At 36.7% G+C, this 72,089-nt stretch overlaps 5 pseudogenes across 1 annotated transcript; all 5 read left to right on the plus strand.

Moving 5' to 3' along the window:
• The first annotated feature begins 9,136 nt into the window (after positions 1–9,136).
• Positions 9,137–17,159, plus strand: LOC143634539 (uncharacterized; annotated as a pseudogene). Its single transcript, XR_013153875.1, has 15 exons — positions 9,137–9,306; positions 10,804–10,882; positions 11,066–11,128; positions 11,901–11,943; positions 12,183–12,208; positions 12,318–12,400; positions 12,507–12,558; positions 12,653–12,724; positions 13,494–13,697; positions 13,801–13,885; positions 13,981–14,067; positions 14,153–14,195; positions 14,366–14,417; positions 15,040–15,194; positions 15,234–17,159. The product of XR_013153875.1 is annotated as an uncharacterized LOC143634539 (transcript).
• A 25-nt stretch (positions 17,160–17,184) lies between these two features.
• LOC143634540 (F-box/kelch-repeat protein At3g23880-like) lies at positions 17,185–21,310 on the plus strand (annotated as a pseudogene).
• A 3,721-nt stretch (positions 21,311–25,031) lies between these two features.
• On the plus strand, positions 25,032–26,405 carry LOC143634541 (F-box/kelch-repeat protein At3g06240-like; annotated as a pseudogene).
• A 2,472-nt stretch (positions 26,406–28,877) lies between these two features.
• Positions 28,878–30,220, plus strand: LOC143634534 (F-box/kelch-repeat protein At3g06240-like; annotated as a pseudogene).
• Positions 30,221–33,709: 3,489 nt separating this feature from the next.
• Positions 33,710–35,411, plus strand: LOC143634542 (F-box/kelch-repeat protein At3g23880-like; annotated as a pseudogene).
• The last annotated feature ends 36,678 nt before the right edge of the window (positions 35,412–72,089 follow it).

Here is a 72,089-nt window from a genome sequence, read left to right on the forward strand (position 1 = left end):
CATCCCTCTATCTTTATCTTCAATAAGTTTTCCTTTCTGTGGTTTCAACAGCTCGAACTTTTTCTCCTTTATACTTTCCTTCCAAACAATCTTTCCAATGACCCTAGCCATGTTATCATCACTCCTGTTTATCAACCCCAATCTGGCTAAGTCCTTCACCTTTTAGGACATGTGATCAATGAGAATGGTATCCATGTGTAGGTTCCCAGCCGGATCTACACGGAATATCTCGTTCTACGTAGGTGCGGAATCCCTACGTAAGACGATACGAGCGTAGAAGACGATACACGTTAACACGATCAAACACACGTTACAATAAACAAAGACACGTTGTATTGCAACTGGAAACACGTGATTCTCTGATCACCGATTACACAAACTGAATAACTCGTAAACTGAAAACTTGTACAATAATGATAAACCTAGCCGTAACCTAATGTTTATATCAGACGACAACTTCACCTAACATGTTTAGGCGAAGTTGTCCCTAACTTCGCTTGTTCTACAAGTTCGCCCATATCAGGTGAACTTGAGTACCAACTTCGCTTAATACAAAACACAAATCCAACTAACTCGATTACCGACACTAGACACTGAACTACTGACATCATGTACCAACAGACACTTGTAGGTTCCCGCGGGACGTTGCCGATCGATACGAGATCCGCACGAGGTCTAGGAGTGCGGAATCCTCCTAGACTCGTTTAATGGTGTAGAAGACGAAGAACACAATTACACACAAACACATACACGAACAAACACACGAATGGGATAAACACATCTGCAGATCTTTTATATAATAACCGAAACACATTACATACCAAACACGAAAACAAATGACGGCCGACCCGAGGTGAGCTCTACCTCGGGCCGTCCCACACGACTCTCCCTCTCGGTTTCTCTCTAGACAATTAAACTGATCACAAAACACTCTGACTTTCTGGATTCCCAACTTTAAACAAGACACACCTATATATAGATACACAACTTCGCGGGCTTGGGCTTGGGCCTGTAGGCGAAGTTGTTATAACTTCGCCTAAGGCGAAGTTGTTCTAACTTCGCCTATGGCAGAAGTTGTTACAACTTCGCCTATGGCGAAGTTGTTATAACTTCGCCTATGGTGAAGTTGTTCTAACTTCGTACTTCGTTTCCGCTGATCAGAATTGCATAGCGACGGTCACAAAATGCACCAACAGACTCCCCTTTGACCGTTGCTCTCAATTCTAACAAACACAAAAGATCATTTGTTACAAAACATGCACCAACAGACTCCCTCTTAACTGATGATCTTCTGTTTGCTCTTCAACCAGCCGTGTCTGAAACTGTCTTGTAGCTTCACAAATCTACCAATCACCCAGCGTCTTCCATATCAGATCTCCCCTTCAGTGTAAGCTTCTCCGACTATATAGATTGAGGTCTTTGAAATGCATGCATCCCTGTGCCTAATTGATCATCTCAACCAATCAAGTCCTTCTGACTTCACCAACACGTGAAGTTCTTCTAACTTCACCAACACGTGAAGTTGGGCTCCCTCCACAACTTCACCAACACGTCGGCATACGATAAGGTTTAATCTTCAACTACTCAACATCAAGTGATCAATTTCATCACAAAACCACCTTGACAGAATCTAACACACATGACCATTAATTAATCCGAAGCATCTTCAATCACCAGGGATAACGATCAAGAACATAAACACTTTAATTCCCGATTAAATCCAACTTGTTCCAGAATTTTCACTTTAATAAATAAGCATCACGTTTCAGGATCCAATTCTCGAACGCCTTGAAAATAACATAAATAATATGCTCTAACCGCAATCCAGTAATGAAGAAAACCTTCAGTTCAATTTGACTTTCTTCAGTTGGTCAACCTCGAACAACAACTATTTCATTGCCTACAAACACCCAAATATGTGTCAATATCCAGTTTTAATCAATATCCCATTCACAACCTCAACTCCAAATCCAGAGTTGACACGTATTTGTTCACACGTAAGACCAAGAGATAACAAGTTTCACTCGTTGACGGAACAACGTCTTCGGTCTCACAATAATCGTGTACACCTGGCCATACAGACGAAAACTCCAAACAATTTTTTTTTTTTATTTAACTTTGCCTAAAGTCAACTTCGCCTAAAAGTCAACTTCGCCCCTCCTTAACTTCGCCTGTCCATAACTTCGCCTGTCCATAACTTCGCCTAAACCCTAAAATTTAAGCGACAACTTCGCCTGAACCCCATAACTTCGCCTGCGGCGGCTGTTCGGCCAAAAACGCATCAGAAACATGCCAGAAACACCAAAACGCAGATCTCGAACCATAGCATAAGAGCCTAAGGCTCTGATACCACTTGTAGGTTCCCGCGGGGCGTTGCCGATCGATACGAGATCCGCACGAGGTCTAGGAGTGCGGAATCCTCCTAGACTCGTTTATTGGTGTAGAAGACGAAGAACACAATTACACACAAACACATACACGAACAAACACACGAATGGGATAAACACATCTGCAGATCTTTTATATAATAACCGAAACACATTACATACCAAACACGGAAACAAATGACGGCCGACCCGAGGTGAGCTCTACCTCGGGCCGTCCCACACGACTCTCCCTCTCGGTTTCTCTCTAGACAATTAAACTGATCACAAAAACTCTGACTTTCTGGATTCCCAACTCTAAACAAGACACACCTATATATAGATACACAACTTCGTGGGCTTGGGCTTGGGCCTGTAGGCGAAGTTGTTATAACTTCGCCTAAGGCGAAGTTGTTCTAACTTCGCCTATGGCAGAAGTTGTTACAACTTCGCCTATGGCGAAGTTGTTATAACTTCGCCTATGGTGAAGTTGTTCTAACTTCGTACTTCGTTTCCGCTGATCAGAATTGCATAGCGACGGTCACAAAATGCACAAACACCATGTCGATCCCGGTAAGGTAGAGGCCATCAAAAACTGGGAAGCACCTAAGACTCCGACTGAGGTGCGACAATTCCTAGGACTGGCCGGCTACAACCGGCGTTTCATCGAAGGATTTTCAAAGATTGCTCAACCTCTCACCGCTTTGACTCACAAAGGCACTAAGTACAATTGGGGTGACGCGCAAGAATCCGCTTTTCAACTGTTGAAAACCAAACCCTGTAGCGCCCCTATTCTAGCCCTACCCGAGGGAACGAAGAATTTTGAGGTACACTGTGACGCATCGATACAAGGTCTCGGTTGTGTGCTGATGCAACTCGAGAAGGTTATAGCTTATGCCTCTCGACAACTACGGGTTCACGAGAAGAACTAAACGACCCATGATTTGGAGCTCGGAGGTGTGGTGTTTGCCCTTAAGATATGGAGGCATTACTTGTAGGGTACCAAGTTTACCATTTACACCGACCACAAGACTCTCCAGCATATCTACGATCAGAAGGAGCTGAACATGCGACAGCGTCGTTGGGTCGAGCTGCTTAAGGATTATGATTGTGCCATCAAGTACCACCCTGGAAAGGCCAATGTAGTGGCCGACGCTCTCAGCAGAAAAGAACAGATAAACCCAGACGAGTGCGAGCATTGCAACTCACGATTCATACCAACTTACCCGATCAAATTCGCGAGGCGCAACTCGAAGCTTTGAAAGATGATAATCTTCTATCGGAACTCATGCGGGGCATGAACAGGCAACTTGAAACCAAATCGGACGGGGTCCGATATTTTGAGAACCGGATTTGGGTTCCACGGTACGGAGAGTTGAGAACTCTGGTGATGGACGAAGCACACAAGTCCAGATATTCTATCCACCCTGGCTCAGATAAAATGTATCATGACTTAAAGGCACTTTACTGGTGGCCGAATATTAAAGCCGACATTGCCACCTACGTGAGCAAATGCTTGACTTGTGCCAGAGTCAAAATAGAATACCAGAAACCATCTGGCCTACTACAACAACCGGAACTTCCAATGTGGAAATGGGAACATATTTCAATGGATTTTATCACGGGATTACCTAAAACACCGACGGGATGCGATACCATCTGGGTGATCGTTGACCGGTTGACTAAGTCTGCACACTTTTTAGCGATTAAGGAATCGGACAAAATGGAAAGATTGACTCGCGTCTACATGAAGGAAGTAGTGTCTAGACACGGAGTGCCTGTCTCAATCATTTCTGATCGAGATTCTCGTTTCACTTCGCACTTTTGGAAGTCACTACAGAGCGCACTAGGCACCCGTCTTGATATGAGCACAGCATACCATCCTCAGACGGATGGGCAAAGTGAACGAACTGTTCAGACCTTAGAGGACATGTTGCGTGCATGTGTGTTGGATTTCGGAAAAAGTTGGGAACCTCACCTACCTTTGGTAGAGTTTTCGTAAAATAACAGCTACCACGCAAGTATTAAAGCAGCGCCGTTTGAAGCGCTGTACGGACGGAAGTGTCGATCACCTCTCTGCTGGGCAGAGGTGGGTGACAGCCAAATCACTGGTCCAGAACTAGTACTCGAAACTTCGGAAAAGATTGTTCAAATCCGAAATCGCATGGCAGCAGCACGAGATCGCCAAAAGAGTTACGCCGACAAGCGCCGAAAACCTCTCGAATTTCAAGTGAATGACCAAGTGTTACTCAAAGTCTCACCTTGGAAAGGTGTGGTTCGCTTTGGGAAGCGAAACAAACTCAACCCACGATACGTTGGTCCTTACCGGATAACGGAACGCGTTGGTCCGGTGGCGTACCGACTGGACTTACCAGCGGAACTCAGCAGTGTACACAATGTTTTCCACGTATCCAATTTGAAGAAATGCTTATCCGATGAAACCCAAGTAGTCCCTTTGGACGAACTGCAAATTGATGAACAGCTACGCTTCATTGAAGAACCAGTTGAAGTTTTGGACTGGGAAACCAAAACACTCAAGCACAGTAAAATTCCAATCGTTAAGGTTCGTTGGAACTCAAGACGTGGACCGGAGTTCACGTGGGAACGCGAGGATCAAATGATGAAAAATTATCCTCACCTTTTTGAAGGGCTGACCAAACACAGAAAACCGCGAAACCCGACAAACCGTCAGAAATCACCGGAGGTATGAATTAAATTTCGGGACGAAATTTCTTTCTACTAGGGGATGATATGACAAACTGAAAAAAAAATTTTCTTACTTTTTCAGACACTCATCACGACTTGACTCAAATTTTCGGGACGAAAATTCTTTAACATGGGAATGATGTGACAATCGTCAATTTCAGGTTAACTCCGTTAACTCAACTCCGTCAATTCAAACTTAAAGATCACTGAATCTATAACGCGTATCTCATTACATTTAAACTAGGGTTTAAATGACGCTTAACACTTACTACATGTGTAGTCTTTCGGGAATTGCACCGAAACGCAAACGAGTTGACGCAAACGATTAGTGAATAAATGAAAAACGTCAAAACAATAATTATGTGATAATTATGTGTTAGACTTATGTGTTATGTGATAACATGTTATATAACGTTAACTCAATGTGCTAGAATTAGTTAATTAAGCTAGTAAAGTAACATTTGAAAGTTAAGGGACCAAAGTGTATTATATTATTATTATTAATATAAACCTAAAACCCTAACTCTCCTCTTCCTTTCTCTCCCAAACCGACGGCAGCCTCTAGACCCCCCCCCCCTTGCGATCGGCCTCATACACACACATACAATCAAGATTGTTCAAGTTTGATTGAAGATTAAGGTGCTAGGAAGGTATAAACAACTATCCTATGCATCCTCTATGTTTAATTTCGGTTTTAATGGGTTAATTATAAACCCTAGGTCTGATTTTTATATGTGATGGTGTTCATGTGTCTTTTTTTGATTGAAAGATGTATAAATTGTTGAATTGATAGCTAGTATTGGTTCTATTGCATGTTAATTGTTGTGTCTTTGATTTTGAGATCGAATAAAACCCTAACCATGTATGTACGGTGTAATTGATATGCATGGATAGTGGTTATGGTGTCTAGAGTGTTATATGAACGGATTATGGTCCATAGATAGTTAATATGTTGAGTTTGGATGCATACAGTTTCTGGACAGATTGTGTTGTTGATGTTCAATTGACTGTAACGGGGTGTAAATGTGAAAATTGGTTGAGATAATTGATACTACAGTAAACTAGGTTGAGTCTAGTTTCTAAAGAATATAAATTTGCAATTTTTGGACGTGTAAAAGTTAACCTTTATGATTTTACAAAAACGTTGTGCAAAGCTGATTTTGACGTTATTTTACTAATCACGTGAAAATAACGTTAAAAGTGGCGGAAGGTTAATCAGGCATCATGTGGTGGCGTTGATAGCCGAAAGACAAGGGCACATGCACCAATCAGCCGGTGTCCCGATGATTGAGTGTTATGTGTCTTATGTCCAAGGCTTGATTCAAAACTACTATCGAGCCGGGGGTCTCACCGGAAGCAGCCTCTCTATCCCTATGGGATAGAGGTATGGCTGTCTACATCTTACCCTCCTCAGACCCTACCATAGCATTGCTATTGGTGGGATATACTGAGTAAGATGATGATGATGATGATGATGATGTTGTGCAAAGCTGAGTTGTTAGACCTGCTGTTAGGTTGTTTTGTAAATATTATATCTCATGAACTACGAGACCAATTGGGTTGGTTCCACTTCTGGAAGTTGGCTTGTTGAGTTAGGAACCTAACCCAAGTGGTCTTGCATTTGTTGGATTTTTCATTTAACGGGAATTGCAAATAACTTTCTGTTGCGCATAAATTTGACTGTTATGAGTTTGCTGTGGTAAATTGATCATTATGAGAAATATATATGGAATAAAAATACAACAAAATATGTTCTGGAAACCTAACACATATATTCTTTTGTGATGATTTTTGGTAAATTAATTGAGATGCTATGATCGGTGGAATAGACTAGTTTTACAAGTAGAATTCTGTCGTTAAGAAACTAGTTGCTGAATTTTGTAAAAGTTGCATGAAACATGGTAATTGCTAATTAATTGTTGTGTTTTGACCAAATTGCCCTTGAGGGGAATGATTGCTAATTAATTGTCGTGTTTTGACCAAATTGCCCTTGCGGGGAATAATTGCTAGTTAATTGTTATGTGTTGACCAAATTGCCCTCACGGGGAGTAATTGCTAGTGATGTACATTATTAATACATGACACGTAAATAGTTGCTCACACATGTAATGTATCACAAATGTACTTGTTAAAGTCACACACGATTCACAAACGAAACACGAAACACATTGTGTGCATAGGTATTATGTGCCGGGTCTAGAGACTCGATAATAGTTCCGACACTTAGAAAAAAAAATCTCTTTGTTGTTTTAGAACGCTAGAGAGAGTTTTTCTGTGACGCGCATCCTTTGGTGATTTATTTTGGGAATTCTTCGCAAACAGTGAGTTCACTTACCCCTTTTTAAACTGTTTTCAAACGCTTTTCACTTGGGGGAGATAACATACTCCGAAAACGCATTTAAGATTTTGTTAATATAGATTATATATCACTTGTAAAGACTAAGTGGCAAACGCAATAACTAAAGTCCTTCATTCACATCGAACCGTTTAATATTGGATAATAGCGAGTCATTGTTGAGTAGTACTACTGGGTTTGACAAACCCCACCCAACGTAAACTCGACTGGAGGTCGAGTGGGTGTAATCTTGGCTAAACACATACCATGGTCGGGATAGACCTGGTGGCAAGGCAAATGATAAACAGTCAGCTTCGGTGTCGAACACTTAGTAATACTTGTTTTATAGGCTAGCTACCTATAGATATATAATTGACATAACACTATCTGGTAACGCAAAACGCTTAACGCAAAACGCTGAACGCAAAACGCTGAACGCAAACGCTAAACGCTTTATTTTATATAAACTTGTGAACTCACCAACCCGCGTTGACACTTTTAGTATGTTATTCTCAGGTAGCCGAGGCGGGCGCGCGGTATAGGATCATGCATGGTTTTTGAACATTCTGATATGCAACACATGTTTTTAACTATTATCACTTGGGTTTTTAAGTCGTCCTGCGTGACGTAACTTTTGTCTTTGGTTTTTACGCTTCCGCACTTATTTTCATTTAAACGTTTTTATGGTTTGATTATAACTAATGATTCCGATCCTGTTAGTTCACACCCTCTGACGGTAAAACTCCGTTAGTGGAATTTGAGGGTGTGACAATATCAAAATAAATAATTATATAAATAATTAACTAATTAATGAAACAAACTGAACTTGAGCTTCAAAATAATCTCGGAGGGATTTCTGCTTCTAACATTTCTTATTATCAAACTAGGTGACTTACTCGACGCGTTGCGACAGGCTGATAATGTTTGGGTGTTTATATGCCAACGCAAATTCGATTAGCATCGGGTTATGTAACCGGAACTAAGTAAAATAAAATTAACTCGTCAACACCCAGATACAACAAATTTTTAAAGCAATAAAAAAAATACACATGTCGAGGCGGAAAACTGATGTGAATATGGTATATTAGCAGCTCTCGTATAGCTTATGGTTCGGAAAATAAAATATTTAAAACAACGTATATGTGATCCGTAAAACATGGAGGCTGCGACAACGAATCGACGAGAATTCGATAAGTATTGAATAGGTTCGTTACAGTATAATAAATAAACCCCAATAATAATCTTGACAAATGAACATATTTAAAACATAAAACAAATAAAATAATAATAAAAACCAAAAATATATTCAAAGAAAGTCTTCACATGGCAAAAAAATTTTGTCAAAAAACTTGGTGAGACTTAAACTTGCACATTTTTTCGTCAACTTTTTTTATTAAGCTCTAACAAACATATCAACAACCAACCTACCAAGTTATCACAATTGATAAAGTAACAAAATAATTTACATAAAAATAAAACTAAACTAATAAAATACTAAAAAAAATTGTGACATCAAAGTTTTATTCAATTAAAAACAAATAAAATGTCAAGTGATTACCAATTACCATATCTAAGCATTTCCACTTAACACTAATTGACCGGAAGACCATCAGTCTAATTAACTCCCAAATGTTTTCAAACTTTGACACCTTTTATGGCGATTGATCAGCAGTAAGCATATATAACCGAACAGCCGATAATAAAAACCGTCATATCTCCATCTATTTGACTAATGGCAGCTGTAGCGGCGGTTGCAGCTTCTAACAAACGGCGAATAGCGTCTAGTAAACAAACGGCGATGAAGAATATGGAAGCCAAGATAGACTTAGCTTCAGCTTCTATTCTCACCGGTGATATCGACGATTCCAATGTTTATTCCAAAACCTGCATGAAACTCGGCAGGTTTTATTATTAATCGGTTGCTTAATACTGCATTGGTGTGTGTATATATATATGTATATGTAGGGTTTGGATCAAATACAGATGGAATTAACGTGCTAATTGTGAGAATCAAGTAGAGTAATTATGTAATATGATGTAATTACATAATTACTCTACTTGTTTATATAATTACTCTACTTGATTTTCACAATTAGCATGTTAATTTCATTTGTACGTTAACTAATATATAACATATGTGAAATGAAATGATAAATGATCACGGTGTTGATTGGTAACTTAAAGTTTATTGTTAGCTTTAATGCTTTATGATTATAAGTCTGAATTGGATTGTGATTGTTAGCACTATTATTGCTGATTTAGGGGTTTTTGTTTTCTCAACTGTTTTATTTGTGTATAACCGTGTCTAGGGATGTAAACTGTAAACGAACCGAACTGTTAGGCGGAAGGTTTATTTATGTTCGTTTGTTTATTAAGTGAATGGACACGAACAAGGAGTTTCGTTCGATTAACTAAGTGAACGAACATGAATAGAGGCCATGCTTGTTCAATTGCGTTTGCGAACGTTCGATAGGCACCTTTTAATTGGTAATCGGTGGGTTGCCGATTAAGTTTCAGCTAATCAGAAATTGGTCAAAACTATCAGGTCAAAAATGGGTCAAAATTGAGATATTGTTTATAATTTGTGTGTATATATAAATATTTTTGAAGAATTACGTATTCCAATCCGATTAATCATGGTTAATCCCTAGTCTAGTCGGTATCCCACCGCCCGACTAGCGCCTAGCGAGTTCTACAACACTCAATTCGTTAATTTTGTTCATAAAGGTTTTTTTTAATACTTTTTAATGACTTTTCTAATCTTATCATATAGATTAAAGCGATGTTATTTAGTATTAACTATAAAGTAACAATATATATGAGTATTATGTGATTAATTTATATGTAACATTAACATATGAATATGAAATCTAAAAGAAAAAGAATTCAAATTTGGTAGCCGGACCGAGCTGTCGACGCTGACCATTATGATTAGCCAAGTCAAATAAAACATTGTGTTCACGAACAAGTTCATCTCCCTGATGAACGAATACGAACAAGAAATTCCGTCCGGTTAGGTGTTCGTGAACCGTTCGCTTGTCCGATAAAAACTTAACGAACGAACATGAGCAAGACCTTGTTTGGTTCGGTTTGTTTACAGCCCTATATGTATCTGTTTGTATGTCTTTTGTGGTACAAAACAAGGCTCCGATGTTATACACGTTTGCTATATAATGTTCCACTGATAATATCAAAACACTGATGTATTTTATGTATTCTGCGTCTCTGTTCTAGTTTGATATACACTGTCTTTGTGATGTGATTAAGTTCTACTGTTGTAAAATGCTGATATCACATGGATATACGAACGCTAATGATGTCATCCTGTTTTACTTGTTTTAGAGGAAAATATGAAACCCAGTGTAACATACTTAAAAGTTCTGCTATTGTGACATGCAGTAGTATCGATTCGGCTATCGCGATGGATGTACTGCCATCATCATTTCATCTGTCCCAGCTACTTTTGTTTGTTAAAGAGGTTAGTTGCTGATGTCATGTTTTTGTTTCCAAATTATTAGCTAAATTGCTTATTATGTATCGTTGATTCATCGACATTAGTTTATGTTTGAAGCAAGTTATGATAAGGATTTTCAAGAAATATAGTTGGATACATCTGTTGCTAAGGCTATCTTATAAACTTCTTAATTTGTTGTAATTGTAGGTTTACAAGCGTAAAACTGAATTGCTGCAACCGTCAATGATGTTGCTCATGCTACCTGTCAAGGTACACATTTCCTCAATTCACACACTTTCAGTTAGGGGTGTGCGTGGTGCAGTTCGGTGCGGTTTTTGACTGAAACCGAACCGAAAACCAAACTTTCGGTTTTATGACTTTTAAAACCATTCGGTTTCGGTTATTTCGGTTTTTGGATTCGGTTCGGTTTTGATGCGAATTTTTTCGGTTTGCTAATCGAGGCAAAACGTTTTGGGCCAAAATAAACTTGACCCAAGATACTGAAATTGAACATGATATTTGTTTTTTTATTTAAACTAATTTTTAATAGAATATTGAATGTTTGATTATTAAAAGCTTATAAAAGATAGATTTAAAATCAAAACTAAAATATCAGTATTATTCTTTAGTAATCATATGTAGAAACCAAATATATATTTTTTATTAACCATATGTTAAAACTAAACAAATAGTCATCGGTAGATTTTCTTTTAATGGTTACGGTTAAGATGTTATGGTTATTTTGATGTTTTTGCTAATTCGGTTCGGTTCGGTTTTTTTGGTTCTTAACAGAATACAAAACCGAACCAAAACCAATATTTCGGTTTTTGCTAAAGTTCAAAACCGAACCGCCGGTTTCTAATTCGCTTTGGTTTTTACGGTTCGATTTTTCTGGTTTTTTCGGTTTTGATTTGGTTTTGTGCACACCCCTACTTTCAGTTTTCTGAATCTTGGCAATCTGAGATCAAGTCAATTTATGGTATCATGCATGATTATGAATCATGTGTTTATGTATTTATTTCTGTATAAATTCTTGCAACAGGCTGCTTGTCAAATTGGCTGGTTTCAAGATGTGGATAAAGCTGGTGATAAGAACTAGAAATTTAGATGCTTGAATAAAACTGAAAACAAGTACAGATAGTGCCCAATTTCGAGAATGGGTGATCTCCAATACAAGGTGTAAACCCTAATTTTTAAACATAAACATCGACATCTGAATAAACAACAAACGATCTATTAATACTGCTTCTAATGACGGTCATTCGCTTAACTTCCCACTACATGTTCTCCTACAAATTCTCATTAATTGTTGGGCACGTATCAGCTGGTCTCCTTATTATAGCAAATGAGGTTGATTGAAGTTCTTCCTTTGCCTATTTATATAATTGTCGTATGTTTATATATCTTGCTATGTGATATATTTTTAGTGAAGTAGTAACACTAAATTTAACGATTTCAGGTAAGCTACGGGCTCTCCAATTCAGACAAAATGAATATAGAACCAAATAATGCTCATTCAAGTGTGTCAAATATAGTCTCAAGGTAATTGTTTATCACACCCTATATGTATATGTATTCTTAATATAGTTATAAAATAAATTCAGTTATTCCTCAAGTTCATTTACTTGAATTTATTTTTCACATACAGATTCTATCCAACAATGAAAGTTGAACACATACTTACTTCACTTTATGTCGAGGTAAATATATATTCACCACTATCTTCTTTTGTAATAAGGACTGATTATAATGTTTTATTACGTTTTTACACTGTCAAGTTTAATTGATTCACAGGCGGGATATGGAATTTTTTTAGCCGATTTTCACATCTCTCTTGGTACTACTGCTCGTAATCGTCAAAATTTGGTAAGCAAATATACTTTAACTTGCTGTCACAAATGACTAAACTTTAAAAAATCATCAGTTAACCTGTTTTCAGGTGCAAGTTTTGAATAGAAAGTTAATATGGTCAAACTTACCGACACATCATCACTTTAGACCAAGTCCCGGTTCAGATGACTTAAATCAGTTTTTCTTTTGAAATCTGGTTACTTTTCTAACCAAACTTTGTCACCTTTTATTATCCAACTAGTTTGAGGCCCGTGTATTACACGAGTAGTTCTTGAAAATACAATGTTTAATAACTAATCAGTGTACAAGAAACAATAAACCCGTTAAAACACTATTAATACTATCGTTGTACTATAGTTTTTAAAACAATTTTAAAGTAAAAGATACTTATAAATACCAAATGTTTGAAAAAAAAAATAGGAAGTAAATATCAAATTAAGAAATTTTGAAGCATAAATTTTAAGAATGGTAACTATCATTTTACTATTATAAATTTGTTAAAAAGGGTGAGGTTTAATGTAAGAGTGACAAGTGACAAAACTTGTAGCCTTTTATTAGAGAGTATAGATTTGCTCAGTTTTTAATTATTTTTTACCATGTGACAGTAATATAGTGGTATCTTTTCCTTTTATTTCAACCGTAAACACAGCATATGTTCATAATGAAATGTGAAATTGTCATAAATCTTACAGATATACCATTATCTTTTACCTATTTAATTTGATTATAATGGTAAATCCTGCAATAAGCAACCTGAAACTCATGATATATTTACTTCATACACTGGCTCCTAGTAGCTCAACTAGACAATATGGAGACATCTGCCTGTATTACAAGCCAATCGAATGTGGAGTTAAGATTATTTCTTTTTAAAAATACTTTCTTTTGAACAGTTTTATATTGATCTTATTATCTAACCTTGTACCTTTTTCTTCATAGTTTTCTCATAAACGGCGTTGGAGTACCAAACAGGACCAAACTCGACATGGTTTGTCAAGTTCTCACAGAAATTTTTGCTAAAAAACTTTACTTTGCATAATTGCATTACTTGGTTATCATGATCATCGATATTTTTGTAATACGCGTGTCAGGGAAAAGGACCACAGCTCCCGTCAAACGTTAATAAAATGACAAACTATGGAGTAAATCTGCTACAAGTTTTCGGGTCTTTTGATGGTACGTGCATATTTCTATTTTTAAACCTGTAAAACATATAATGTTAGTTTTATTTAAAACTTATATAGTTTCTGTTTTCTTTGAAATAAATTCAGGACCATGTATTATTGCCTTAGCGTTTATGAACTCGATATCATCTCCTGATCCTTCTGAATTGCAAGATTATCTCCGCCCCATATCAGGTAAGTCAACGAAACTACAAGATCTTTCATACACTACCTTGGCAAAATGGGACCCATTTGACCTGTCATTTATTATCGTTTTCAGATTGTACTGTATCGTCACGAATTTCGCTTTACTGTCCCGTCAGGTGATTTTTTATTCTGTACTAAATTCTTTTTTTGTTAGTTTAGTCGCTATTTTTCTAGTTTCTCGGTTATATAGAAACTTATATCCAAACGAGAAGGAATGTAAAAAATAAAACTTGATATATAAATTTAGCAAGTTTGATGGATCTATTTTCGTTTCTTTAATCGACAGTCAAAATCGTATAAGAACTCCTGTGAAAGGCCATCTCTGCAAGCATCATCAGGTAAAATATTGGTGTTTCAAATATTTATTGAATGTTCTAAAATACCCTTTATTAGTGTCACACACCCAAGTCAGTATCCACTAGGGGTGTGCGTGGTGCGGTTCAGTGCGGTTTTTTGTTAAAACCGAACCGAAAACCAAAATTTCGGTTTTTGCGGTTTTTTGTTAAAACCGAACCGAAAACCAAAATTTCGGTTTTTGGAGTATTTGAAACCGTTCGGTTTCGGTTTTCGGTTTTCATTTTGGTTTCGGTTCGGTTTCGGTTTTTCTCATTTAATCTTGAAAACTATAGGTCAAAAAAAAGTTTTCAAATTATAACTAATTTAGGTATAAATAATTTTGTTAATTGTAAAATAATAGACTATTAAATATTATTTTTTAATATAAAATATAAAAAAAAACAAAAAATTAGGATTTCGGTTCGGTTCGGTTTTTATCATATGCAAAACCAAAACCGAACCGTTAGTTCGGTTTTTACAAAAACATAAAACCAAACCGTCGGTTTTTGTTTCGGTTCTGTTTTTTCGGTTTGGATTTTTCGGTTTTTTTGGTTTCGGATTGGTTTTTTCGGTTTCTTGCACACCCCTAGTATCCACCAGTTCGTTGTTATTTCATATTTGCAGTGCTTTGATTACAACCATTATATTGAAGTCATTCAACTAAACCTATTTGGGAATGCCCTCTCTGCAACATCCCAGTCTGCAATCAAGATTTACGCATCGACCGAGATTTTCAAAAGGCAAGCAAAACACACACACGCACGCACACGAACACACTCGTGTCACATCTTTTATTTTTTTTGATTTATTTTGTTTAGATTTTGAATGAGGTGGCGGAGGACGTTCATGATGTAATCATATCAGAAGATGGTTCATGGATGGCTGCTGACACAGAAAGGGATACAGCGAGCAACACAACTGTAACGAAAGATGCAGTCTCTCTTGGTCAAACTCAAGTCAACTTAGGTACAACTGAGAAGGCTCAAAGTACAACTGCGCTCACGCCAACTGTAGGCTCTCTTGGTCAAACTAAAGTCAACACCTTTACATCAAATCAAGCTCAAAGTATGACCAAGATAACACCACCTGTAAATGCAACAAAGCCTGCGGTCTCTCTTGGTCAAACTCAAGTCAACTTAGGTACAACCGAGAAGGCTCAAAGTACAATTGCGCTCACGCCAACTGTAGGCTCTCTTTGTCAAACTAAAGTCATCACCTTTACAACAAATCAAGCTCAAAGTATGGCCAATATAAGACCACCTGTAAATGCAACAAAGCCTGCGGTCTCTCTTGGTCAAACTCAAGTCAACTTAGGTACAACCGAGAAGGCTCAAAGTACAACTGCGCTCATGCCAACTGCAGACTCTCTTGGTCAAACTAAAGTCAACACCTTTACAACAAATCAAGCTCAAAGTATGACTAAGATCACACCACCTGCAACTGCAACAAAACCTGTAGTCTCTCTCGGTCAAACTCAAGTCAACGGCTTTACAACAAATCTACCTCAAAATACGACCAAGTTCACACCACCTGCAACTGTAACAAAGCCTGCAGTCTCTCTCGGTCAAACTCACGTCAACGGCTTTACAACAAATCAACCACAAAATATGACCAAGTTCACACCACCTGCAACTGTAACAAAGCCTGCAGTGTCTCCAGGTCAACCTCAAGTCAACGTACATACAACCACGCAGGCACAAAGTACAACAACCGTGTTCACACCACCTGCAGCTGTAACAAAGCCTACAGTGTCTCCAGGTCAACCTCAATTCAACGTACGTACAACCACGCAGGCAGAAAGTACAACAACCATGTTCACACCACCTGCAGCTGTAACAAAGCCTGCAGTGTCTCAAGGCCAACCTCAAGTCAGCATACGTACAACCACACATGCACAAAGTACAACAACCGTTCTCACACCACCTGCAGCTGTAACAAAGCCTGCAGTGTCTCCAGGTCAACCTCAAGTCAACGTATGTACAACCACGCAAGCACAAAGTACAACAACCGTTTTCACACCGCCTGCAGCCGTAACAAAGCCTGCACTGTCTCCAGGTCAACCTCAAGTCAACGTACGTACAACCACGCAGGGACAAAGTACAACAACCGTGTTCACACAACCTGCCGCTGTAACAAAGCCTGCAGTATCTCCAGGTCAACCTCAAGTCAACAGCTGTACAACCACTAAGGCTCAAAGTACAACTGCGTTCACACCGCCTGCATCTTTTGCTTCAGCTTCTAATGAACTCAAAAAGGGAGGCAAACAAAGCAGCTATTCCACACCTCAAGCGGCTCCAAAAAATAAGCCAGGTGTCGCCAACCGAGCCTCCCAAAGCAAGTGATGATGCAATGCCATCTGGATTCTGGAAGAATGAGGGGTAGTTTAAGAGGCGAGCAGCTTCAGGCTGCTTGACTCCAATACCTTGCACCACCACAACAACCGGCTCGAGCCAACGAACCATGGTTCAGGCCACCAATACCTAGTCTTTCCATGCCATTTTTAACGTCAAAAACTCCCGCCAATTCTAAAAAAATGTGAAGTTCAAGTAATTCTTGTAAGTGATCTCAGGTGCATAAGTGTTTTGGTCTTTTTACACAAGTGTTCATGAATACTAGACACTGACAACAAGTGTTTTGTTATATAATTAGTTGGAATATATGACAAAATCCACTTTTATGTGGTTAGCTTTTGAGTTCCATCTCATGATATATAAAGAGACTTGTATCAGTTTGATGGTAGTTATACATGTTGTCTAATGTCTATTGACGATGTCGAAAACTCTTGATGTTTTTCAACATGTGTGTTCTCTCTTTGAGAGTTTTCATTTGTTTATTCCCACGATAAGTTGTCGGACGCTTCTTGATATTGATAAGCAAGTTAGAGTTTGAATGGAACGATAAAAATAGGATATATGCAACAGATAGAGACGAGAATACAGAAACACGACGACCTGTTTGGCGGTCTAAACAAGACCCTGAATACATTAATCAAACAAGAACCTGGGTACATCTATCACCACCCGCTTCCAGCTTAGCTTCCAAAGAACAAACAAAAGGCCAATTTTGTGCCACCAAATGATAATCATGTTCCTCACAAGAGAAAACAGAAAATCTTTTTTGTTTCGGTTCTGACCGTGATCCAGCCTTTACACATGACCCGAGCTCGACTGACTCGATATATTCGGTTCTAACTAATAATCGCGTGATATGTTAATTTTTTTTAATTAAAGAAGTATAACAATATCATACTCAAATTAAAGAGAATAAAATGCTCGTTTTTATGGTTTAACGTTGTCAAAAAAAAAAAAATATTAGCGTGTAAAAATGTTTGGGGTAGTTGGTTTTGTATGAAGGGTAAATGTGTAGGCATTATATAAATTAACAAATGTTGATTGAAGTTTAACGACCAAACTTGTTATTTTTAAGGAATTAAGTCATGATGATGCTCTAGAGAAAATATTGTCCATAAAACTTCATAAATTTGTGCATTACATATTGTATCTTTTACATGAAGTTTTGTACCTTTTAAAATTTAATAGAACCCTATTTCATGCATTATGCATAGTATAAATATAGATATAGAAAATAATAATGTGGTTAGAGTGTTTTCAATAAAATCTATATCTCTATAATTACACTAAAAACATTCCATTTTCTTTTTCAGATTTAATTAAATAATACTTTTTTCATACTTTTATCGTTACAATTTTATACTTTTTTATACTTTTATCATTACAATTTTCATTTCCAAATTTATACATCAACAAAAGTGTCTTTATCTTCTCCACTAACAACCACTTATAACTACTCTATATAATATAGAAAACCAACTCATAATAATATACAAGACATGTCTTTACCGTATGCCCTCGGCCTCTATATTATTATGAATAACTTTTCTTCTACATTAGATAAAATATTGTAATTGTTAATATGGAGGACGTGGTTTAAGAATGGCTTAGACATTCTCAATCTTTTTTCTGTTTTTAAATCCAAAATTACATAAAAAAATACTACATTTTCTTTTTTATTTTCATTTAAATAATAATTTTATATAGTTTTATCATTATATTTTTTCTCTCATTCACTTACAACCACTTTCAACAAATATTAAAAAATTATACCGAGAACAATAACTTTTCAAAGTTACTATAAAAATCATTACATTTATCGTTCATCTACTCACAACACCCTAAATTACTCTCTATATTATACAACCATCACTCGCGGAATATGGTACAATGAATGTGAATGTTGTTAGACTATGTGTAGTGGACGGGGCGACATGTAGCTCATGGGGGTGTATTGTAGCCCAAAATCGCTCCCCTCTCACCAATACTTGATCGCCATGTCAGCTAACACACATACACACAACGACATGGATTTGTAGCTCGAGAGCCGGTGTTCTCGCCCTAAATCACCCCTTTTCACCCATTACACACGTCCTTATAGGGATGAGATCGGTACTATATCGGACCGTACTGATACCGATATCGAAAGTACCGATATCTCATTTGAAGAAAAATAGGAACCGAATACATCCGTTTGGTTTGGTATCAGTATTGGTACCGATACTTCGGTAATTTACCACTTAGATACCGCTTTAGCATTTTGTGTCCAAAGTATATTTTTTTTAGCCGCACAAAAAATGGTTTTTAGTTGATTCTATGAAAATAACTTTAAATTATTTTATATCATTTATTATCATTAATATACTGAACTTTTTAGACCTATTGTGATAAAATAGAAATCACAAAGTGACAAGTTTTTTTTAAACACGAGAGCATTCACAACAACAAACGTTCACAAACCACCACATCATCGCCACATCAGTTTCCAAACTTTTCTCAAAACCTTACTTTTTTCCACAACAACAAACCTAATAAAAAATTATTGAAGTTATATACATATAATGTGTATATATATGTATGTGAGATAGAAAGAGAGAGTGAATATGCACTTAAAGTTTGTTTCAAGTTTTGCATGAACAAACTTTCTTCTCAAGGACCTCTCTCTACAATGGTGAACTTGGCTTTTCTTGAGTTTGTCGCCCGCCACGTAGTTTCAGACCTAGGGAGATGGAGCTTGTTGCGGATGCTCTTACTAAACCATAACCTTGTTTCTTGGTCTAAACGAAAGCAATATTCTATATCAATGGTTATAAAGATGCAATATTCAGTTTGAATAGCACATTAAAAAATTATGATTTGCTAGTAAATAATAGTGTTAAGTGATTCATAGTTTCATACCACTAACATCATATTGTTCTTTGGTGCCTGTGGAGATGGTCTTATGAAATTTTGAATAAGGATGATGGTTTGATCAATGGGTTTTCAAGGAAAATTGAAATGATAGACAAACTGATTACGAATGCAATATAGATTGCTTAAAATTCGCATAAAATAGGTAAACATAGTCAATTATATTTTCAAAAGATGAAATATGATCCCCTAAATTATATATAGATTTCTCTCATATAAATCCGGTACCAATACGGATTTTTACCGTAAATACCGGTGTCGATACCGAATTTAAAAAAAGAGAATGCTGATACCGGTAGCACCTATGATCGATCGGTACTATAGCGGTATTCGGGAAAAGTACCTCATCCCTACGTCTTATATAGAACTTGTTTTGGGGGCTATAGAGTGATCCCTAGATACCTCATACTATTTATTTTAGGGTTTGTTTGTTTGTTTCTTCCATCCAAACAAAGTCAAAACCCATGCAAACTCCTCCATCCTCAACCTCCCTCAAGAAATCATCTTCAACATCCTCTCTCTCTTCTTCCCACCAAATCACTCATTCGATTCCGATGCATCTGCACTTCATCTCCACCGTTAATCTCACACCCTTGTTTCACCAAACTCCACCTCACCACCACCACCACCACCACCACCACCAACAACAACAACCACCTAGCCATCGTCTACTACCAAAATTCCACCGATCACTATCACACCAACCGCCTCTACTCCCTCCGATCACCACTCACCTTCCATGAAACCCTCAAACTCCAAGTACCTTCTTACCCACGTAAACGTGGCACCAAACGATTTGCTGGATCCAACAAGGGTTTAATCTGCTTGTTCGATTCAAGTTTTCACTCATGCTCGGGTACCTTGATTCTCTGGAACCCGAGTATCAACAAACACAAGATTCTAGATGGCCCTCATAATATTATTAATGATAAGTTTTCGCTTTTTGTCTTCGGGTTTGGTTTTGTTTCCAGGACTTTTTATGATTATGAAGCTAATGAAAACGACACTGAACTGAACCGGAGGGGATCAGGGTGTTTGTGCTGTGCAGTTTATCCTGTTGTTGATACAAACAATACTGTGTCGGTTTATTCACTTGGTACCAACTCATGGGAGATAAAGGAAGGTGTGAGTGCACCTTGTTTTTTGACTAGGGGTTGGTCTACTCCTACATTTGTGAATGGCTTTGTGAACTGGCTGGCTTATAAAGAGGACGGATTGACGTTATTATGTCGTTCGACTTAGACAATGAGCGGTTTCAAATATATGAGTTACCGAAAGACATTGTTCCGAATTATCGTGAATTAAGTATGAATTCATTTGGCGAGGAAGACTCTTTATCTTTGTCATTGTGTGCTCGTTATCGTGAGCCTGTTGAAAAATGGGATGTTTGGGTAATGTGCGAGTATGAGGTAGTCGATTCTTGGAAGAAAGTGTTTGTGATTACGAATGATTTCTTGTCGCTTCCACCATTGTTGATGAAAAATGAACGGGAAGTTTTGGTTGTGATGAATGATGGAAGGCTTAAGTTGTTTGATGCAATCAAGAACGAGATGCAAGATCTCCAGACTCATGGTGCGCCTGCTTTTTTCCTAGCTATTGGTTACACGGCTAGTCTCGCACTGCTTGATGGTTGAATGCTACCATCAAGGTTATAGTTTCTTATCTTTTGTTTGTTTAATTATGTTTGCTACTACTTACTAGTAGCTTGATTTCTTCACTTTTTGTTTAATTACACTTGTTGGGTTGTTGGCATTTGCTATGTTACGTAGTTAAAATAACAGACTTTTAATGGTTAATATGTTTTAGTGGTTGATGTTTGATATGCGTTGTGATACATATGTAGTTGTGTTACATAAATGGTAAAACACAAATGCTATATAGCCATGGTGAATCTGTAATGATATGTATTATATAGGCACCCATTAAGCTCAGGGGTATGTTTGGGATTGAGTTTGAAAAATCCTTATTGATTTATTAGTTTTTTCAAAAAGCCATTTTGAAAAGCCAGGATTCATTGCTTTTGAAAAACTGTTTTTTAACCTTATTAAGAAGCTAAACTAAGACACATTTTTTTGATTATCAAACACATTTTAACTTATATACTTTTTGAAAACACTAATAAACCAATAAACATTTTTCAAACTCAATCCCAAACATGCTCCAAGTCCACATCACCACGCACCATCTAGTTTTCTCATATGTTTCTCGAATATGTGCTACATTTCATTAGCTGGGTTGATTTCATTAAAAAACAAGATGACATCATTGGGGTATGATTCATACATGTCCCTCTAGAGTTAGAGTTCTGTAAGTAGATGACGATATGCTTCCAGTTATATAATATGCTTTTACGAAAATGAGCTAGATTTAGGTAATCCCAACGCCATCCCAGTTATAAAAATTGTCTTGTACCTGACACAAGACCCGTCAAGTTTTGGCCATATATATCGTTTTAAAAATAAATCCCGTATATCATATAGACGTAAAATAATATGGGTTAGTAGGAACTAAAAATATAATCGGATATTATCCATATCGTATATACTTAAAGTAATATCAGGTATATAATCACCTTCAATACTGAAATTTTATTATCAGCTAAAAATATGTACTATAGCCACCTTCAAATTAAGTAGTTATTACTAGCCAAGTTCAAAATTAAATAGATAAAATGCTGTAAGGATCTTAACATATATTTGGTATGTAAATTGTGCACCACTTCACATGTTTAAAACATTTTAACCCCTTCAAAATTTTACTTGTAACTGCAGGATAATGCTTGTAAATTTCTCTTGCATTTGGTATAAACATTGACAATGCTTGTAATCATTGTATATGTTTCTAGGGATCACATTTTCCTCATGTTATAGCATCAATTGATGTTATCTCTTGAAAACCTCGGAAATCCCATGCCAATTTTGACAATTTTGGAAGTTGAGGGACTTATTGGTTATTAAGCATAAAAGTCTAGGATCTGATCTACAATTTTGGAAAAACTTGGATTTGACGGAGCGTCGCATTCTGCACTTTTTGAGACGGCCCTGTCTAAAGGCATATAGCTTCAAAACCATAACCAAACTTGGAATCGACATCCTTCAGCTTCAAAACTTTATAATTGAGTCTGGAACCCCGTAAATGAACCATTTTCAACTAGGGGTGTTCTTCGGGTTAGATTTTCGAGTTTTGGTTTTTGGGTTTCATAGTTTTAAATCCAAAACCGAAACCCAACCCAAATCTCTCACAGTTTCTTTGGGTTTGGGTTTTTTTTGGGTTGGATTAATGAGGTTTCGAGTATCCTAGGATAAAAACTATATTGCTAAATTTAAATGCAACATATTCTTCTTTACTTGTAACGTAAATAAACCAATAAAAAAACAAAAATAAACCGATAAAACATCCTAAAAACTTAACAAAGTTCAACCATAATAAACAAGACTGACATAATCATCTTCAATATGCCATGACTAGCTAGGGTGTTGGATTGTAGTTGCTTTTAGATATAAATTGAAACATTAATATACAATAAACCATCAATTCATAACAGGTAGAATTATGATAGACGATTTAGACTAAACTCTGATAACGTCAACGGCTAAGAGTTAGCCTATAATACCTAAATATATACTCCCTCCGTCCCATTATAAGTGTCTTAGTTTGATTTTTCAAGTCTTTCTTGTTTAACTTTGACCGACAATATTTTTGTTTGTGTTATATAATACTTGATGTAAAATATATGAATGGATTGGGTTTTAAATGTATTTCACATTGATATAATTTTCATCAAGTATTATATGACACGAACAAAAATATTTACGGTCAATGTTGCAAAAGAAATACTTAAAAATTCAAACTATGACACTTATAATGGGACGGAGGTAGTATATGGTTTTGAAACTAAAAGTTTATTTGGGTTGAACTGAAACCTAGAATTCGGACCCAAGAACCAACCCGAATTACTTTGGTTCGGGTTTGGGTTAGCCTTTTCTCGGGTTCGGGTACATGTTTTCACTACAAGAAATTCGGGTTTTAGCAGCGACAAAAAGTCGAAGCTAATAATGGAAAAGTCGCCGCTAAATCCAAATATTTGATCGCCGCTGATACCCATTTTTGTCGCCGCTAGAACCTGTTGTCGCCACTACTAGGTGAATTTTTAGCGGCGATATTTGTTGCCTCTAATAGTAGGTGAATTTTCTCGGGTTGAATTTGGGGTAAAAGTGACATCCCTATTTTCAACTGAAACATGTTGGGAATCAAGCTAGCCCCAAACTCGAACACAAAACAAACGATATTTGAACAACTTGTTTGACTCTTTTTAGTATTATTATAAAGAACAAAACCACACAAAATACAATGCCCCTAATGTTCTATTTATATCATCATAAACTTGTTTCCCATTTTAACTCCTATTTCTAATAATACTCATATACATAATAAAATAAACTTACACTATATCTCTAACTCCAACAATTACTCCCTAACAACAGATTAATCATTCAACATTTCTCTAATAGTTATCTTCTTTTTAATCTTTAAACTGTTTACTCGATTCACCGCTTGTACTTCCTAGTTGTTCATGTTAACCTTCATTCATACGTGAAATCAAGATAATCAAAGCAGAAATAAACACGTTAGACAATTAACCAAAACTAACCCATAACTAACAATTAACCCAACCATTCTATTCTTGTTATGGTTAAGCAATCTTATTGCTAGAGACGTCCCCTCAAATGAGATTTATCAACTCTACAACAACTCCAGTTTTAGTAATAAGAACCCGCATTCCGGGTCCATATTCTAGTTACTATCAAAACAAATGAAGTAAAAAAATCATGTTGAATTTTAAATCCTAATGCATAAATGAAATTGATAAGGCATTTGAAAGCCCATGTATATGAGCCTGTCATCTTCAATAACCGAAGTTCGATTTTGGACCTCACAGGGGTATCTCCTTTAGCTGGTTTGAGGGATAATGGGTTTGTAGCTGGGCAAGCAATGAAAAGGGCTGAAACGAAGAAGGTGGAGAAACATGCTAAAGCCTGCGAAGAGAACCAACATGTTTTTGTCCCTCTGGCTTTTGATACCTTTGGCTCTTTGGCACCGGAAGCTATCCGTTTCTTAACCAGGGTCCAACGGGTTTTGCATAGCAATGTGTCGACTCCAAAGGGGCAGGGATATGTCTTTAGCAGGTTAGGGTTTGCAATTCAGAAAGGGGTGGCGGCGCAGCTTGTTGCCCGCCTACCTGCTATGTTGATGTAATATCTATGTTTCTACCATGAAATGAAATCGTTAAAACTTATATTTATAATATGCTTCCATCGTTCTCAGCCAAACCCTTAAAACTGAAAACTCAAAAACATGTCAACAACACATGCAAACTCCTCCTTCTTTGATCTCCCTCAAGACATCATCTTCAACATCCTCTCTCGTCTTCCCACCAAATCACTCATTCAATTCCGATGCGTCTGCACTTCATCCGCACCGTTGATCTCACACCCTTGTTTCACCAAGCTCCACCTCACCACCACCGTGGCTGACAACCACCGTACCATCATCGCTTATAGATCCATCGATTACGCATTCACTACCGGTGCATACAAACGGTATGCGGGATCCAACAAGGGTTTAATCTGCTTGTTCGATTCCACTTATCAATTAAGCTTCGGTACCTTGTTTCTCTGGAATCCTAGTATCAACAAACACAAGATTCTCGATGGTCCTCATAATGTTTCTGATCGGTCTTCGCCTTTTGTGTTCGGGTTTGGCTTTGTTTCGAGGACTTGTGAGTTTAAGGTCGTTGGAATTGTTTATGATTATGAAGCAGCTTATTCAGTTGTTGACAAGAACAATACTGTGTCGGTTTATTCACTGAGTACTAACTCATGGGAGAAATAGGAAGGTGTGAGTGCACCTTGTTATTTGAATGATGAATGGCACTCTAGCATCACATTTGTGAATGGCTTTGTGAACTGGTTGGCTTTTAAAAAAGACGAATCTAGTGTTATCATGGCGTTCGACTTGGACAATGAGCGGTTTCAAGTATATGAGTTACCCAAAGACATTGTTCCGAATTATCATGAATTAAGTATGAATTCATTTGGGGAGGACGACTCTTTATCTTTGTCGTTGTCATTATGTGCTTGTTATTGGGAGGCTAATGGTGAAAAACAGGATGTTTGGGTGATGGGAGAGTATGGGGTAGTGGATTCTTGGAAGAAACTTTTTGTGGTTTTGCATGATTTCTTTCGGCTTCCACCGTTGATGATGAAAAATGAACGGGAAGTTTTGACTGCGACGATAGATGGAAGGCTTAAGTTGTTTGATGCAATCAAGAATGAGATGCAAGATCTCCAGACTCTAGGTTGGAATGATTCTTTTCAAGCTATTAGTTATACTGCTAGTCTAGCTCTGCTTGATGGTTGAAGGCTATAATTTCTTATCTTTTTGCTTAATTATGTTTGCTACTGCTTGATGGTTGAGGGCAATAGATTCTTAACTTTTTGTTTAGTTATGCTTGTTGGGTTGTTGGCATTTGGTATGTTACATTTCGTTAAAATAACATGGTTTTAAGGGTTAATATGTTATGGTGATTGATGTTTGATATACTCTTGTAAATATGTTGTTATTTAGATAAATGGTAAAACACTAATGATATGGCAATCTCAAAGACTTTCATCCATGGAATTTGCAACGGTATGTATTATATAGGCATCTTGTATCTTTGCTTTATTTCATCAACATCATAGGGGTATGATGTTCACACATGTTGCACTAGAATTAGAATTATGTATGCAGATGACGATCTAACGTGCTCATGGTTATATAATACGCTTTCACGGAAATGGGTCGGTTTTAGGTAGTCCAACCTAATACCATTATAAAAATTTTTTCTAGTACATGACCCAAAACCCGTCAAGTATTGGGCATATTGTATACCATATATATTCTTCAAATAAATATGGTTTCGTATATACCATATAAACTTAAAATATTTATCAATTTTATGGTTTGGTTTTATACAGTTTGATATTTTTGAAACCGAAAACCAAAGTGTTCGCTACAGATTGAAACCACAAGATATTATGGACACAGTTTCTTGTGTAGCATGACGTTTGATTTGGGGAAGAAAAGATGATGAATACAAATTCAAGAGTGGGAAGCTCGTGTTGTCACTTATTGAGGAGGACATCTCTGTAAGAGGATTCGAATTCAGGTAAGGAGCAGTTTTTGTATGAGCTTTTCTTCGACAACCTTTAGTACTAAGGACATTAAAAAAGGTTTAATGAAAATTAAAGAGTGATTTGGTCTCATAACAAAGTAGAAATGGAGGTTATTATATATTGTTTTATCTTTTAAATATAAGGGCATTTAACACCATAAATTATACACACAAACCAATATACTATATTGCTATGGTTTAGTAAAAACATCGAAGTCTTTTTCTAAGGGAGGTGACCAGTTCAAGTTCCGTTTGTGAAAACATTTCGTGTGCGGGTCAAAGGTTTTATCATAGTGGGCCTCGGATGGTGGGTTACCCTTAAAATTGATGCATGCCAGATTACCAGCGCTGACGTGAGTGCTGTTTTACCAATTAGTGTACCGGATGAAGAAACGTGGTATTCCGGCATGTAAACGCGGTATTCCAGCAGCCAGACGGTGGGCACAGACTGATTGTTAATTCATAATATACTAAAGCATGCATGTAAACGCGGTATTCCGGCAGCTAGACGACGGGCACCAACCCACTGTCGTCATGCCCTGGATCCGCCTCTGACCCCAAACAATAGGATGAGGGAACAAAAGTGTAAATATGTGCATAAAAGACTCTTATACCTCGTTTAAACTCTTAAACACATGTATAAGTGTGATACCGTTCGAAATAAATGTTGGATTACTTAACCTTGATGCCAATGAATGCTCTAATATAATATAGTAAAAATATTGCAACTTTCTATAAACATAATATTGGAACCCATAAATTTTCGCTTCAAAACTTAATAATTGAGTTTGAACACCATATCTAAAACAAAGGAAAAAAAATACATTAGATAATTAACCAAGCTAAATTGAAACCAACCCATAACCAGTGGATAACCCGACCATTCGGTTCTAGTTATAGTTAATCAATCTTCAATAAACGATCATACTTTGCAAACCAGTTTATTATTATTATTATTATTATTTATTAATTAATTTTTCCTTTCATAATTTTTAAAATAAAAGGTTATACAAAATTCTAAACATATATACCATTTGGGACGTGCTTTTATTATATACGTGACGACATAAATTTAATTTAAAACGAAGCCAGGTCAAATTTATACCGAACCCAGCTAGGTTTTGAATAAAATTTATATTGGGACTTAGATAAAAAAAAAGGCATGTCTCAAAGGTATATTCAAAATTTTATAAACAAAAAATAATTATGAGTAAAACTAATAATAATATAATATTTAAAAAACAAAGACTTACAAAACACTCGTCCCAGCTATTTTGTATTTCAAAATACTCTTCTTTTACATTTTGTTTGATAAAATACTCGCCCGGTAATTTTCTTTTCCTAAAATACTCTTCCCGGCTAGTTTGATGTCACGTGCCTTCTTCTAAGTGGCTAACGAAAATACTCGCCAGAGTTTGTTTTATACCCAACCCAAGTGTTTTTTTTCGGAGGGGCATTTCATACATTAAATGGATTTGATGGACAAAGTTAAAATCAAATGGACATTCATGAAATTATCCCATATAACAACCGTCGATTCAAAGTCCCAAACAGAGTATACAGTAACCACTTACCATACAAGTCATCTGGGTTGCAAAAGTCACTTTCTGGCCTAATACTATAAGAGCCGACCTCCCTTGCAACTTCCAATCGCTTTCACGACAAACAATTTGAACTCCCATCGGAAAATTACAGGGTGGAAACAAGGTATTTTGGGCGAGGATAGTTCAAATGACTAACATAAAAACCTAATTGCATGGATATAAACGTTCGTTTATGTTTAACGCGGTGAAAGACGGTATTACCCCTAACCATAAACGGCCAGCGTACGTCTAACTAATGGTAGGGGGCATACTGAGCCGGCCAGAAAAGTCGAATGGTTCAATAAGCACAATTTAGAAATCAGTAGTTCAAGTGCCCCCACCCATATTACACGGAGAGGCAAATCAAAATTTTCTCCACTTAAATTCATCAAACAGAAAAATCAAACGGCCCAAAAGAACAGAAAATCAGAGAAGAGTGTTCCCTAAGGTTCCTGTTATAGGGTTTTGCTTCAAACAAACATGTCGAAAACACCAGATTCCATCTTTGACTTCCCTCAAGACATCATCATCTTTAACATCCTCTCTCGTCTTCCCGCCAAATCACTCATTCAATTCCGATGCGTTTGCACTTCATCTCCACCGTTGATCTCCCACCCTTATTTCACCAAACTCCACCTCACCACCACCGTGGCTGACAACAACCACCGCATCCTCATCTACAGTCGTTCCGAATATGACACCAACCACTTCTACTCCCTTCGATCACCACTCACCTTCCAAAAAATTATAAATCTTCAACTCCCTTACAAACCACGTAAACGGGGGTACCTCACGAGTTGCGGGATCCAACAAGGGTTTAATCTGTTTGTTTGATTCAGATGATTACTCAAGCTCCGGTACGTTGATTCTCTCAAACCCTAGTATCAACAAATACAAGATTCTCAATGGCCCTCATAAAGGTTTTCATCATTTTTCGCTTTTTGTCTTCGGTTTTGGTTTTGTTTCGAGGACTTGTGACTTTAAGGTCGTTGGAATTGCTTATGCTTACGTTTATCCGATGCGGATGAGTTATCCGGTTGTTGGCAAAAACAATACCATGTCGGTTTATTCACTCAGTACCAACTCATGGGAGAAGAAGGTAGGTGTGAGTGCACCTTGTTATTTGAATAAAGATTGGTCGACAACAACATATGTGAATGGCTTTGTCAACTGGTTGGCTTTGAAAGAAGACGAATCGAGTGCTATCATGGCTTTTGACTTAGACAATGAGCGGTTTCAAGTTCTTGATTTACCCAAGGATGTTGTTCCAAATTATCATGATCTAAGTATAAAATTCATTTGGGCAGGAGGACTCTTTGTCGTTGTCATTGTGTGCTTGTTATCGTGAGGGTAATGTTAATAAATTTGATGTTTGGGTCATGGGAGAGTATGGGGTGGTGGATTCTTGGAAGAAAGTTTTTTGTGATTTCACATGGTTTGTTGTCGCATCCACCCTTGTTGATGAAAAATGATCGGGAAATTTTGATTGTGATGAATGATGGAAGGCTTAAATTGTATGATGCAATCAAGAATGAGATGAAAGATATCCAGACTCGACGCGATCAAAGATGTTTTCATGCTATTAGATATACCGCTAGTCTAGCTCTGCTTGATGGTTAATTGAGGGCCACAATTTCTTTACTTTTTGTTTTGTTATGCTTGTTGGAATCTTGTCATTTGGTTTCTTACATAGTTAAGATAACAGGAGTTTTATTCGAAGTTTCTAGCTATGATGGTTTATATGTTTTGTTTCTAGTCATATTTATTCTTGTAGCTGAAAGTTAACAGATTTTGTACAATTTGTGAGTTCAAACAAATGGACAATATGTATTTTAAAGTTAACGGTAAGTATCAACAACTAGAAGTGCAAACGAGCTGAGTCCAAGTCTTACACATTACGCAAGCTCAGCTCGTTAGGCTATTCTGAAACTCGATGAGCATATGTTAATTGGGCTCGAAATCGACTCATATACAAAAAATGTAGCTCAAGGCTGGCTCGGCTCGAGCTAGTTTGAGAAAAAAAACCTGAAATGAACTTAAGCTTGGCGCGAGCTTGTGTTCGGGACCTTAAACGAGCCAAAGCTCGGCTGTTCAGTGTGAAATTAGTATATAGAAGTCTGAAAACGTTATAACTAAAAAAATACACATGGCTCGTTAAGGCTCTAGGCTCGGGTTCGGCTTTTTTGAGCTTTTATCTACCCCATCTTGAGTAGCTCGAGAACTGTTGTGCGACCTGTTTGCACCTCTATTAATAATCTTCATTCATGGTGATTATATAACCACTAACCGTATGGTGAACCATGGACCAGGTTCTGCCTTAGTCATGTCGTTATACTACCAGAGTCTTATAACTGACCAACGAAATCGGAATACAAAATTCAATATTTTCGTTTTTATGATTCTTGATTAATATGGTGTATATTCAAGAAAAGAGATGCCACATTTTCTTCCTTCTCTTTGATGATCTTAATTCTGAATGAACTGTGGTTGTGATTCTAGTGCCGTGACTCGTGATACATGTCAGTGTCAACATGGGCATCAATGTCTCTTCTTCTACTTGGTGTTCGTGGTCCAGTTTTGACGGTTTTGTTCAAACATTGAGCCAAACCGTTAGTAATGCTTTTTGCTCATGATCGAAATACACCTCTAATGAACTGTCAAAAATACAAGTGTTTTTGTATGTAAGTTGATGTAGTTTATCACAAAAATACAAGAACTCTCACCTAATGTATTTTTTCAATGAAAATAATAAGCTTCAGTACTTAATCAGCCAGTTAGGCCACTGATTTGTACTTCAATAAAACCATATAGCCCAACTAATGATTTTATTTCAATTAGCACAAATGCCTTATAATACAGATGAAATTAGTATATACATTTTGGGATATCTAAAAGAGAATGTTTATCAATCTTATGGTCCGGTTATGTTTCCTAAGGTATGATGTTTTTGAAACCATAAACCAAAATGTTCGCTACAAATTGAAACCACAAGATACTATGAAGGACAAGTTCTTGTGGGAACTCGGGTTGTCACTTACCGGGGATCAAGAACATGACTGTAAAAGGAGTCTAACTTAGGTAAGGAGCGGTTAGCTTCTCTTCGGGACCTGCCGGACTATAACGACACTAAAAAAACTTGATGAAAATCAAAGAGTGATTTGGGCTCATATAACAGATTAGAAATGGGGGTTATTTGTATACTGTTTTATCTTTGAAATATAAGGGCATTTAACGCAAATATATTATGCATACACACACCTATAGACTATAGTGCTATGGTGTAGTAAGACATCGTAGAGTTTTTCTAGGGGAGGTCATTGATTCGAGTCTTGTTTGTGAAAAAATGTCATGTGCGGGCTAAGGGTTTTACCATAGTGGGGCTTCGGGCGGCAGGTTTCCACTAAAATTGGTGACGGGCCAGGTCACCAGCGCTAACTGTGACCGCGGACGTGGGTGACCTTTAACCAATGGCGGGACCCGGACGGCCGAGCTTTCTGGGGCGTTCAAAAGAAATATTTAACATCAAAAGATAAAGTTCTTAGTTTATGACAGAAAATAGTTAAAAACAATTCAACAAAATATGGATACCAATCACTATGTAATCAACTCTAAAAATAAGTTTTCAAAAGTTTTTATAAAATCAAAAAACAAGTTTAAGCATTTACCATATGAAAAAAGCTCTTAAAAAGTTTGGATGCAAACAAGCCTAGTTGTTTGAAGCTGTTACACAATCTATTTAAGCTGAAAACCCCAAATCGAAGCTCTTCATCCGGCTTTAGACCTATACGAATTCACATACGTTCATACCTTGCCCCGCCATATGGTATATATACTAACGCCAAGAAGCGCACACACCAAGGCCCCCCACCCCGACTTCAAACCAGTGCCAATTTCTGGCAACTAATTTCCTTGTACTTGGTTGAACCTTGAGAGCTGTTCCAGCGCCAAGACGCGCACACACCAAGTTGGTTCTGTTTCAAACCCATAAGTATATTGCTTTTTCTTTAATATCATCAACTAGTTTGAAGGTCGATCTCATGAGGTCTTTAAAAACTTTATCGTTAATTCCTGTGGATCCATATATGCCAACATGTCACAAAGAAGATCATATGTATTACCTTATTTTCTTTTTTTAGACATATCTAGGTCGATGTTTGCCTCCTTCAGGAGCTGTTCGATCGAGTTGAGAGGTACGTGTTTGAACTTGCCAAAAACTGCAACCATATCGATCTTGCCAACAAACTTGAGACTAGGAGATGACCGGCCAACTATTGCCTGTAATTGCACTTAGAGCAAATGCCATGTTAGTATTCCACTTTTGGTTAGCCGCGCGTTGAATCTGTTAGTAATCCAATTTTTTTAACAAGTTCATTACGACCCCCAAGCAATAGGATGAGAGAACAAAAGTGTAAGTATGCGCATAAAAGACTCTTTTTCGTGTTTAAACTCTTAAAATAAGGGTTATACCATTATTTGAAATAAATGTTGGATTACTTAACCTTTAAGATGCTAATGAATGCTTTAATATAATATAGTATAGATATGGCAACTTTCAATAACATAGCTTGGAACATTTTAACCAATCTTGGAATCAACTAATTTTTGCTTCAAACTTTATAATTGAGCTTGAACACCATAATCGAACCAATGCCAATTGAAACAAAGGAAAAAAAAATGCATTAGATATATAACTTAACTTAATCGAAACCAACCCATAACCGGCGGTTAACCTGACCATTATATTTTGGTTATGGTTAATCAATCTTCAATAGTCGATCGACTTTGTACATCAATTATTATTATTTTGTATTTTCCTCATGGGTTTGTAGGTCCTAGAGACGGGATAAAACTTGGATCAATATCAACTACTAGCTAGCGGAAATTACTAATAGGTAACCAAGATCTTGGATCTTATGGGTGTTTGGTTATTGCCTAAAAGGGAGAGAGTAGAGAGAGACATAATGAGATGATAAGATTAGTTTTTACAAAAGGTTAACTCTAACATATGCATGCTTCACCTTTATAGGTGAAGCCATGCCATGCTATATTTTTATTATAACGGCATATTGGGCTTAAAGTAAATGGTCTCTGACCCAAACGTTATTACATCAAAAAGGAAAGCTAACACAATACATTATTAATAGCCCAATTCGGGCTGTTGAATGATCCCCAAGATTCCTCTTCTTAATAATATAGGGTTATACTTCGTACCACTTTGTTCCTTTCAAACAAACATGTCAAAAACACATATTGCAGACTCCTCCATCTTCAACCTCCCTCAAGACATCATCTTCAACATCCTCTCTCGTCTTCCCACCAAATCACTCATTCGATTCTGATACGTTTGCACTTCATCTCCACCGTTGATCTCACACCCTTCTTTCACCAAACTCCACCTCACCACCACCACCTCCACCAACAACCACCATGCCATCGTCTACTACCAAAATTCCACCGATCACTATCACACCAACCGCTTCTACTCCCTCCGATCACCACTCACCTTTCATGAAATCATCAATCTCCTATCACCTTCTTACCCACGTAACCGTGGAACCAAATGATTTGCTTTATCCCACAAGGGTTTAATCTGCTTGTTCGATTCAAGTTTTCACTCACGCTCGGGCACCTTGATTCTCTGGAACCCGAGTATCAACAAACACAAGATTCTAGATGACACTCATAATGTTATTAATGACAAGTTTTCACTTTTTGTCTTCGGGTTTGGTTTTTTTTCGAGAACTTGTGAGTTTAAGGTCGTTGGAATTGTTTATGATTACGAAGCTAATGAAAACAATGAGACTGAAACGAATCGAGGGGATCAGGGTGTTCGTGTTATGCGGTTTATCCTGTTATTGATACAAACAATACCGTGTCAGTTTATTCACTTAGTAGCAACTCATGGGAGATAAAGGAAGGTGTGAGTGCACCTTGTTATTTGACTAGGGGTTGGTCTACTCCTACATTTGTGAATGGCTTTGTTAACTGGTTGGCTTTTAAGGAAGACGGATCTTGTGTTATTATGTCATTCGACTTAGACAATGAGCGGTTTCAAGATTATGATTTACCAAAGGATATTGTCCCGGATTATCATGATCTAAGTATGATTTCATTTGGGGAGGAGGGCTCCTTATCTTTGTCATTGTCATTGTCATTGTGTGCTCGTTATCGTGAGCCTGTTGAAAAATGGGATGTTTGGGTGATGGGAGAGTATGGGGTACTCGATTCTTGGAAGAAACTTTTTGTGGTTTCGCATGATTTCTTTCGGCTTCCACCGTTGATGATGAAAAATGAACGGGAAGTTTTGATTGTGACGAGAGATGGAAGGCTTAAGCTGTTTGATGCAATCAAGAATGAGATGCAAGATGACTCTATGTAGGAATGATTCTTTCAAGCTATTAGTTATACTGCTAGTTTAGCTCTGCTTGATGTTTGAAGGATATAATTTCTTATCTTTTTGTTTAATTATGTTTGTTACTGCTTGATGGTTGAGGGCTAATGTTTCTTAACTTTTTGTTTACTTATGCTTGTTGGGTTGTTGGCATTTGGTATGTTATATTTCGTTAAAATAACAGGGTTTTAAGGGTTAATATGTTATGGTGGTTGATGTTTGATATACTCTTGTAAATATGTTGTTATTTAGATAAATGGTAAAACACTAATGATATAACAATCTCAAAGACCTTCATCCATGGAATCTGCAATGGTATGTATTATAGAGGCATCTTGTATCTTTGCTTTATTTCATCAATTGGGTTGATTTCAATGAGAAACAAGATGACATCACTGGGGTATGATATTCGCATATGTCGCACTAGAATTAGAATTCTGTATGTAGATGATGATCTAAGGTTCTCATGGTTATATAATACGCGCTTTCACAGAGATGTGTTGGGTTTAAGTAATCCTAGCCTAATATCCATTATAAAAAAGACTGCCTCGCACCTGGGCCAAAACCCGCCAAGTATTGGGCATATTGTATACCATATATATATAATTCAAATAAATATGGTATCGTATATACAATATAAACTTAAAATATTTATCAATATTATGGTTTGTGGTTTTTGATATTTTTGAAACCGGAAACCAAAGTGCTCGCTACAAATTGAAACCACAAGATACTATGGACACAGTTTCTTGTGTAGCATGACGTTTGATTTGGGGAAGAAAAGATGATGAAATATAAATTCAAGAGTGGAAGGCTCATGTTGTCACTTATTGAGGAGAACATCTCTGTAAGAGGATTCGAATTCAGGTAAGGAGCAGTTTTTGTATGAGCTTTTCTTCGACAACCTTTAGTACTAAGGACATTCAGAAAGGTTTAATGAAAATTAAAGAGTGATTTGGTCTCATAACAAAGTAGAAATAGAGGTTATTATATATTGTTTTATCTTTTAAATATAAGGGCATTTAACACCATAAATTATACACACAAACCAATATACTATATTGCTATGGTTTAGTAAAAGCATCGAAGTCTTTTTCTAAGGGAGGTGACCAGTTCAAGTTCCGTTTGTGAAAAAATATCATGTGCGGGTCAAAGGTTTTATCATAGTGGGCATTCAGATGGTGGGTTACCCTTAAAATTGGTGCGTGCCAGATTACCAGCGCTGACGTGAGTGCTGTTTTACCAATGAGTGATTAGTATAAAACCAATAATCATAATGATAATCATGATATTAGAAACTTTATACAATGGCACAATGTCTTACCTTTATAGGTAGAGGTTTTGGTTTCGCATATATAAGTTTCTTTCGATTGGATAGGATATCGCTACGATCACTTGGGTATGATACCATCTTCTTAATTTATATATAAGGAAATTTCAGAGAGATAGAAAGTTTTGGGACGAGGAGTGTGTCTCATGTTCAATCTATTTATAGATGATTTTGGAACCCGTCGCGATACGCGATGGTCATAGACAAAGGACATCGCGTATCGCAAAGAATCTTATATCTCTGCCGAGTCAGCCCTAGGTAGGCTACGTGGCATGCCATGTGGCATGTTACGTGTCTGGTTTGCGTAACCTTCATGTAGGGTATCGTGATGTGTTACTTTAATAGTCCATCGCGTATCGCGACGCCCCAAAGTTTCTAGATATTTTACTCGTAATTGCGTAACGCGATGAGACTAATCTAAACCTGTTGCGTATCGCGATGGGAGGATAATTAAAATTTTTAATTTTTCACAAAAATACTAAGGCGTCCCTTAAGCGGCTCGCGACGATGTGAAGTTCAAAGTACACCATCAAAGCGCCACATTGCACCGCACTTCGCCCGAGCCCCTGCCCGTGCGCGTTCGGGCGATTCGCACACTCCGCTAGGACCACTGTGTGTGATTTGTCTTATAAGAACATTACCATATGAGTTTTCTTTCTTATAAAGAACTCACTAGTTTTATAATCTAGAGATGTGGGACAAGAACTTACACTCCTATTTATACCATGGTGGAAGCCTCTCATTTTCTTTCTTCCACCAATGTGGGATGGAATTTTCTTCTTTTATTTCTTTACTTTTCCTTTAATTTATTTTGTGGTTTGCTATAGTCTCCCTTCCTTATTTTGAATCTCGTCCTCGAGATTTATTGGAATAAGTGTGAGTACTTCCATTTCATTTCTGATTCCAATTCCCAAGTATATTCCTTTCCACGTTTTGAGACCCACTTCACTTTGACCAGAACTATTCTTTTATGCTTGAGATTCTTGATCTTTCTATCTTCAATTTGCAAGAGTTTCTCAACGAATTTCAACTTTTCCTTTATCTTTATATCTTGAAGGGGTACTTTTAGTGATTTATCAGCTAAGCATTTCCTTAAGTTGATTACCTGAAATACATCATGTACACATGTCATTTCTTCTAGTAATTCTAGCTGATAGGCTAATGGTCCAATTCGTTTGATAATTTGAAATGGTCCAACAAATGGTGGACTTAACTTTCCTTTCTTACCAAATCAGATTACTCCTTTCCATGGGGATACTTTCAGTAGCACCCTGTCTCTAACTTGAAATTCCAATGGTTTGCGTTGATGATCTGCATAACTTTTCAGACGATCTCATGCGGTCTTTAACCTCTCCTTAACTTGATTTATCTTATCAGCACTTTCTTGTATGATTTCAGGACCTAATAATTATTTTCCTCCTATTTCTGCCCAACACACTAGAGTTCTGCACCTTCATCCATAAAGGGCTTCAAATGGGGCAGCATTAATACTTGTATGATAACTGCTATTATAGGAGAACTCTATTAGTGGTAAATGGTCATCCCAATTTCCACCAAAATATATTACACATGCTCTTAGCATGTCTTCTAATGTTTGTATGGTCCTTTCACTTTGACCATCAGTTTGTGGATGGTATGTTGTGCTCAAGTTTAATTTTGTTCCCATAGCTATCTGAAAACTTTTCCAAATATGATAAGTAAAACGGCTATCTCGATCATATACAATGGATAACGGAACTCCATGTAATGAGACAACTTTGTCTACAACAACTTAGCTAATTGTTCCATTTTGAAAGTTTCCTTCATTGGTATAAAATGAGCTGATTTTGTTAATCTATCCACAATCACCCAGATTGTATCATTATCTCTTCTTGTGATAGGTAATTTGGTAACAAAATCCATTTTTAGTAATTCCCATTTCCATTATGGAATTTCTAATTGTTGAAGTAATCCTGATGGCTTTTGATGTTCTGCTTTAACTTGTGAACAAGTTAAGCATTTTGTTGGGTCCATATTTGGTGGTTTGTACTTAGTTATATGTTTATTGGGTTTAATGTTGGGCTATGTATGTAAATCGAGATCACTAAGGGATCTCGGTGGGCTTTGTGCTTTACTTTGGGCCTGATTGTTAGCTTCTCTATATATAGAGAATACATGTATAGGGTTTGGGCTAGCTAGTTGATCAGTTGGTGAGCTAGTATTGAACACTTTGAGAGCCACCATCTAGAGAACATACTATTATGTGTGAATAGGTTTATGTATTAGACGATTTATTTTGTCTAGAAAACCCTTTTCATTTTTCTTATGTTTAAAACTTTCTGATGTTATTCTCTCCATATCTCTACTTAGACTGTCGAAATAGAGCATATACATTTCTATTTTTTCACCACAAATTAGAGAACATGGTTGAAACTTTAGCTCAGATGAATTTGCTACTTGTGAGGGAGCAGACTGATTAAGAGTAACTCCAAACATTGAGATGAGTTGAGGAGAATCTGTTGAGTAGTTAAAAGAAATTAATCTGATTTCCCGCCAAAATTTTTGAAAAAATATGATCGACAAAATTTTCAAGAAAGATGTCCCACTCAAAAGAAGCATCTAGGAAAAATTTCGTTCAAGACAAAATTTTTGATTTTTCCCGCCAAAAATTCACCGAAAATTACCCGAAAAAATTGTTATCGCCAAAATTTTCAAAAATGAATTTTTACTTATAAGGAGTATTCGTGAATTTTTTTTTACCGAGAACTTGAAATCTTGATCTTGGCCAAGAACCCTGATTTTGACCGAGAACAATAAAGTTTGACCGAAAACCAAATATTGGCCGTGAACCCTTTAATGTAGACCGAGAACCCACTTTGACCAAGAACAAGAGTTAACAGAGAACCCAAATTGACAGAGAATTGAAAGTGTTGACCGAGAACTAAGGAAGGTTGACCGAGAATTCTTGAAAGTGGCCGAGAACACCCCAATTTAGGCCGAGATCCTTTAATTAAATGATCCTGAGAACTGTCTAAAGTTGGGCCAAAAACTAGTCAAATAGTTGAATTTTGGCAGTAACAAATTCCAAGTTTAGTGGGATTTGATTTGTTTTCAAACAAACAACAAATCTTTGACCAAAAACAATTCTTCTTCTTCTCCGATAAACTACTCGCCGGAAAACTCAACAAAAACCACCAACAAGCAAGATCTTGAATCCTTGATATCATAATAACGAGCCTGAAAAAGTCTAAGGCTTTGATACCAATTGTAAGTCCCGAATCTGGATCGCTACAATATGATATCAACTAAACGAGTATTGGTGCGGAATACCAACACTCGGTGATTCAAGAACAAGAATAAGAACAGTAAAAGTAACACGGGATTGCTTCAAAACACACGTATATTATTGAATACGTCGGGTGCTTAAGCACTTACAAAACAATCGAACATAAACTGGAAGTCAACAACGAATATGATGAACGCGAAGTACTTTGGTTTCAATGCATACGATTGTATTATCAAATAAATCGTCTAATACATAAACCTATTCACACATAATAGTATGTTCTCTAGATGGTGGCTAAAAGTTCAACCCAAATAAACTTTTAGTCAATGTTGCACATAACTAAAAGTTTATTTGAGTTCCACCATTCTATTGCTTCATTAATGAAAAGAATAAAAGCATATAATATTTTATCTTCTTCAACACATTTACTGATTCTTATGATAGCTTCTGTCTTTTCTAACCAACGTAGTGCTGCAATAGATCCTTCATTTCCAGAGAATTCGATTGACTTACAGGCCAAGAAATCCTTGTAAGTACAACCGTGAACTTTTTGGGTAATGGATCTCTCTTTCCTCCATTCACATTGTTACTAGCCTCAGTGTTAGACTTTCGTTTACTACTCTCGGTCTTATGCCTAATTACAGAAACAGGTTGCTTAATAGGATCAACAATTAAAGGAATTGCTTCAGTGATTTTCTGAGCTATCATATATTAAATAGAATTCATATTCAAATGATTTTCTTGATTGTGAATTTCATGATTATGCTTGTTTTCGTGATTGTGCTCGTTCCACATCTGAATTACATACAAGAAAAGGAATTATTAATATCGTTATTAAATAATAAGGTAAGCAAGATGTTAATAACACATAAGCATATATAACACATAAGCACATAATATGTCAAAATCGTTGATCTTTGTGACATTACACTTTTTTTATACATATGCGTCACTATAATTTACATCTACATTTCCTTTATTTAATCTATATACATACACACCTTTTTTAATACAAAAGAAACTACGATAATGAACATATAGATATTATATATATGGCTTTTATATATAGGGTTCTTGGTCATAGTATTTCCAGGTCAGGTTCTCCCCAATGTTTCTCAGTCTATTTCCGGTATCCATCAATTCTTCCCCGTAGTGATGGAGCTGTGTCGTCATTTCTGGTGTCATACTAGGGTAGTTTGAAGTTTCAGCCTGGAATGGTTCATACGGGTTTGTCATTATTGTTTGATAATGTCAGTTGTCCGTCCACCATTCCTCTAGCTGAGCTTGGCTGATAATATCATCATAGAGGAGTGTACTATTCGGGTTCTGGGATGGCATGTTTAGGTTGTGGAGCTTGCTGCACCTATATCATTGAATACTGGCTGAAAAATTTCGCACTCGCCTAGGCATCTGCCTAGTCGCTCCTGCATTGGTATTGTTGAAGGGGGTTGTGGTTGAGTTGGTTGTGGTTCAATTAGTTGTTCAAGTTGTGGTGGTTGTGTGACTATGGTTCTTCCTTTCATATATCTTCTCAATCCTCTATGCCACTATTTGAGTCTTCTCCTTCTTTGGGCTTTGGTTTTTCTACAGGTTGTTCCATGGGTTGTGCTTGAAAGATCATGGGTTCTAGGTGTTCTTCACGGGATTCTCCTTCTTCCATATCCGTAGTGTAAACGGATATGTTTCCGAATGCTTCTACGAGCTCACTCATGCTGTTAATAAAAAATAATAAAACAACGAACTCCAAAAGAAAAGAGTATTTATTTTCACATGTGGTTAGAATCTTATATATATGGTTAATACATAGGTTAATGCATGTATTTTCTAACTCTAAATTTTAAGATTAGGTATTATTAAAATACCCATATTTCTTAAACCAGTGGCTCTTATACCACTTCAGCTGTCACAGCCCCCGACCCCTATACCCTGGGAGGGAAGCCGTGAACATTGATTTGTGGTATCGGTGTTTATTAAATTATCTTGTAGCAGAATATTTTATCAGAACCGTAGTTATGAAAAATGATCAGAGTTATAAAAACACCATAATTATTATTATAAACTAGGAATTTAACCTATTTTGATACAAGCATAAACTTTATAGGGATAAACCCTAATTTACAAAACACATTTCTGTATTCTGGTGACAAGCCACATATTTAAGCTGAGCGCCCGCATGCATCATTTCTTTGTCTCTAACAAGTCATCTGAAACATGTTTAAAATATTTTATCATCAAGAAATACTGGTGAGTACATTCATCTGTAAATGACATATTTTATATTTACAGCATTAAGAGTTTTTACATCTGCCTTCTTACAAATTACCGAAAGGTACTTGTCACTCGACCGTATCTATGACTGTGGTCATATTATGTAACACCCCGTAACCGCAGCGGAAACGTACACGGGATGCAACAGACACATCTGATATCAACAGCATTGTTTATAAAGAAAACACCACTACATTAATTTAAACGTATTACATTGTTCTGAGTTTCATAACCATCTAAGCGTTATCACATAAGTGTTACCGATAGTACATTAACATATTTAATGCAAAATATAGATCTCTAGACTTCCACAAAATAGCACACAGCATCGAACACATATCACTCATTCCGATTTGAGTGTACCTAGAAAGCATGTAAAGAAAACGGGTCAACTACGAATAGTTGGTGAGTTTCACTAATTTAAATAAACCATAACAAATCATTATAATAATCATAAATAAGCGATGTAATTATGCTGAGCCCACAAGTGAGAACTCTATTAATCCCAAAACATATCGATTAACCTCCGGGAACTCTGTTACCCCAGAATACTTCCAATAACCTCTGGGAACTCTGTTACCCCAGAAACACATTTAATAACCTCTGGGAACTCTGTTACCCCAGAAACACATTTAATAACCTCTGGGAACTCGGTTACCCCAGAACACTGTTTCGGGTCTTACACTGTTAGCAACTCAGACAATTACCATCTTAATTCATTACCGTACGATTCCCGTACAATAAACATTATATAAATACGTTCATTTCCATGCGATCAGCATGTACTTAAACACTTTGATAAAAACATGCTTTCCGCCCCGGGAAAATATTTAAAACAGTTCAGTAAAAGGGGCTCGTGAAAACTCACCTTCTTGTGAGCAAAGACGTACTACGGTGCACGGCTACTGGTACAGATCTGTAATACGATCCCCCAAATCGTTACTACACAATTCCTATCAATATAACTTAAATTCGTGTTAACCGGTACGTCCGGGGACACTGTTAACCCAGTACCGTACACGATCCGGGGACCATGTTAACCCCGATACACTTCTCAGGACTTAGATTGTGATATCACTTAGAGTTCTTTAGTCAAAACTACCGATAGTTTGTTTTATCGTTTTGCGTGCCTAGCACGGTTATTCGTCTTTATGTTTTCAAAAAATGAGTTTGACCACTTACGTCCCGAAAATAGTCATTATTGATATTTTCATTAAAGTGGTGAAATTAGAGCTCGGTTAGACACCCCGTTTGGCCGCGGGGCCCGTTTCCGCCTTTAATACACCGGAAACGGTTAAGTCGGGTAAAATTACCCAAATCATCCGAATTATTTTCGGATGATTTATTTTTACTTGATTAACTTAGTTTCATAAAAATCATCCATTTTTAAGGTTTTCAAACACCAGTCAGCTCGCTTAGGCGAACCTTGCCGGTTTACTCGTTTTATGCTTTAAAAGTTTGTTTTTAAGTTCCATTTAGCACAAATAAATATCCGTTTAGTCTCGGACCTTGAAATTTTGTACAAACCATATTTTGACAGTAAGGAATTTTATAAAATTTTTCCAGAATTAATTTTTATATCTAAAATTTATTTAACCATTTTTAAACGTCATTTAAACACCAAATATGTCGAAAATACCAAACGACCTTCGAAAAATCCCAAATTTTTCTGGGATGACCCCTGTCACCCACATAGTTCCCTGTAATTTTTCCAGAACCAAAACCTCATTTTTCATGCCATTTTTACCAAAACCGAGCTAGAAATCCCTAGAACTCGTTTTACCGAAAAGCCTACTTAGACTTCTCCAATAAACCTGAAATTTGTTGTGTGACTTTTATATGTTATAAAAAGCTTATATTAAATTTTCCAGAATTTTTCATGATGTTTACCTATTTTTCACCATTTTTGGCCAAAACCGAGCATTAAATTCACCAAATATTCATCCTTTATCCAAAAATTACCAAAAATTCACAGATCTCATATTTTCATGTGTAGATCATCTCTGTGAAATTTCGTGACCCAACTCTAGGTATATCACAATCTGTCCAAATTATCTAAATCATACGGAAACCGAACTACCTTGTGTTTTCTAGCGTTAGATCGCAAAGATCTTGGTTTCTAGCCTTTGCTAGCCACTAGATACAACACCTACAAGCACAACAACACCACACCAAGCAAGTTATACCCACAATCAAGCCATTTCTTTCATGGTTTCGATTAAAACATCAAAACAAAGATTTTGACCGTAAAAATTCGTTTTTGACTCTTTTAACTCCTTTCTTGGACCAAGATCCCTTGTATAACTTGTATACATCACTTGATCATACTAGAATCGGTTTCATCTCGGGTTTTCACCCATTTTTCATTTGAAACCTCATTTTCTCAAGATTATAGAATCAAAACTAAGAATCAACCATTAAAACCATGTTTTTACCTTATGATTCTTGTTAAAAATCAATGATTTGGATAAAGGTTGAAGTGTGTTGAGAGGGTTTTGGAGTTGGAGAGTTAGAAAAAAAAAATGAAATGTGTAAGTGTGTGCATAGGACCGATCGGTCCAAGTTAGGGTGTGGGGTGGGACCCACATCTTCATTCTTGGCCACAAACTTGGATTGTGTAATCCGGATAATGTTGTGGATAATCTGGTTCAGTTCGTTTTTCGGTTAAACACTTAATTCGGTTTAAAACGAGGCCAAAACGGTCGTTTTTCGGCTTAAAAATGAAATTTATATAAAACTGATTTAAAAACTTTAAAAACTTAAACCATGACATTTAATGACTTAACACATCGTATTGTCGGTAATTGTGCATCTTTTTCGGCTTGATCGATCGTCTCTTGCTTGGTTTGATGTTAAAGGTTTCGTTTATCGTACCGACGTACTAATAAATCGAAATCCTTTTTCTGTGCTATAATTCACTTATCCCGAAGCTTTAATACTTCGTAAACATCACTAAACATTATATATTTCGTCTACAATGTAATTCCCGATTCATTCGGGTTTCAATAACCGTTCATCGATTAATCGTAATTCCGATACGACTAGTTGTACATTTGAGTATAATTCGTACTGAGAATCTTATATACTCGTATAATCACATTATAATTCATATATTCAATATTAAATAACACGTAAATAGTATATTCCGGCTAGGGTATACCTGAATTTGCCGGAATTGTTACATTCTCCCCCCGTTACAAAAATTTCGTCCTCGAAATTTTATGCATCAACTATTTCCTTTTGGGGAAATAGGTGGGGATATTTCTTCCGAAATTCGTCCTTTCGTTCCCATGTATATTATGGGCCTCGTTGCGAGTTCCATCTAACTTTGACCAACGAGATCTTATTGTGTCTAAGTTGTTTGATTTTCCCGTCTACTATTTCTATGGGCTCCTCAACAATGTTGAGCTTATCATTTATTTGGACACCCTCTAAAGGTAACACCGATGTCTCATCCGACAGACACCTTTTCAAGTTCGACACGTGAAACACGTTGTGAACTGCACTCAGTTCATCAGGCAGTTCTAATCGGTATGCTACAGGACCGATTTTTGCAATAATGTCGAATGGTCCAATGTATCTAGGGGCTAACTTCCCCGCCTTTCCAAATCTGACTACTCCTTTCCAGGGTGATACTTTCAAATACACTTTATCACCTTTCTCAAATGATAATGGTTTTCTACGGGTATCGGCATAACTCTTCTGCCGATCCCGTGCGGCCTTCAGATTGTTCTTAATTTCAAGGATTTTGCTGGTCGTTTCCTGGACCAGATCTGATCTAATAACCTGTGTGTAGCCCACTTCAGTCCAGCAGAGTGGTGATCGGCATTTCCGACCATACAATGCTTCGTAAGGCGCTGCCTTTATACTGCTATGATAACTGTTATTATAGGAAAATTCAACGAGTGGGAGATGTTGATCCCAATTTCCTTTAAAATCCAGTACGCATGCACGAAGCAAATCCTCCAGGGTTTGGATGGTCCTCTCAGACTGACCGTCGGTCTGAGGGTGGTAAGCTGTGCTTAGATCAATACGCGTTCCCAGCGCTTCTTGGACAGCTTGCCAAAGTTTGGAGGTGAAATGGCTATCCCGATCAGAGATGATCGAGATGGGTATCCCATGACGAGACACAATTTCATTTATATAAATCTGCGCAAGTCTCTCGGTGTTATAATTATTTCTAATCGGAATAAAATGTGCCGATTTGGTTAATCGATCCACGACTACCCAAATTGCATCATGTCCTCGGGACGTCTTGGGGAGATGTGTCACAAAATCCATCGTGATCTGCTCCCACTTCCATTCAGGAATTTCCGGTTGTTGTAACATTCCCGAAGGTTTCTGGTGCTCCGCCTTAACCCTCGCACACGTCGTACACTTGCCGACGTATGTGGCTATATCCTTTTTCATACCCGGCCACCAGTAGAACTCCTTCACATCCTTGTACATCTTATCCGAACCCGGATGTATGGAATATTTCGATTTATGCGCTTCGTTAATGATCAATTCACGAAGGTCATGGAGGGTCGGGATCCAAATCCGATTTTTGAAGTAGAGAATTTCGTCCTTGCGCTGTTCGAAATTCTTCTCGTTACCGAAAAGTCCCTCTTTTTCCAAGTGTTCCTCTTCCAACGCCTCGCGTTGAGCGACTCGAATCAAATCCGAAAGGTTCGACTGGACTATCATCCCCAGCGCTCGCACTCGCAATGGCTTAACCCGATCCTTCCTACTCAAGGCATCGGCTACGACGTTAGCCTTGCCGGGGTGATAACGGATGTCACAGTCATAGTCGCTTAATAATTCGACCCATCTTCGTTGTCTCATATTCAGTTCTTTCTGATCGATTATGTGTTGCAAACTTTTATGATCGGTGAAGATGGTGCACTTTGTACCGTAGAGATAATGTCTCCAGATTTTAAGTGCGAAGATAACTGCTCCCAGTTCTAAGTCATAAGTAGTGTAATTTTTCTCGTGTACTTTTAACTGTCAGGAAGCATAGGCTATGACTTTATTATTTTGCATCAACACGCATCCTAACCCTCTCCGGGCTGCGTCACAATACACGACAAAACCATCGTCTCCGTCGGGGAGACTTAAGATCGGCGCTTGGCACAATCTTTGTTTTAGCGTTTGAAACGCCGTTTCCTGCTCTTCACCCCATTCATACTTTCGATCTTTTTGGGTCAGAAGGGTTAAAGGTTGGGCGATGCTGGAAAAGTTCTCTATAAATCGACGATAATATCCAGCTAAGCCTAAAAATTGGCGGATTTCCTTTGGCGATTTAGGCGCTTGCCAATTCTTAACTGCTTCAACCTTACTTGGATCAACGTGTATTCCTTGATGGTTTATAACGTGACCAAGGAATTGCATTTCTCGTAACCAGAAGTTACACTTGGAGAATTTTGCAAACAACTTCTCCTGATTTAGAAGCTCTAAAATTAATCTCACGTGTTGCTCATGCTCTACTTTACTCTTTGAGTATATCAAAATATCGTCAATAAACACGATGACGAATTTATCGAGGTAGGGTTTACAGACTCGATTCATGAGATCCATGAATACTTCTGGCGCATTTGTTAGCCCAAAAGGCATAACTAAGAATTCGTAATGGCCGTAGCGAGTCCGGAATGCGGTTTTTGGGATATCCTCCTCCTGGATTCTAACCTGATGGTATCCCGATCTAAGATCTATTTTTGAGAAGTAGCTCGCACCTTGTAGCTGGTCGAACAGATCATCGATTCGGGGGAGAGGATACCTATTTTTGATTGTCAACGTGTTCAGCTCCCTGTAATCAATGCACATTCTAAGGCTTCCGTCCTTCTTTTTCACGAATAGTACCGGTGCACCCCACGGGGAATAACTAGGACGTATAAATCCTTTATCCAACAATTCTTGCAACTGGTTGGATAACTCTTGCATCTCGGATGGTGCAAGCCGGTAGGGTGCCTTAGCAACAGGGCCAGCTTGAGGTAATAAGTCGATTCTGAATTCGACCTGTCGAGTTGGCGGTAATCCAGGAAGTTCCTCTGGGAAAACTTGTGGAAATTCGCGTACCACGGGAATATCGTCCACCCGTTTTTCCTCAGAATCAGTGGCCGTCAGGCTCGCTAGATACGCCACACATCCCTGACGTATATATTTTAACACCTTGAGGTGGGATATAAATGGTATCATGGTGCCGGATTTTTCTCCTTGCACTAATACCTCCTCGTCATCCGACACCCGGATCTTGACGATTTTCTTTTCACAGTTTATTTCTACTTTGTTACGTGCTAACCAATCCATTCCCACTATTACGTCAAAACTACCCAATTCTACCGGTAACAAGTCAATCGGAAAGGATTGTTCGTTCAGAATAAAAGGGCAATTCCGAACTATCTGATTAACTATCATGGTTTTACCGTTAGCGACTTCTACGGTGCAAGGTTCTATGGTTTCACCAATTGGAAGGTTTGCTATCGACAGGAATCTAACGGAGACAAAACTTCTATCGGCGCCTGTATCAAATAATACAGAAGCGTAATGATCAGAGACGAGGAATGTACCTGTCACTACGCTGGGGTCCTGGCGTGCCTCGTTCGCCCCCATCACGAATGCTCGGCCTCGCGCCGGATTGGACGACGATGCCTGACCCGCGGGTTGCCTCCCGTTTCCTCCCTGGTTCAGTTTCGGACAGTGTCTTTTGAAGTGACCCGTGCTGCCACATTCATAGCAAGCACGGCTGGTGGTCACCATTTGGTTTCCTTGCGGGTTCTGCTGTCGGGCTGGTTGGGTCTTAAATGGCTGCGCACGGATAGGTTGCGGTTGACGGTTCAGGTTGTTCAGATTTATCTTACAATTGGGTGCGTAGTGTCCAATCCTGCCACACCGGTGGCACACCACCTCTTTGCACACGCCACCATGGTGGTAACCACATTTCCCACACTTAGGAAACGTTCCCTTCTGCGGTTCTTGCCTTCCGCCCGAACTAGTCATTGCGTAGTTCTGGGCAGTGGGTCTAGCACGTTTACCTTGCTGCTTTTCCTGGGTCCTATAGTCATGTGAACTCCGCTTCCCCCCAGCGGACTCTCCTGCCACCTTCAGTGACCCGCTTCTTACGAAATCATACGTGACGATACCAGCTTGCGTCACCGCACCCTCATACGTCTGGTTTCCCCCAGAATTGACTATACTCCTTACAACTGGAGTTAGCCCCCAAATATAACGCTCCACCCTCTTTGACTCTGGGGTGACCAACCATGGTACCAATAGCGACAACTCATTAAACCGGTTCGTATAACCTAAATGGTCTGCCCCCTGCATTTCCAGGTTCCACAATTCATTTTCTAATTTTTGCAATTCGTTTTTCGGGCAGAAATGTTCCAGTACAAGAGCTTTGAGCTCCGTCCAGGTCATGCGGTTTGTCGCCGCCTGGCCCCGGGTCTGCACTATCGTGTTCCACCATGTCAAGGCATGGTCCGTGAATTTGCAGGCAGCATACTTAACAACACAATCCTCGGGGCAGTTGCTGATATTCACCACGGATTCTATTTTCTCGATCCATTTAACTAATCCATTTGGTCCTTCAGACCTGCTAAACTCTAGAGGTTTGCACAACATAAAGTCCTTGATCGAACATCCCCTGGATGCACGAATCGGTTCAGTACGGTTCGTCTCTACCGTAGGTATAGGGCCATTACTGTCTGTAACGACCACCCTAGGCGGTGCGTCATTACTCGGAATCGTGTTATCATTCTGCGGAGGATCAGTATTTCGTTCCCCATCATTATTGGTGGTCGTTTGATTGCTCGGAGGGGTTGGATTGGTCGAATTGTTAATACTGGCGGCAATGCACGATACTATATCCGGTATCGCCGCCTCTAACTGTTGAGCAATCAAACGACTCACGTCCACTTCCGACAATTGGGCTGAACGTTTTGGTGCCATTCTACACAACATCAAGAAAATATATATAATCAATACAAGTTCCAATCATAAAACACAACAAACATTCCATTCATTAATATAGTACATATTACACAAACATCCGTTCATATTACTTTCCTGTCACTATTACATTAGTTAAGTTTTCATACGTAGGGCCTATGTCGGCATCATCTTGACATAACCCGCAACGGGTCAGTGCTTGAATGATACCCAAAAGTATCTATAATGATATGCCCCAAAAGAGACCCTCCTAAGGGCCAGTGGTTGTATTATAACTACCCAAGATTCACTCTATGTTAGCATCACCACTAACTGCTTACACCGAGTATCAAAAAGCGGTCCCTGACTACCACCACCCTAACATGATCTAAACACGGTGGTATACCAACCACACCAACACCGCCGCCATCCCCACAATCACTGCCATTAAACCCCAGATCCGTGTTTCCATCCGGTCAATCAACCCCAGGGAGTAGGCGTCCTCCCTCCTCAGCTGCGCGATCGCATGCTGGCTGTCCAGTATGCAATCCACCAAGAGGTTCCTCCTCTGAATACCCACCGTCAAGGCGGTGGTGTGCTCATTCATCCGCTCGGTGAGCACCCGGAGCCACGCCGCCTCGGTGGAGGGACGCTCATCCCTCACTGGCCTGGGGGTACCCCACACAGGTGGCGGCACAGGCCCGGGCTGGGGGCGGGAGGACTCGCCTCTGTGGTAAGTGGATCTGGGTGGGGTAGAGGTAGGTGAAACATACGGGACACTGATCCGCGCCGTGAGGCGGGGACCGGGTCTGGGAGGGGTGAGGGTGACTTGAGGTGCGGGTGGGGTGGGAGACCTGGTAACCCTAGCAGGGGAGGACAAGCTAGCACTCCTAAGGCTAGTCTCAGAAGGCTCGGTGCTGGAAGCTAAGCGTACACTCCTAGAGTCCCCGGAACTGGCCTCCTCCGGGTCCTCCTCTACAGATAAACTTCGTGATCTTGACATGTTTACCTGTACACAAGTTAGCAACCATATAGTCCTTTCCATAGTGTAAATCATAATCAAATTAATATACACTTACTTATACAACTTGACCACATAACAATATTATCACATATTTGCACGTATGTTGCCAATTTTACCTATTAAAGTCCCCCGTGACTTTCCCTGAATTCCCTCATGCAGACAAGTCTGTTATTATGTTCCGGATCATAATAACCCACTTGTCCATCCAAGTTCATCCCGATCTCGTCACAATAAATTATTAGTTGATATTCAGATCCTATAATACTTGAGCTACTGGTTATATTTTAGGTATCTTTTAAAGACATCCTAATTCTTTATAACCAATGGCTCTGATACCAAGTTCTGTAACACCCCGTAACCGCAGCGGAAACGTACACGGGATGCAACAGACACATCTGATATCAACAGCATTGTTTATAAAGAAAACACCACTACATTAATTTAAACGTATTACATTGTTCTGAGTTTCATAACCATCTAAGCGTTATCACATAAGTGTTACCGATAGTACATTAACATATTTAATGCAAAATATAGATCTCTAGACTTCCACAAAATAGCACACAGCATCGAACACATATCACTCATTCCGATTTGAGTGTACCTAGAAAGCATGTAAAGAAAACGGGTCAACTACGAATAGTTGGTGAGTTTCACTAATTTAAATAAACCATAACAAATCATTATAATAATCATAAATAAGCGATGTAATTATGCTGAGCCCACAAGTGAGAACTCTGTTAATCCCAAAACATATCGATTAACCTCCGGGAACTCTGTTACCCCAGAATACTTCCAATAACCTCTGGGAACTCTGTTACCCCAGAAACACATTTAATAACCTCTGGGAACTCTGTTACCCCAGAAACACATTTAATAACCTCTGTGAACTCGGTTACCCCAGAACACTGTTTCGGGTCTTACACTGTTAGCAACTCAGACAATTACCATCTTAATTCATTACCGTACGATTCCCGTACAATAAACATTATATAAATACGTTCATTTCCATGCGATCAGCATGTACTTAAACACTTTGATAAAAACATGCTTTCCGCCCCGGGAAAATATTTAAAACAGTTCAGTAAAAGGGGCTCGTGAAAACTCACCTTCTTGTGAGCAAAGACGTACTACGGTGCACGGCTACTGGTACAGATCTGTAATACGATCCCCCAAATCGTTACTACACAATTCCTATCAATATAACTTAAATTCGTGTTAACCGGTACGTCCGGGGACACTGTTAACCCAGTACCGTACACGATCCGGGGACCATGTTAACCCCGATACACTTCTCAGGACTTAGATTGTGATATCACTTAGAGTTCTTTAGTCAAAACTACCGATAGTTTGTTTTATCGTTTTGCGTGCCTAGCACGGTTATTCGTCTTTATGTTTTCAAAAAATGAGTTTGACCACTTACGTCCCGAAAATAGTCATTATTGATATTTTCATTAAAGTGGTGAAATTAGAGCTCGGTTAGACACCCCGTTTGGCCGCGGGGCTCGTTTCCGCCTTTAATACACCGGAAACGGTTAAGTCGGGTAAAATTACCCAAATCATCCGAATTATTTTCGGATGATTTATTTTTACTTGATTAACTTAGTTTCATAAAAATCATCCATTTTTAAGGTTTTCAAACACCAGTCAGCTCGCTTAGGCGAACCTTGCCGGTTTACTCGTTTTAAGCTTTAAAAGTTTGTTTTTAAGTTCCATTTAGCACAAATAAATATCCGTTTAGTCTCGGACCTTGAAATTTTGTACAAACCATATTTTGACAGTAAGGAATTTTATAAAATTTTTCCAGAATTAATTTTTATATCTAAAATTTATTTAACCATTTTTAAACGTCATTTAAACACCAAATATGTCGAAAATACCAAACGACCTTCGAAAAATCCCAAATTTTTCTGGGATGACCCCTGTCACCCACATAGTTCCCTGTAATTTTTCCAGAACCAAAACCTCATTTTTCATGCCATTTTTACCAAAACCGAGCTAGAAATCCCTAGAACTCGTTTTACCGAAAAGCCTACTTAGACTTCTCCAATAAACCTGAAATTTTGTGTGTGACTTTTATATGTTATAAAAAGCTTATATTAAATTTTCCAGAATTTTACATGATGTTTAGCTATTTTTCACCATTTTTGGCCAAAACCGAGCATTAAATTCACCAAATATTCATCCTTTATCCAAAAATTACCAAAAATTCACAGATCTCATATTTTCATGTGTAGATCATCTCTGTGAAATTTCGTGACCCAACTCTAGGTCTGTCACAATCTGTCCAAATTATCTAAATCATACGGAAACCGAACTACCTTGTGTTTTCTAGCGTTAGATCGCAAAGATCTTGGTTTCTAGCCTTTGCTAGCCACTAGATACAACACCTACAAGCACAACAACACCACACCAAGCAAGTTATACCCACAATCACGTCATTTCTTTCATGGTTTCGATTAAAACATCAAAACAAAGATTTTGACCGTAAAAATTCGTTTTTGACTCTTTTAACTCCTTTCTTGGACCAAGATCCCTTGTATAACTTGTAAACATCACTTGATCATGCTAGAATCGGTTTCATCTCGGGTTTACACCCATTTTTCATTTGAAACCTCATTTTCTCAAGATTATAGAATCAAAACTAAGAATCAACCATTAAAACCATGTTTTTACCTTATGATTCTTGTTAAAAATCAATGATTTGGATGAAGGTTGAAGTGTGTTGAGAGGGTTTTGGAGTTGGAGAGTTAGAAAAAAAAAATGAAATGTGTAAGTGTGTGCATAGGACCGATCGGTCCAAGTTAGGGTGTGGGGTGGGACCCACATCTTCATTCTTGGCCACAAACTTGGATTGTGTAATCCGGATAATGTTGTGGATAATCTGGTTCAGTTCGTTTTTCGGTTAAACACTTAATTCGGTTTAAAACGAGGCCAAAACGGTCGTTTTTCGGCTTAAAAATGAAATTTATATAAAACTGATTTAAAAACTTTAAAAACTTAAACCATGACATTTAATGACTTAACACATCGTATTGTCGGTAATTGTGCATCTTTTTCGGCTTGATCGATCGTCTCTTGCTTGGTTTGATGTTAAAGGTTTCGTTTATCGTACCGACGTACTAATAAATCGAAATCCTTTTTCTGTGCTATAATTCACTTATCCCGAAGCTTTAATACTTCGTAAACATCACTAAACATTATATATTTCGTCTACAATGTAATTCCCGATTCGTTCGGGTTTCAATAACCGTTCATCGATTAATCGTAATTCCGATACGACTAGTTGTACATTTGAGTATAATTCGTACTGAGAATCTTATATACTCGTATAATCACATTATAATTCATATATTCAATATTAAATAACACGTAAATAGTATATTCCGGCTAGGGTATACCTGAATTTGCCGGAGTTGTTACATATTACTTATTGGCTAACACTTGTCCAATAAGTAACATGTAATAGCCCACTAGGCAGGCCTTGTATACAAAACCCCACAATACTAGTAGTAACCATCCCGTAAGTCTACAGAGACTCAATCACTATAATGTATTTAAAATACTTTTAAAATATATTTAAAATTATATAGACCATCTGCCATGAGTTTTATAGGTTTTGAAATTAACATGACAGTATCGGAAAAATAGTTGTCTCACGCAAATGTGAGTTGTACAAAAACTCGAATGTATCACCTTGTAAGTTTACAATTAAAGAACGCTTCCTTGTGTTAAGCACCTAGGTTAAATACAATGTAGTATATCTAGATTAGTATAAAACCAATAATTTTAACGATAATCATGAGATTAGAAACTTTACTAGATGGCACAATGTCTTACCTTAATAGGCAGAGCTTTTGGATTCGCGTATATAAGTTTCTTTCGATTGGATAGGATATCTCTACGATCACTCAGGTATAATACCATCTTCTTAATTTATATATAAGAAAATTTCCGAGAGAAATAGTGTTTTGGTATGAGGAGTGAATGTCTCATGTTCAATCTATTTATAGCTGATTTTGAAACCTGTCGCGATACGCGATGGTCATAAACCAGGGGCATCGTGTATCGCGAAGAATCTTATAGCTTTACCGAGTCAGCCCTAGGTAGGCAACGTGGCATGCCTAGGGCTAATCGCGATGTGTTACTTAAATAGTCCATCGCGTATCGCGATGTGTTACTTAAATAGTCCATCGCGTATCGCGACGCCGCAAAGTTTCTGGATAATTTACACGTCATCGCGTAACGCGATGAGACAAATTTAAACCTGTCGCGTATCACGATGGTAGGATTATTAAAAATTTTAATTTTCCACAAAAATACTAAGGTGGCCCTTAATCCGCGATGCGAAGTGCAAAGCGCGTCACATTGCGCCCATCGTACTTTGCCCGTGCCCGTGCGCGTTTGGGTACTTCGCACCCTCCACGAGGACCATTGGGTATGATTTGTCTTATAAGAACATTAACATATTAGTTTTCTTTCTTATAAAGAACTCGCTAGTCTTATAATTTAGCTATGTGGGACAAGAACTTACACTCTTATTTATACCATGATGGAATCCTCTCATTTTCTTTCTTCCACCAATATGGGATGGAATTTTCTTCTTTTATTTATTTAATTTTCCTTTAATTTATTTTGTGGTTTGTTAGACCAATTATCCTATGAACTATATATACACATTGTAACACATAATTCATCCTTATTTCAAGATTGATCACATAATTTCATATAACACATTTAAGTCAAACTTATCATTAATTATGTCACTAATCAAACTTATCATTTCATATATGAACAAATATCATATTAAGACTTAAAATCCATATTTCAACCTATTATTATGATTCTCACAACTAGCCAAATTAATACTTTTTAACCATATTGTTTTATTCCTATTTGGAAGGTTCTAACATGTGTGTAATCATGTAAGTCTTTTTTAAGAATCAGTTCAACAACTTTGTGATTATTCCTCTTATTATTGTTATTAAATCATCACCTTATTATAATTATCAAATTATCAAGTCATTCAAATCATCAAATCATTAGTTCATGTATTTCATCATTTTAATGGATTTCCTAAGTGTTCAATCAACAAAGTTTTCTATTATAGTAGCTTTTAATCTTTGATAATTCTATCTAATTCAATCTTTCCAATAATTATTAAGTATGAACCATGTTTATCTCATTCAACTAGTTTGATATAATTTTGTGCATCCTATTGTTCTATTCAAGTTTTGATCTTTCAATATTTAAGTTTTCAAAGTTTCTATCTCTAGAAAGTAAGTGACAAATGATCTATATGCTAATCCAATATATATTTTAACAATGCATCCTATTCTAGTTCAAGTATTGATGTGCGAATATATATATATATATATATATATATATATATATATATATATATAAATAAAACACAAATCGCAACTAAGCTTTAAAAACCAAACAATCTATCCTAGTTCACACAAACGGCAAGTGTACCGGTCGCGTATAGCACAGATGAGGAAAGTCCGGATATTGAACTCGAAGACACGTGAAAACATTTATAATCACTAAACTCTAACCAAGACTCACCAAAATATTTAATTGATTTTTTTTAGATTTAATTTAACTACTTAACTTAACTAAATGAAAACTTTTGACAAAACTTCGGAAACTTTGACTGCAGTGATAAAAACGTCTACCTAGGTAAGAATCATATTGAAGGAGATGACAAGACAATGGATTGAAAACTCTCACGACACCGGTTCTAAAGGATGACACAACTAAGGTTCGCTCAAGAAGGTCAGATCACCTCTCGGTCTCACTAACAAACTCTAACTTATCTTAGTTGATTTTAAGAACAAACCGGGAAATCAAATTATTAACGTGTTCTAATGCCGACTCACCTCTCGGTCTCACCGACACACTAGCCTAATGGAAACGAATACTACGCAACCAAGGATAGAGGAACAATTCAACTTAACTTAAACTAGACCAACTAATCGCTCAAACACCCAAACCCGACAAGAACAAAACCCGCTCTCGCGCGATCTTAATTCTAACAAGTAAAAGTAATGAGACGAGTTTACATCTTATCACCTCTCGGTCTCTAAGAAGGTATTTCACAACTGATTTTATCTAATTAATTTACCCACTTATCCCTACGGTTGTACTTCCCGCAAATAAACCCTAAACACAAAGTAAAGAGCCTTAAACTTGCAACAACTAATCAAAACCGATTCAATTAATTAAAGCACGAGGTTATTAGGTATAATCAAACAAAACACAGCCACTAAACACAATCTAATTAATATTAAATCAAACTTTACATTAACAATTTAAGCCATGATCATTAACAATCCATATTACTAGTCATAACCTAACAATATTCATCAAACCTAGGTAGAACAAGCAAGATTAGCTACTCATTAAGTTTGGACAGCCATTAACATTCAAGTAAAGCATCATAAACATCAACATAAACATAATCAAACTCATTCAAGATCCAAGAATAACTAAATCAAAGTCAAACAATCAATTACTTGCAAAACAATCCAAAGAAAAAGATCAATTCAACTAGTTAGGGTTCTTGAACAAGAAACAAAGTTTATGAATGATTACTTAGGGTTATATGGCTGAGATTATGAATGTATTTGATGCCTAGCAGCTGCACAAGACTCTCCTTGGTGTTCTTCTTCCTCTCCAGCCGCCACCACAGCCGCCACAAGCTTCTTTTTCTTTTTCCTTTGCTGCTGCCGATCGGAACTTGTAGGAGTTAGGGTTTTATTTTTTTGATTTCGGTTTTTTGGCCGGATAATGGCTGAAAACTAAGTTAATTAACTTAATATAATATCATGTAAGGCTTCTAACTTGTGGGCTTGGGTCGGGTCTTGAGTTGTAGCTTTGAAACTTGACTAAAAAGGCCCCTAGAATCTTCCAACTTAACTCTTTTTTCACCATCTTTCATAAACCTACAATTAACATTTAAACTTTGTAAATTATTGCACTTAACCCCCAATACTTTAATAAAATAAACAATTAAGCATAAAAACCATGATAAAATCATAAGGAAAGTAAGTGTGTTTTACTACACATCAAGTATGCAATTAATTATCTATCAAATACATATATGCTAAGTATTCACATCAAAATCAAAAATTCAACTTTTCATTCAACAAAGTTTCCTTATTTGGTAATCTAACTATTTCAAGAATCTTCAAGTATTATCTTTCCAAACTAATAGTTTTGATGATTCAACTAGCATACATCCTATCCAATTAGCATACATCCTATCCAATTTCACTTAACATTAATCCATATCACTTTCAATATTTTATTAATTGTAACATCATGAAAAATATCGAATCAAAATGCCAAGTTTCAAAGTCCAAGGACTAAAATGAAAAATCTGATTTTCTGTCCGATCGCAATACGCGATCCCCCAAGACCCAAAGTCATTGGGTATCACGATGACATGGTCTGAAAGCAGACACGTGCCCCGCCACGTGTCCCCACGTGGCACTACATTCAGCCACGTGGCAAAGCTATGGGGTGCTACGACAAGCAAAGTCGTGATACGTGATGACCTCCAAGTAGGCCCATCGTGTATCAGAATCAATTAAAATAATAATAAAGGTTCCAATGACCTATCGCAATACGCGATGGATCCTTATCAAGACCCATCGCGTATCGCGATGGGTCAGCTGATCAGCGGCTATAGATAGGGCCAGCAGCCCCTCTCATTCATCACACAACTCAGTTACATCACTTTCTCTCTTTAAAATACACTCTCTCACTCAACCTCGTAAAACGTGCCACCGACCCTCATCGTAATCTGTGCTAATAATGAAGTTTCCTCAAAGTTCTTGCAACTTACCGACGAGATTAACTCAAAGTGTGTTCCATCAAGAGACGAGCCGAAGTCCACCTCGAAGTACGTGCCAACGAAGATTGATGTGCGACGTGCCTTGATTTACGTGGAAGAAGGTGTTGATCAAGATTGTTCAAGAATCGTGAAAGCGTCAAAGTTTTGCTCGAGAGTCTATGAAATATAAGCCAACCAAGGTAGGGATAATGTCCGAATAAAATATTATAAAATATTAAAAGGCTTAAACCCTAGTCGAGGGTATACTCGATACTTCGAGAATAAATAAGGAAAATATAACAAAGAATAATATAAATAAGAAATATAATGAAAAGTTAATCTTTGTTATTAATATGATTAATGTTTAAGTTTCTTAAATAATAAAAGAAATAAAGTATACGTTTCTTTGAGAAGAAGAAACGTAGTGCTAGAAAAGTAAACAAGTAAAACTAAAGGTTTAAACTTAAAGAAAGAATGTTTTGAACTAAAGGTTCATAAAGAAAATATTATTGAAGTAAAGATTATACAAAAGAGACTAAAGGTCTTTAGCAAGATTAAAGATCTGGTAATAACAAAAGTTTATACTCGTATTATAGGTCCGAGGTAGCTAAAGAAAGACTAATCAATCAGTGTAGTGAAGCTGGTCATTTGTAAAGGTCAATACGCCCAACTTTTATAACTTGTATTATCGAGTCAAAGTAAATTGATTACATGAGATTACGTATCTTTAAAACATTATGAACAAAAGTAATCTCTGGCCCTTAGGCTGTCGTGTACGTTTGTTTGGACCCTTACTTATGTGGTAGACGGTGGGTAGACCACGCCACACCTGATTATATGCCTCTGCCACGATGGGCCGGACCTAAGTTACGTCCGAGAGAGGGTAATCATGTGTATACAGAAATCTCGAACGCTGTGGTGTTTGCTGAGCGGTTTCGAGTAGAGCTTAAGTTTATAATTGTGTTTTGTTATTAACTTGAATATTCCTAAGCCACGATGGGCCGGGCCTAAGTTATGTCTCGAGGGGTAATTAAGTAAATAAAATATTTTATGCGTTAGCTTATTCACCAGCATGTGTCGCTGACGTATTTTCAAGCTGTTTTACTAGTAAACGAAGGATAGCCGCTTGAAGAATCGAAGTGATATCTAGGCGATCTGATGGCTCAGATCATTTTTTTAAACTTTAAATATGTAAATGGTGGTTTTTTAAACAAGTAATCATTTTTTAAACATTAACCGAGAACTTTTAAATCCCATGTTTTGATGATATGTAAATATTATTATTTTAATCCACGTAAATATTTCCGCATTAAACCCCTAACTCTGATTTATTTACCAAAAAGAATACCAACTGATGGTCGCACACCCATGCCCGAGATGGGGGTGTGACAGGTTGGTATCAGATTCATCGATCTTAGTGAATTAGGTATTAATTAATAATACCTAAGCTTCAATCCAACTGAATAAGAATTTCTATTACTATTATGAGTTTATATAATTAGGGATAAGATAGGCTGGTAAACCTTTTCTATCCCTCCTCAATCTAAACCACCCATAGATGTCATTCAAGAAAATTATGGAAGGATTTATGCACGACGCAAGGAGAGTTGGATGCACTGAACCCATCCCAAAAGATAACATGACTGATGACTACTATGAAGCTTTCTTTAACTAAGATCATCCAATTGACCGACCCACACCTGTATATTTCCCTGGAACACAACAACTACAGATCAACGTAACAAATGATCCACCAAGGCAAGAGTATGACGCCCCAGGAACCTCAAGTTATCATCTGTCAAGCATCCTAAAGTATCATCCATCCAACATTCTGATGCATCATCCATCTGAAAATTCCGATGTACCATCCATCCAACATCTATCAGTCCTATGAATTTCTAGCCAACAAACAAATCAAGGTGGAACCTGAGTCCGACGCTTCTGACTCGATGCAATGCCACTCCGATCAAAGACGATGGCACACTGGAACCTCTATTTACAACTCTGTCGATTCTCACCCCAAAGAACTTTCTCAAAAGCCAAAGATGAGAGTCATTCAACCATACGAAAGGTATCACCTGGACCCTTTAGTGACTGAAACTGCAAGGTTAATAGAAGAAGAAGATCCAGAAGAGGAAGATCTGGAAGAAGAGGAAGACCCTGAAGAAGAACCAGATGAGGAGATCTTTGAAGCAATAACAACTCGAAGAGAGGAACCATCAAAATGTGACTGCCCACCAGATAAAGGATGTATGCAATCATTTTTTCACATGAGTCCATGCTATGATTCTGAAGACCCTTAAAGAACCAAGAACCAATTTTCACCAGATTTCCCACCATTTCAAGGAAAAATTCCTTCAATTGAGGAACAAGCAGATGAGCTTCGTCAGCAAGAGGCAGCAGCAAAAGCCTTTTTTAATTACCCGTCTGATGTTACCTCGTCACCATATCCCAAAAACCACTATGACATTGTTATGATGGGATACCGTGACCCACCGCCTCAGTACGGTTATCCAAATGTGATTTCGCAATCTCAAGAAGAACATCTCGACCGAGCATTACACGAGACCGATGAATTGAGGAAGAAGGTTTCCGAAGAAAGGAGTAAGAAGAAGAAGACGGGAGACAAGCTTCTCCACAAGTGCAACAAAATGAAGAGGATGGTCAAGAAGTTCATGAAAGATTAGAAACGCCTATGGTGTTAAGAGATGTATCTATAGTTTGTATAATGTGTGTAAAAATAAGAATGATGAACGTTCGAATAAGGATAGGGAAATATATATATCAAATAATGATTTATATATATATATATGTAGGATTTGGTTTATTTTAAAAGTGTTTCTTAGTGTGAGAAGTGCGAGAAGAGATTATAACCAATCACATGATTTCTTTATTAATTTATGATTATTTAAATACAAGGGTATGTTAGTAAAATATAAATTGTAACTCATACTCATTAGTGGTTTAATTAATGATAAGTTACTACCAAATGGTAAGTAGTTATTATTATTATTATTTATATCATCTATAATCTGAACCATTAAAATCCGTAGGATCTAAAATCATTTTATTCTAACAAATGGCTAATTAATTTTTTTATTTGATCTCAAATGTGAAGTGTTTTTTTTGTTCGATTTTATACAACTAATGTAGTGTAGGCTTATCATATGTAATGTAGATATAGTTGTGTAATGTAGTGTAGGTACAGTTTTAAATTTTGCGTAGTCAATAACTATTGTAGTGTTGACATATCATATGTAGTGTAGGAAAACCTAATGTAATGTAGGCTCACATCCAAATGATGTGTAGTCATAACTAATTAGTGTAGATATATCAAATGTAGCGTAGGCCAAACTAATGTAGTGTATGTACACTTTCAAGTGTTGTATAATCATAACTAATGTAGAGTAGACATATCATATGTAGTGTAGGCAAAACTGATGTAATGTAGGCTCACTTTCAAATGTTGTGTAGTCATAATTAATGTAGTGTAGGGAAAGTGATGTGGTGTAGACACACTTTCAAGTGTTGCATAGTCATAACTAATTCAGTGTAGATATATCTAATGTTTGTGTAGGCAAAACTAATATAGTGTAGTGTAGGCACACTTTCAAATGTTATGTAGTCATAACTAATATATTTTAAACATATCTGTTGGGTCCATATTTGGTGGTTTGTACATAGTTATATGTTTATTGGGTTAACTTTTGGGCTATGCATGTAAACCGAGATCCTTATGGATGTCGGTGGGCTTTTGGTTTATGTGGGCCTCGGTGTTTTGGTTTCCCTATATATAGTCCATGTAATGTATAGGGTAAGAGTTGTTCACATTAGCAGAGAGTGAGCAGAACTAGAGGGTTGTTCATTCCTAGTCTTGTGATCAAGTATTGTAAGTGACTAAGCACCCGACGTATTCAATAATATACGTGTGTTTTGAAGCAATCCTGTATTATTTACTTGTTCTTATTCGTGTTCTTGAATCACCGAGTCTTGGTATTCCGCACCAATACTCGTTTAGTTGATATCATATTGTAGTGATCCAGATTCGGGACTTACAGTTGGTATCAGAGCCTTGGACGAATTCAGGCTCATTATTGTGATATCAACGATTCGAGGATATTATCTACAAGGTTTAGTGATTTTTCCGGCGAGTAGTTGATCGGAGAAGAAGACTGAACTGTTTTTGGGTAAATATTGGCTTTGATTTGGAAACACTCCCTAATTTTCGGAAGTTTGTTGCAGCAAAAACTGGAAAGTTTGGAGTGTTCGGCTAACTTTAGTTCTCGGTCAGCTTAGTTTTCGGCCAACTATAGTTCTCGGTCAATTGATTTTTCTGCCACAAATCAACGTTCTCGGTCCTTTTTGTAGTTCTCGGCTAAGATCAGGTCAGGAGTAAAAAAAATACAAAAATATGTTCACATTAGCAGAGAGTGAGCAGAACTAGAGGGTTGTTCATTCCTAGTCTTGTGATCAAGTATTGTAAGTGCTTAAGCACCCAACGTATTCAATAATATACGTGTGTTTTGAAGCAATTATGTGTTATTTACTTGTTCTTATTCGTGTTCTTGAATCACCGAGTCTTGGTATTCCGCACCAATACTCGTTTAGTTGATATCATATTGTAGTGATCCAGATTCGGGACTTACAATTGGTATCAGAGCCTTGAAGCAATTATAATAATAATAATTATTATTATTATTATTATTATTATTATTTATTTCATTTATAATCTGAACCATTAAAATCCGTAGGATCTAAAATCATTTTATTCTAACAAATGGCTAATTAATTTTTTTATTTGATCTCAAATGTGAAGTGTTTTTTTTTTGTTTGATTTTATACAACTAATGTAGTGTAGGCTTATCATATTTAATGTAGATATAGTTGTGTAATGTAGTGTAGGTACAGTTTTAAATTTTGCGTAGTCAATAACTATTGTAGTGTAGACATATCATATGTAGTGTAGGAAAACCTAATGTAATTTAGGCTCACATCCAAATGATGTGTAGTCATAACTAATTAGTGTAGATATATCAAATGTAGCGTAGGCCAAACTAATGTAGTGTATGTACACTTTCAAGTGTTGTATAATCATAACTAATGTAGAGTAGACATATCATATGTAGTGTAGGCAAAACTAATGTAATGTAGGCTCACTTTCAAATATTGCGTAGTCATAATTAATGTAGTGTAGGGAAAATGGTGTGGTGTAGACACACTTTCAAGTGTTGCATAGTCATAACTAATTCAGTGTAGATGTATCTAATGTTTGTGTAGGCAAAACTAATTTAGTGTAGTGTAGGCACACTTTCAAATGTTATGTATTCATAACTAATATATTTTAAACATATCTAATGTAGTGCAGGAAAAATAATGTAGTGTATGAACACTTTCAAATGATGTGTTATCATAACTAGTATAGTGTAGAAATATTTAATGTAATGTAGGTAAAACTAATGTCGTGTAGTCACTAAAGACAAGTTAGTGTATGTTTTTATGTATCATGTATATGTATTAAACTAATATGTGAGTAAATCAATTATTCTATTATGAACTACTAGTAAAAGTGTCTGCGTGTTGCGGCGGGGCTTAACTGAAATTCGGTCATTAGCGCGCGGTTCGGTTCGTTTTGGTACCGTAGTTTGCTATAGCAATTTTTTTATTTGGTATAGTATATACGAAAAAATACAAAATACATTTAACAACATTCGGGAAAAGATAATTTAACGGGCACGTAGAACTAACTTGATGTTAGTTATGCCAATATTAAGGTATAAAGTATCTTATCTATGTGACCTGCACCTTTAAATTTGACCCTCCAAATTTTGTAGCAATGTTGAGTAAGTTGGTTTTGTTGAAACAAGTCATCCTCCATATCTAGTTAATTCATCAAGTTCATAAATGAATCCACTTACCGATAAGAATATCAAAGATACAACAACTTCAAATCCCACCAGATCACCAAGAATACACTAAAACTTGTTGATTTATGTTTATGTGCATGTAATTCATACACATATAAAAGTATATCACACTTTTATTTTCTCATCAACAATAATCAGTCAATTGTTATAATAACATGAACATGAACATGAACAATAGCAACAAAAAACCTAAAATCTATGCCATAAACACTTAGATACAGGGTAATTGATAAACATATCAAATATATAATGTCTATGTACTAATATATTCATGTATAAACTGAGATATTTAAAATTAGGGTTTTCTAGAGCTTCTTTGTTAGGGGCTATGGGTTCCCACTGGTCTTTCGAATATGGGTCGTTGATGGCCACAATTTAGAACGAATAACAATATCAAATTGATTAAATTTGTAACGAATTTGAACAGAATTGAATTATATGAGGTTGAAGAGGAGATTACCGGGATGTTCGATAAAGGTTCGAGGTCTGGGTTTTCCCAAATTTCTCAACGTTTATTTAAGCAAGTATGTGAGTCAATTAAAATACCCATCAGAGCCAAAGAGAAGAGGTGCATTGAATGATCAATGTAACCGATGAATTGAAGTCGTCGGATGGCTTGAATGATTGTAACGGTCGCCGGAGAATTGGTTGATCGAGGCTATGGTGGTAAAATATAATTAATATGCTTGCGTCTGTCTGATCGAGGCTACAGTTCTAAATTTTTTGTTTTGAACTTCTAAATTTTTGTTAAAAACTTCTTAATTATTTGTTATGAAGTTCTTAGATTTTTGTTCTGAACTTCTAAACTTGAACGTTTAAAGGTGTTTGTATTGGCTAGAACATTTTAATGTACATATTGTCTTCAGTTTTGTTCAGAGCGTTTAAACGTGATATTTTGAATCTTAATAAGAGCTCAATTGAGTTTCTTATTCTGCAATTTTATAAGCGACTGATGAATATAAATCCTTCTACACATCAATTCAGTTGATCAAGTCATCATTTATTTTTTATCAATTTTGAAGATTCTTGATGTTCAACGACGTTCTATTTTGATTTTGGTCTTTGACTTTAGAGATTTCATATTTAAGCTCTGATCAGGGTTTAGAAATTTGATGAGATAGAGTGAGGAGTTCAGAATTTGGATCAGAATGAATTTATTTACGAAACTGCCACCGCGCATTTTGTAATCCCACGCTTTGGAATGTCGAGAACGTAATGTATTATAAGTCATTATTGTACAATAACCCACCCCTACACACACACACACACACACATATATATATATATATATATATGTGTGTGTGTGTGTAAGGCCCCGATCCCGGTGCCCTACTTTAGTGTCGGATTTACTCATAAACAAAGTTCTACAAATCAGAATTTATTAAAACTTTCGCGGAATAAATAAAACTTCAATCATTCGTTACAAAACATTACAGCTTGTCTTTAGATCATAACATAAAACGCCGTGTTATAAATCCATTTCTTTTATCATTATATGCCAGCCATTCAATCCATGCATGTGTCGTCCTCGTGCTAGCTCTTTAGGCCTGCTTACCTGCGTACATACTAAAAGTCAGCTACGCTGAGTGAGTTCTAGTTAATCAAGCAACTTACCATACAACCATTACATGCAATCACATACGTGTCAGAAGACACATAGTCCACTGTCTGACCTGTTCACCTTACCACTTAACCACTTAACTGTCCCCTACGTCTTAGCCACTTGTTTTACGGAAGCACATAGAGGCTTGCGCTCCCACGCACTCACGTTATGCCACTTAATAACGAAGGAACGTATAGGCTTGCCCTACCACGCACTCACGTCATGCCACTAACACCCTTACTAGACCATTGCCCCTTCTATCACACTCTACCTCTGCTTGTCTACAACACACTTTCTATCATTACATCATTTACATAATAAACAAGTTACATAATAACATTTACACACACTAATAACCACTTAGAGATCATTCCCATTGGTAGAACGTGCAATATCCGAAGATCGTTCACGCACTGACATACATTCATTCATAACATAATACTTACTATCACATAAATCATTATAGCATACATTTACCACTTAAGGTAAGTGTATCACACTTCACATCGAGTATGCACACAGCCCCGAAAACATAACAAGGAAGTGGGGCTAGAAACTCACCTGAATGCGGTTACGTTCATCGTTTATGGTCGTCCTTCTCTTTAGCTGTGTGCGACTAATTGTATAACAATTACACGTATCAATTATCTATCACTACTCAAAGCACGTTCCTGGTCTAATTATAACCCTCAACGAACGGGGGTCCGGGGGAAGCGCCCCTGGGTTCTAGAGGCGGCAGACCCTAGCAGGGTCCAAGGGGCAGAGCCCCTGGCTGGGGTCGAGCTGAAAAAATGTTATTCCTATTAAATGTCATAGCACATTTTTCATTAGAATTCTAATTTATTATTTTATTTGCTAACTCAAAAGTTCGAGGGCTTCTTTGTAATTAAATCATTCTTTTAAAGTCCATGGACCTTTTTGTCATTCTGCCAAACTTCTAGTTCGTTATCCAGCCCTTAACGAATGGGGTTCTCAACGAATGAACCCATTCGTTATAATGAACTGACTATTATAACGAACTAGTCCTCGCAACGAACTGGACCTTAGTGAACTGGTCATCATAATGAACTGGACCTTAACGAATTACCTCTAGTTCGTTATCCTTTCTTAACGAATTGCGTAACGAGCTGTTTCTAATTCGTCATCTCGGCTTAACGAAAGGGCATAACGAATTACTTGCTACTTCATTATGTCTCCGTTAACGAATCAGGGTTAGTTCGTCATGTTCCCGCTAACGAACTAGGGTTAGGTCCGAACATTCCCTAACAAGACCTTAACCTCGTACCACATTCTCCGGCGCCGTCGTCGTGGGGAAACCGGAATTTCGCCAGAATAGCCAGATCTCGCTTGTTTCACCACCGTTTTTCGTCCCGTTCGATCCAGATCTGAGCTAGGGTAATCCCTAAGCTCATCTTTTGGTCAGTTTATACTCGATTCCATCCGGATCTCATGACTTTAACGGTTTAAGGTGTCGGTTCATTGTTTCATGACTAGATCTAACGGGTTTGGATCTCTACAATATCATACTATCATTACCTCGGGTCGGAGATCGATTCTTCTTTTTCTTCGTTTCGGCTAGAGAAAGCTAAGTGTGTGTTTTGGGTGGTGTATGGAATATGTGTAAAATGAATGGATTAAGGGTTAATTATAGTTTATATATTATGGGTCATGGGCTTGAGCCCATGGCCCATCTTCGTCCCTTTCTAATTTAAGTCCATTACCCATATTAATTAACCCAACACAAGCCCGACTCATAATAACTCATACTTCATTTTATTATTTCTCCACTAACCCAAGTAAATTTCCCACCTATATTAAATAATATAATTAATATTATTTTTAGAAATTTTGGGATGTTACAATATATATATATATATGTATATATATATATATATATATATATAGAGAGAGAGAGAGAGAGAGAGAAATGTTCAAATAAAAAACAATTGAAGTGTGAGAAGGCTTTAAAAATAAGGCACACCACCCAAATAGGACACTATACCATGTAAATAGGAAACTATATAACTTTTATAAACTACCAATCTCAACCACTAGATCCTAGATCCAAATATCTACATTTATTCTTATGTTTCTTACAAAACTATTGTTTTTTAGTTAACTATACCATACACACACACACACACACACACATATATATAGGATTGATTTCTTTTGAGAACCACTTTGGATTTTAAGAACTCGAAAGAACTCAACGTAACAAATTTTTTTTCGAATTTTTTTACACATGTGTAATACGTAAGTGTAAGTGATGCATAAAAAAATACGGTATTTTTTTACACACTGAATCGACTTTTTACACATGTGTAACTTGTGTAATTATCAAAAGTACTTATTCTCTCTCCTGCTTCATTTTTTAATTTAATTTAATCTCAGCCACATATTACATATCATTTAATTAAATGTGTGGTTCAAAATTGAGTTCATAAAATTCTTAAAACTCACAATGGTTCTCAAAATAACCCTCCCGTATATATATATATATATATATATATATATATATATATATATAGGGTACGGTTAATGTAAAAAACAATAATTTTGTGAGAAACATAAGAAGAGATCTAGACTCTTGGATCTAGGATCTGACGGTTGAGATTGTTAGTTTCTAAAAACCGTATAGTTTCCTATTTATATGCTATAGGTTCTTATTTAGGTGGTTTGCTTTATTTTAAAGTATTCTCACACTTCTCACAAAACAATTGTTTTTTATTTGAACCCTCTTCTATATATATATATATATATATATATATATATATATATAGGGGTGAGATCTTGAGAGAACTCCTCTAAAAGAGAGAACTAGAGAACTAATAAAGAATTATTTTTAACTATTTTTAAAAAATTATTTTGTGATTTTTTTCTTTCCTCCTTCTAATAAGATGATATTGTTCCTAAAAAAATAAAAAATAAAATTTTTTTTTTTAAAAAAATAAAAAAACCGTCGATGTAATGCGTATGTGCATTAATGTGTATGGTATATATAAAATAGTGTTTTATTGCATATAATACAACACAAATACATTATCTAATACACACTATTGAATATATGAACATACGACACTAATAATTGTATGCAAAACACATTATCGCATATATGTAATACAACACTAATGCATATATGCACTATATTGATTTTTTTTAATTTTTGCATATAATATTACACTATTGCAAATATACAATACAAACAACTATATATATGCTATTCAACACTATTTCAAATATCAAAATGCACACTATTGCACATATGCATTATAAAAAAAGTCGGTGTATTGCATATATGCATTACTGTTTAATTTTTTTTATTTTTTTGTGGTGAAGAATAACAACATATAAGAAGGATAAAAGAAAAAAAATTTGAAAAATATTTTTTTTAATTAAATTAAAAATAATTCATTATTAGTTCTCTAGTTCTCTCTATAAAATGGAGTTCTCTCATGATCCTCTTCCTATATATATATAGGGGTGAGATCTAGAGAGAACTCCTTAAAGAGAGAACTAGAGAACTAGTAAAGAATTATTTTTAACTATTTTTAAAAAATTATTTTGTGACTTTTTTTTCTTTCCTCCTTCTAATAAGATGATATTGTTCATAAAAAAGTAAAAAATAAAAAAAAAATTTAAATAAACAAAAAAAAAAAAACCGTCGATGTAATGCGTATGTGCATTAATGTGTATTGTATATATAAAATAGTGTTTTATTGCATATAATACAACATAAATACATAATCTAATACACACTATTGAATATATGCAAATACGACACTAATAATTTTATGCAAAACACATTATCGCATATATGTAATACAACACTAATGCACATATGCACTATATCGCTTTTTTTTAATTTTTGTATATAATATAACATTATTGCAAATATACAATACAAACAACTATATATATGCTATTCAACACTATTTCAACTATCAAAATGCACACTATTGCACATATGCATTATAAAAAAAAGTCGATGTATTGCATATATGCATTACTCGTTAATTTTTTTTGTTTTTTTTATTTTTATATTCTGTTATGGTGAAGAATAATCACATATAAGAAGGATGAAAGAAAAAAAATTTGAAAAATATTTTTTTTTAATTAAATAAAAAATACTTTATTATTAATTCTCTAGTTCTCTCATGATCCCCTCCCTATACACACACACACACACACACACATATATATGCATATTAAAAGTAAAATTAATGTACTGGGCATTAAAATACATATTGTTGTTTGAAAAATGTTTATTGGGTTATTGCTGTTTTAAAAAAGCAATAAGTTAAAATGTGTTTGGCAATCACAAAATTTTTATTTATTTTAAATTTTTAAAAGAGTTAAAAAACAATTTTTCAAAAACCTCAAATCCTGGCATTTAAAAATGGCTTTTTGGAAAAGGCAATAGTCATTTTTCAAACTCAAAACTATACATACAAATAATGTACAAATAGTTGAAGCATCAAAAATCAAATTTCAAAAAGAAAAAAAGAAAAAAAAAAGAGGGACTTAAATGTCCGTGGGCCTCACCAAATGCACACGGTTATGCCTATAAAGTTGGCCAGCCCAAGAATGGACGGCCCACTCCAGCCATTGAAATAGCACAACGGCAATACCTAGTCTACAATCTACATGTGCTCAAGATAGTCTTAAGTAGGTGTAGCAATCTTTACGTATAATCTTTCAAATGAGTAATTTGAATAGTTTTAAAAATTAAATAAGTTGGATTGGGTAAAAAGTTTTAATTAAATGGGTCAAAATGAGTTATTTGAAATTCCATCATTTTATTTTTGGGTCAAAATGGGTCGACAAATTCAAAGAAATGAGTTAATGTGGGTTAGTGTCCTAAGGAAATGTGACGGGTTTCGGATCGGAATGGGTTTTCGTACAAGACAGGTTTCGGTACGAAACGAGTTTCAGATTGGAACGGGTTCAGTTCAGGTTTCAAGCCAACATGAGTTTTCATCTGTGACGAGTTGGGTTTTGGTTTCTTTTGTTTCTTTTTGGTCGATTCTGGACTCGCTGTTGTCCGTTTTTTCAGTTTCGTTTTTGTTCGGTTTAAATTCTTCAAGTTTCGTTTTGATTGATTTGTTCGATTTCGGTTGATGTGGTCCGGTTTTGGCTTCTTGTTTCATTGTCGTCGCTTTTTTCAGTTTCCGTTCGATTCTCGTGTTTTTTTATGGAACGAGGACAGCGTAGGAAACATTTTAGTGTTTTTACTTTTTTTGTTTATGATTTATATTTTGAGTTATAGTATTTTTATTATTATTTTTTGAATATCTTTTTAAAGGTTTTTGATCTTATAGAAAGCCCCTCAAAAAAAAAAAAATTCAAAAAATATAATAAAAAATCATAACTTAAAATATAAATAAAAGACAAAAAATCTAAAAAAACTAAAATGTTCCCGCCGTTATTCTCGTTTAAAAAAAAATAACTTCAAAACCCGGTCCGACCCTAACCTATTCTGACCCAAACAAAAAAAACCTTTTTTTTAATTGGCCTGTTCTGACCCGAACTCATTCTGACCCAAACTCGTTTTAACTCATAACTCATTTCAACCAATGACTTATTCGACCCAACCCAACCCAACCCAACCCAACCCAACCCATTTACCACCTCTAGTCTTAAGCATTTAAAAATAATTAACAAAAAAAGGTTGTTTAAAAGATAAGGTCTACATAAAAAAAATTAAATTATTAATATTTACCTACGCTCTACATAAAAAACATTTTCCAATTGTCTTAATCCAATAATAAATAAAAAGTAATTTCGTTAGTTTTTTAATAAGTTGAAAATTATGTGTAAGATTGCTGAAAGAAAATAAGTTACAAGTTGAAAGTCTTAAAAAAAAATATCTTAGATTGTGCTTAGCGTTAGCTAATGGATAAACGCTAAATGGATTAAAGTTGAGATAATTAACATCTAATACCAACAATGTTGACTGTTTGAATTTTTATCAAATCCATTTGAGCCTAACCCTAAATACAACTATTACGTATTGACTTGTTACAAAACGAGGTTGTTGAGTCATGTGTGTCATATGATA

This window comes from Bidens hawaiensis, unplaced genomic scaffold (genome assembly GCF_021521415.1).
Source record: "Bidens hawaiensis isolate Kalapana, Puna unplaced genomic scaffold, B.hawaiensis_p1.1 tig00007117_1, whole genome shotgun sequence".
Lineage (NCBI taxonomy): Eukaryota > Viridiplantae > Streptophyta > Magnoliopsida > Asterales > Asteraceae > Bidens > Bidens hawaiensis.